This window comes from Nicotiana sylvestris, chromosome 12 (assembly GCF_000393655.2).
Source record: "Nicotiana sylvestris chromosome 12, ASM39365v2, whole genome shotgun sequence".
NCBI classification, from domain to species: Eukaryota; Viridiplantae; Streptophyta; class Magnoliopsida; order Solanales; family Solanaceae; genus Nicotiana; species Nicotiana sylvestris.
This window is the reverse complement of record NC_091068.1, coordinates 3,476,082-3,548,170: the sequence shown is the minus strand read 5'-3', so window position 1 is coordinate 3,548,170 and position 72,089 is coordinate 3,476,082. Positions and strand designations below refer to the sequence as shown.

Sequence of the window (72,089 nt, the reverse complement as noted above, 5' to 3'; positions counted from 1 at the left end):
TACATATGTCAATTTTTAGTAGGCGTCCTATTGCATTGCCAATTTTTTCTAGGATTTTACTAACATAAAACTCTATTGACAATTGAGGAAGCCTAATCCATACAACAGAGGTAGTTAATTTTTTATTTTTGGCCACAAAATTTGGTTTCCATCTGGAAATGGACAGGAAATGGCCATTTATAAACCATGGACCTAAGTGGATAGCTTTATCCATGTTTTCCTTCTTCTTGAATTTGATAATATAATAGTCTTCTTCAAGATCAATAAGAGAGAAGTCTTTTGTTGGATTCCATAGATCTTGAATTTTCCTTTTTAAATAATGTTGTAGCATATGTTTTCCTACTAATTTGATTATGATAGAATATGTCCACGGTTCATAGATACGTTGTCTATCCTCTGTTAAAAGAATTTTTTTTATGACACCTTCTTTTTTACCTTCTGGATCATGCACAATCTCCTTATCATCCGTTGAGTTTGTGGTGTAGAGCATTTCCTCTTGTTCAATTGTAGGAGCAAAATCCATTGGGTTTGATTCCATCAATTTGTCCTTGAAGGATGTTGAATTTTCCAAATTATCTTGTGGTGGGTTGTGATGGATTATGTCGGATGGTTTTTTTTTTTTTTGGGGGGGGGGGTTTAGTGTTTTGGCTTGCAAAAGGTTGGGAGCTCATCCTAGAGAGAACTTTTAATGATAGACTAGATGTATCTTCTTAATCGAGTAAATACACTATAAAATTACTTAAAAATTCAAGTGGATTCATGACTTGGAAAAGAGTAAAATCAACGTTTTAACATTAGTTGTTACTTGTTACTAGGGGTGTACATAGGCCGGGTTGGTTCGAATTTTACAATTACCAAACCAAACCAATTGTGTCGGATTATTAAATCTAAAGACCAAACCAAACCAAACCAAACCAATAAAACTCGGGTTTTTCATTCTCAATTTTTCTCGGATTTTCTCGGATTCTCGGGTTATTCGGGTTTTTTCTGGTAAAATCTTCATAAAACAAAATATATAAAATGTGCTCAAAATATTTCTTTAGTCCTAGTAAGATACAACTATATAAAGTATTTTCCAAGAAAATAATACAAAATATGAGATATGTCATGTCATTATCCTAAAATATTAAATAATAAAGACAATAAAATTATGTAATATAAATATTGCTAATTAAAACGCTATAATAAAAATAAACATAATCTAAAAGTGCTAAATCATGCTAAAATAAATAGACTACTAAGGGAGTATTAATTACATGACTAAACGCTAAAGAAAAAAGAAAAATAGGTTATGCATTTTTATCTAAATTATTTCAAAACAAAAAATAGATTTTCAATACATTCCCGTTCGTAGTATTGAATTGAATGTCTTTTATTAGTATTAATATTGATTTGATTTTGGTTTGGGCTTATGTTAGCACTATTTAATTTAGGGATTTTTACCTATCTATACCATATATCAAACCTTATTACTAAAAATGTTCATAATTTGTTATTTACCCGTGTAGTCCACACTTTTACTACAAATTATATACCAATCCAAAAATAGATAGATTTTGCCATAAAAAATGCGCTAAAATGAAGGCACCAGATCTGCGTGTAATTCTGTCAACATTAAATTCGAATTGTTGTGTAATTCTCTCCTTCCTCAACGGAAAGAGATCTCTCTTCTCTCACTCAACTACAATTCTCAAAAAACGCAAGCTACTGAAGCTCCAGTAATCAAACGGAAAGGAGATTTATGTTCTTCATCTTCATCTTCATCTGTTCTTCCATATATTTTCCACCATTGATAGCCATTAAAAAGCTTGAAAGCTTTGAATTCAAATTTGGGTTTTCAAAAATTATTATTTGTTTGGATTGGGTGTTGTTGTAAATAATTCGGAATATGTTTAGGAGTTTATATCTCAATTTTGAGGGGTTTTGGTGAAGATTAGACTTAGTTTTGACTGAATTTTAGATTGAAACTCGAAGAAGAAGAAGAAGAAGAAGAAGAAGAAGAAGAAGAAGAAGAAGAAGAAGAAGAAGAAGAAGAAAAAGAAGGAGACGTATTTCCAGAAACTGTAGATAAATTGTAGTTAAATTGTAGAATTGTAGATATATTGTAGATAAATTGTATATTGGGAAGACTAAAACTTCTACAAATCTTCTACAATTATGTCGAAAATGCCAATTATGCTACAATTGAAATGAGAATTTGGATATTAAAATTCAATGTATCTATTTTGTAGATATCTTATAGATAAATTGTAGATTATTTGTATTCTGATTGTAGATGCATTATTTTCTGTTTTCACAAATCCAAAACAACTAAAGCTTCTACAAAATCTTCTGCAAAAAACAGTCTACAATTTATCTACAAATTTTCTAATTTGACTACAATTTGACTACAAAATATCTACAAATTCTGGAAATATGTCTTCTTCTTCTTCTTCTTCTTCTTCTTCTTCTTCTTCTTCTTCGAGTTTCAATCGACAGTGTTAACCAGTAACCTTCAACCACTGCCCAAAAAAAAGAGGTCAAAGAATTTCGAACTCTCTGCCATTATTATTTCCAGTGGGAATTCAAGCGGTTTGATCAAAGAATTTAAAATTTTCTTGTGAATCTGAAAATATGATATTCTTCGACGGTGGTGGGCAGTTAGGGATGATCAACGAGAGGAAGCATAGGAGCATCGTGAGTTTTGTGTGTGTTGTGAACAGTTGAGATGAAAGGAAAGAGAAAGTGGGAAGATACAGTCCTATAATTATGCCTAATATAAATGAACCCTTAATTATATCCCTAATTTGAATTATGGTATAGAAATGGTAATTTGGTATGCTTAAATGTAATAAACACAAACCTTAAATATTGAGGGTAATAAGGTTTGATATATGGTCTAGATAGGTAAAAATCCCTTTAATTTACTAATGTTTATGGCTATAAAACTTAGTAAATTAAATAAGAACATTCAAAAGTTCTAAGTCCAACCTTGAAATAATACCTCAAAAGATAAAATTATCAAATTTTAAGAAATATTTATAAATTACATCACAATAAGTATATTTATATATTAAATATATCTAAAATTTCTTTATATGTAATGTCGGGTTGATTTGGTTTCGGTTTGACTTTCTTTAGTTAAATACAAACCAAACCAATTATGATCGGGTTTTTTTCAAATATCAAACCAAATCAAACCAAACCATAGTCAGGTTTTTTTTCTCGGTTTGACTTGGATTATCGGGTTGGTGAGATTTGTCGGTTTTCTTCGTACACCCCTACTTGTTACTGAAGAGTGTATATAACTAAGTTACATTAAAATTAAGAGAAACTTCCAGAAACCACTATGTTTTAGTAGTTATTAGCTAGTTGTAGCTACCATTTACTATATTACTTCCTATAGCTATGTTTTCAGATTTTTTAGAGTGTATTCGATGTATTTTAGCTACTGTATTCATGAATACAGTAGCATTTTTAGGCGTGAAACAAGGGATTACAGCTAGACAGATTTTTGTATTCGAGTGTATTCGACTGTATTCATGGCGTGAAACATGGGATTACAACTGGACAGATTATGGCATTCGACTATATTCACGGCGTGGCATAGGGGATTACATTGTTTTTAAATGAAAAGTAAATCAACTAACATAATAGACTCCTAATATAACTCAACAAACTCAATTATAACACACAAATTTTGTATTTTCAGTTATAAAAAAGATTCTCAACTGAAAAACACCCCAAAAACATAGCAATCTTCAGAGAAATTATATAATATATCTGAATACATAAATTATATTACTTTAAAAAAAAATATGAATACATTCATGGAATATAGCGAGACAGTGAATACAATGAAATACATAGAATACAGCGGGATACATTGAAATACAATGGAAAAAAAGACAATGAATATAGTGAAATATACATAATATAGCGAGATACATTGAAATACAATTAAAAAAAGACAACGAATACAATGAAATACATGAAAATACAGCGAGATACATTGAAATATATTAACAGAAAATTCAAGTTGCTTAGCCCCCAACTCTGTCGTCTTTGTCCACTCCGACGAATCTGTGGCGGCCTAAGAGGAGAATTGGTTCGAAAGCTTTGTAACTGCGGATTTCAGGCCGGACTAACTCGATCGGAACACCGTTGATTTTGATGAGGCCTTTCCACTCCTAGGGCTTGGTTTCCATGGCCGCTGCTTTGATTTCGATGGTCGTTGCTTTGATTTCGAACCTCCATCTAAAAGAATGAGAGATCTAAACAATACACTCCATAGGGATAAAGAACCCATGATTATACAAACAAGCCCTTGAATGATTTGGGAATGAAGGGATAAACATACACTCGAGAAGCAAGTGAACAAGACCTTCTCCATAGGATTCTGACTTAGGCCAGCCAATACGAGGCTATAAGGTTAGTGCAATTAATTAAGAGTATTTTATGGCTTAAGGGTAGAAAGTAACCTTAAATAGATATTTGGCTATAAAAATCAAAAGATAACTATGGAATATAATTTTTTAAAAAGATATTTATTTATTATAAATAAGATATCAACATTTGCTATAGGATGTAAAAATTCCTAAAATTAATCAGGAAACAAGATAACAATTCCCAACTAGATCATGACAACTTATATTCCTTCTTCACATGCTTCCAAGATCTACAAAATATGCTCGTGGCAGCTAAAATTCAGGTCTTACAATAAAATATATGTTTTATATAGAGCATGAAGAAATAATTATATCAAAATAATTAAAACAATTAAATCCTATAATAATTTGTTTTGGCATATAGTACCTTGCTTTCTTTTGTAAGTGGAGCCCTTAGTACATTCTAATTATGTCCGTGACTCCCACATTTGCTGATATTGATCAAGCAAAGATATTATTAAAGCTCATGATTTGACCACTAATATCTAGGGCTATTTTCACTTTTAACCCCCAGAAACTATTTATATTCAGTAGTCAAAAAAGTATATAAAATTTGTATAATTTTTGTATATAACATATACATATATATATATACATACATTTTTCAGGTATTATTTTAAGAACGGCTATACAATGTCATTTTCCCATATCATCCTATATTAGTCTTTTTAGTTTTTTTTTTCCCACTACCGGAAGGCAAGCGCCTAGGGCTAGTTTTTTATTAATAAAAGAAAAGAAAAATACAACAATTAGGAAAAGTACAAATAAGGGGGACAATAGCATCGGTTTTGTTACCCATATGCCTTGGCTATATAATCATTCCTCTGCGCCTCACATTGCCTTATGATGGCAGCCTCATGTAGAGGATTCATGGTGTAGCTGCCGGCAAAGTCTCACGAGGGCATATAATCTCATAACCGTGTTGGTATTTTCGCAAAAACATAGGACCAAGGCAACACAAACTGGGCTAAACTTTACCTTACTAATCATTTAGTTTTAGGTAAATGATGACAACCGTTATGATTTAAGACAAGTAACGCAATAATGCATCCAAAGAATAACAAAAGAAATTGACGAAACCTGTGATATTTTATGCAATAATGCACTCTCGTCTAGATTAAAGTTTAAAAAAAGGATGAAAATTGACATTTTGGCAAACTATTGGTTCTAATCAGGTTATTTATAAGATAATTTCAGGTAAATCTCTAATAAGAATGAATTTATCAGTTGATAAAAATGGTACTAATTAACTAACCTACTATAACATGCATGTTAAATTACATAGATAATATAAAATATCTTTACATCGTCTAACACATATATATTAAATCATAACATTGCTATAATTAGTGGCAGATTTAGGGGGACGGAAGGGGACAAACCCCCTTTGCTAGAAAATTACATTGTATATAGAAGGTAAAATTCGATTTGTACCTTTATATTTTATATTTTGAATCATCTTGACACAACCTAAAAGTATAGCTCAGTGGTCAAGAAGATTCAAAACCTTTGTATGGTCGTTGGTTCAATTTCAACCTCCGCCACTAACTATATATATAGATATAGATATTAACTTAGGCAAGGAACATGACAATTTACAAGACGCCATATATTATTCAAATGCATCCAAAAGATTTTAGAAATCTTTGCTTGTGTTGCCAGGTAAAATCTCTAGGGGCATGCAGAAATTAAATAATTCAACATGTTTTTTTTATTTTTATTTTAATTATATCTCTTCACATTCATCTTCTTTTTGCATGCTATAAAAACCCACCCCTCACAATTCCATTTCCATCAAACAAAACCTTCTCTTCTCAACTATAGTAATTAAGAGAAATATTAAACTTTTTGACAAAATGGCTTCAAAAAGAATTACTTCTCTTGCCTTTTTTCTTCTTGTCAACCTTCTATTTTTCTCTCTTGTTAGTGCATGTGGCACTTGCCCTAGTCCAAAACCAAAACCAAAACCAAAGCCAAAGCCAAAGCCAAACCCTAACAACAACAATAACAACAACTCAATATAATCTCACCAGTGAGGTCTGGGAAGGGTAGTGCGTACGCAGACCTTACCCCTACCATGAGGTAGAGAGACTGTTTCCAATAGACCCTCGGCATCTTTCCCTCCAAGAACTCTCCACCTTGCTCTTGGGTGACTCGAACTCACAACCTCTTGGTTGGAAGTGGAGGTTGATTACCATCAGAGCAACCCCTAACCCTAATTATAAAGCCAAGTGTCCTAAAAATACCCTAAAATTAGGTGTTTGTGCTAATGTTCTTGAAAATTTACTTGGCCTTAAAATTGGTAATATTCCAAAAAAACCTTGTTGTAATCTTATTAAAGGACTTGTTGATGTTGAAGCTGCCCTTTGCCTTTGCACTGCAATTAAAGCAAATGTTCTCGGGATTAATCTTAATGTCCCTCTTTCACTAAGTCTTTTACTTAATGTCTGTGGGAAAAAGGTTCCATCTGGCTTTATTTGCCCTTGAAAAATTCAGTATTTTGCTTTCAATTTTTCTTATCTTTTGAAGGGTATATTATGGTTGGTGGTAACTTTTTGTTTCTCTTTTTTATGCTATGGTTGTGTAATTTGATGAATGTAGTTTGAAATTATGAGTTTGTTATTGTATTTTGTACACGAAGTGGTGTACGTTACATTTGATTTGAGCTTCTTGTATTTAGTTTTCATGTAATGGAAAGTCTATTTATCATTTTTTTTTCTCCTATGTGAAGAGCTAAGAGCGAGAATTTTCATGTTATTGTATGGAGTATATTTTATTAGGATTCATCATAAATTAACTAGGTTTATACGATTGACTGTCAACCTATCGTAACTCTCCTACTTTATCTGAACTGGAGATCGACAATATGAACATGCTAACACAGACGGAGTTGAAAAGATGTTGGTGATTGTAATATTGAAAATTGTTATATACGATTAGATAAGGTATAATTCTTTTTTTCTCCTTATTTTCCTCTAACAGATTTCATAACTAGACTCAAGTTATTCACATATATAAAATAACGATGGTTTATACGGAAACTAGAGCTTCCTTTCATTTATATTCTTTTCTTGACATTGATAGGTGCTAATATATTCATCATTTAGGAAGAAAATAAAAGGATGGATTGCTGATGAGAGAGGCGGATTCAGAATTTGAAGTTTATGGGTTCCTGTCGCAATCTCAAATTAATATACCATAATAACTGGGTTCACCGTTAGATATTTATAGATATTTAGTAAAAATTTTAATAAAAATACATGGTACTAATATATCGGCTCCTGTTGCTTTTTTTTTTTTGAGCCGAGGGTCTCCTGGAAACAGCTTCTCTACCCTTCGGGGTAAGGGTAAGGTCTGCGTACATATTACCCTCCCCAGACCTCACCTGTGGGATTATACTGGGTCGTTGTTATTATTTAATAAAAATACAAGGTCCACGCAAAAATTATTGGGTTCCTGAAAACTCATACGCTACACGCTAGATACGCCCTTGGCTGATGATGCATACACATGGAGTACCAGTTCTTGAACCAATAGTTAAGAGGATTCCTACACTTCTCATATATACAAAAATATTTTGCTTTTACACTATTTGCCCAATATATATGATTTCTCAAACTTCTTCTCCCCCTTCAAAAACACTGTTTCAAGACAAGCTTAGAAGCAATAATATTAGATTTCAAAGTCAATAAAACAACTACGTCTTAATCTCAAACAAGTTGGGGTCGGCTATATAAATCCTCACTTCCTTCTTTAAGCTTCATTCATATCATCGTCATACTATGCTCGGATAAAGAAGGAGGGTTACAGTACTCTGGTAGCCAACGGAAAACTTGTCAATTCATGATAAATCCTCATAATACGGATTTCAATGTCAGTACCAAAGATAATAAGTAGGTAGCCAACATATTGTGTTGTAACCAGGGGTGGATTTAGAGGGACGGAAGTGGAGTTCACCCGAACCCCCTTCGCTAAAAATTATACTGTATATATAAGGCAAAACTCGGTTTGTACCTCTACATATTATATTTTGAATCCCCTTAACTCAACTCAAGAGCATAGCTCAGTGGTTAAGGGGATCAAAACCTCTACAAGCTTGCTAGTTCAATTCCCATTGGCCACAATCTCTTTTAATTTTTTAACTTTTTTTTTTCTTTTTGAAACTCCTTAGCGGAAATCATGCCTCTGCCACTGATCGTAACACACAAGTAGTATGAAACTCTATTTATACAAGAGTAGGCATCAAACAACAACAACAACATACCTACTATTATCCCACACCGTGGGGTCTGGGGAGGGTAGTGTGTACGCAGACATTACTTCTACCTTGTGAGGATAGAGAGGTTGTTTCCAATAGACCCTCAGCTTAGGAAAGTATAAGCACTACATTAATGAAAGTATAGACAAGAAAGGACAGTACCACAAAGCCATATAAAAGCAGAATAAAAACAACAAGACAGTAAGGTGATCAACAATGAAAAGAACAACGGTTAGTAAGAGTAGCATCAAAGTTCACTGTTAAAATCTATTTCAAAGTCAGTACCACACATAAGGGGGCAGCCAACATGTACTGCTGTAACACAAGTATTTCCCACAATTTTCCTTCTCAGGAAAGATTTTGCAAGAAAACAAAATTCAAGTACTGTATGGTAAAAAACAATAGTAATTAAGTTTAAGTAGTGGTAACAAAGGGAAACTATTACTAACATTAACTCAAGTCAAATTCCCAACTGGTTTTGCACATCTAAGATAGTCTTAGCAGAGTTCCTAAGTTGTTGAATTTCCTCATCAGTAAGATGCACATTAGTCACACCCAAAACTCCACTTCTACCAAGCTGTGCAGGCAAGCTCAAGAACACATCACCGCCGTCAATACCATAGAATCCCTTCGCGAGGACTGAGACAGGGTGAATCCTTCTCTGGTCTCGAATAATTGATCGAGCCAAGTTTGCTACAGAGTACCCAATCGCCCACGACGTGTAACCTTTCAGACTAATCACTTCATATGCACTCTCCACAACTTGTTTATGGATCTTTTCTAGTGTCTCCTTTTCAAAAGCAATTTGTTGCCTCTCCAGAAAACTAAGCACAGGAACACCTCCAACACTAATGCTCGACCAAAGTGCCACGGAGCTGTCACCATGTTCCCCAACAATGTATGCCTAATATAGACATCAAAGATTCCATTCAAATCAAACAGAGGATAGCATTTTTTAGATACAGCATAGAGTGCAAAATGGAGTTCAGTATCAGTGTATAGCCTTAATTTTGTTCCAAGTCCAAACCTAGTGGTAAGTTGTACTACAACAACAACAGCACTTCAACCACAAACAAGTTGGTGCCGACTATATATATGAATTCTTGATATCTATGAGACTCCATTTAAACGCATCTCAGTCCAATATTATATGAGAAAAACAAAGTTTTAGAAAAGTAAAAAGGACAAAACTCAGACAAGGAGAAAAATGTCTCTAACAACGGAAGTTCTATATATTTTCTACTGGAACAGATATAAATCTCTGACAAAACTAAAAGACTCCTAACAAACATAGCACCTAAAGTAAATGTAGTAACATGACACAAGCTTAATCTCAACTAAGTGGTATCGCCTATATAGATCTTTTTCGTTCATCGCCATGAAGCATATATAATATGTTCGACCATAATATACCAGCTGTATGGAGCTATAAAGATACAAGAACCATAAAAATTAACCCTTTTCACTACAGTTTAAGAAAATGAGAAGCAATTCATGTATATATTGCATACTTCTCAACAAAAAAAATATTTATATAATACAGTTGCTAGTAGAAAAACAAATAACTATTTAGATGCACTATATAAAGTTGTTGTCGCCTATGTTCAAAACTGTAAAACCAGATACTTAATACCATATAAACATTAAGCATTCTATACGGTGTAAGTCACGCTATCAACCATGTCAGCGAAATGCAGAGCGGAGTCAGGATTTGAAGCTTATAGGTTCGAAAGTCTAGCCCTTTTAAATTATTGGGTTCTAAATTAAAGATTGGTACATATTTAATGGATTTTTTTATGACAAATATGTTGTTTGGACCAAAGCTACTGGGTTCGGCCGAATCACTAGTCGAAGGACTAGTTCTACCCCTAGCAAAATGTCAGAATAAGGCCCAGTTGAGGTGTCTAAATAAAAATCTTAGTATGTATTCAGCCTTTACTTTAACAATGTTTCTACAACATGAGAAGGAAAGAACAAAATTAATGACAGAATTCGCATGATATAATATTTTGCATAGTGGGGCGGCGCAACCAAATAATTATGACAAATTACATCCTAATTTGTCCACTGAACATAAATAATACTTCTGGGAGTGACTAAATTCAGAGTACAATGATCAAAGTATCTCCTTTTGTAATTTGAATTAAAACATCAAATCTTCAATTTTGCTACATAAATATTGTATAAAATACAAACACTATAATTAAATGATTAGAACAAAAATTGGAAAATTCATAATCAAAGAAATTTGAAGAAAAGGAATAGGAAACAATGAACTGACCTGGACATCCTGGGCATTAACATCAAGATGATCAGCAATCAAAAACCGAAACCTAGATGAATCCAGATTAGTACCCGACCCGATAACCCGATTCGCCGGAAACCCGGATAACTTCCACGCAACATAAGTTAAAACATCCACCGGATTTGATACAATCAACAGTATACACTCCGGCGAATACTTCACCAACTCCGGAACAATACCTTTATACATAGTCAAATTCCTCTGCAGCAAATTCAATCTACTTTCACCCGGGTTCTGTCGGGCACCCGCAGTGACGATACAAAGATCCGACCCGGACGTAACAGAATAGTCGACAGAAGCGACAATCTTAGTCCGGGGAAGGAACGCGGCGGCATGCTGGAGATCAAGCATCTCGCCGCGTAACTTATCAGGTTTCGCATCGACGAGAGCTAGCTCGTCGACGAGATCCTGAGTCAAGATGGTTTGAGCAATGGCCATCCCCACATTGCCAACGCCAATCACGGAGATTTTCGTGTGGCGTTTTGTGGGCGATGGTGGATGAGTATTGGAAATTGATTTGAAGAAAACTTGGCTTAGGTCTAAACCACCTGGGCCAAGTGATGATGATGATGTACTGTTATGCATATTTGATGAAGAAAAATGTTTGATTTTGAATCTTTAGAAATGGAGATTTTTGGTAAAGAAGTAAATGTTTGCTCATATATATATATATATATATATAAGCATGGGGATTGATGAATAAAGTAAAGGAAAGTTGGCACTTTGCAATATGGCATTGTGGATTTTTCAACGGTCCATGATTGGTGAAGACTTTCTTTGTTGGTTCTCTTTCTTGGTTTAATTATTTGGTGTTCGAAATTTACTAGCTCTATTAATCTAGATCTAAGTTAACAATAATACAGTATACACTACGGTATATGTGAATCAAGATTGATGTTTTCGTATATTCATAAGAGGAGATCACACGAAAACGTAACGGATTCTTGTGTTTCTGCAGGCGACTAGGCGTATATATGTAGAGATTTTGGGTTTAATATCAATATTTTTATCAGCATATCCAACAACAACAACAAACCCAATAGTTTTCCATAAGTAGGGTCTGAAGAGGGTAATATGTACGTAGCTTTACCCCTCCCCTGAAAGGACAGAAGGTTTTATCAGTATATCCAATAAATTTAAATGTAGTGCTTCGTGTTTTTTTTTGGGGGGGGGGGGGGTTTGGGGGGAGGGAAGGAAGTGTGTGAGTTGTTGTAACCAGGAAAAAGAGATTTTGCTTGTAGTTAATCTTTCCGATTAGAATTCATATAGGAAATTCTTATAAAATGAGCAGATTTATTGGATTGGTTTATTAATAGTATTCCTTTTCTTTTTATTCTGCACCATTGATTCCCCTATTATTACTGAGGAACAATGGAACAATTCCTTTATATTTATAGAGAGTGTAAGATTTCGTAATTTATTTTTAAAAAAATTCAGATTATCTGTTTTCGATTTCACGTGTCATGCTATCATTCGATTATTCATTAAAAACTAATTCTAGCATATATAATTATATAGTTAACATTACGAATTCATATCTAATATTTATTAAAATTTTAATAAAATATATTTCGTGTTGAAAATTATAGATTCAGAGTAACTCGTAGCCATTGAATTCGTAGCCAAAAGAGTACATCCGCCTCTCAGGTGTATCTCTTTCCCATGCACTTTTGACTTTATGCACGACAGTCAGAAGCTGCCGCTGGTTTTTCACATTGGAGTGATTAGTTTCCGGGGCTGTGCAAAGTCTTTATTGGGTCGGTAGGATACGGTATTTAGATATTTCGGTTCGATATTTTCGGTATTAGGTTTCTTAAAATTCTATATCAATATCGTACCAAATTAAATTTGATATGATTCGGTTTTTCTCTTTTCGATTTCGGTTTATTCAGTTCGGTAACTTCGATTTATTCGATTTGAATACTAATTAGTGCACAGAGCTATAAACTCTAATATTCTTAATTAAAGTACTCAAAAATACAAAACTGAAAATGTTTGTTGACAAAAAATTTGTCCAAAACTAGCAAATATCAACCCAAATAGAGAAAATTATACATAAAAAATATTTGATCATTAGAAATGTCATGTTACTTGTTTAGAGTTAATTGATGAACTTAAAGAATACAGAAAATTAAAATTTTAGATTTTTTATATTTATGTTATAATTGATAATATATGTTTTGTGTAATATACTATATATATTTCGGTACAGTATCGGTATTTCGGTATTTTATTTTAAAATACCAAATACCATACCTAATACTATTTTTTTAAAAACTTAAACCAAATACCATACTAAATTTCAAAATATCGTATACCAAATACCAAAATTTTTGGTTTCGGTACGGTAATCCGGTATTTACCTAATTATGCACGGCCCTAGCCTTCATGCTTTGTGAAATGTGAAAATCGAAGTTCAAGTTAAAACAAAATGTTCCTTTGATAGTGTTTGACTGGACGAATTTTAAGAGAAAAATAATAATTTTTATACAAAAATTTATACACAATATTAAGAATATTTTTAAGATATTTCTTTTTGTAATAGAATTGAAAAGAAAAAAAGGATGCAAAAATTAAATAATTTCTAAATATATAAAGAGCTTGATCAAAGAAATAAGGAGGAAAAATCGCTAAACAAATTTAAAGAACTTCTTTCTTTTTTTAAGCTAACCATGGTTTATATTTTAAAAAACAAATGAACATTCTTAAACACACACAAAAAAAAATCAAAATCATTTCTCTTGAAATAAAGGCTGGATAGCCTAGTAGACCATTGTACTTATTCTTGTTAGACATTTCAATCCTCCTACTTCATTTATTTTCATCCAAATACTTTAAGTTGATCAAAATCTATATTTTAAACCCCTCTGACCGTGTGTGTATCTCACTCGCTTGACGTGGATGACACATCATATTCCACGTCTTTTTTTATATTATATCTACTAAAAATATTTATTATATATTATTTTCATAAAGAAAAAGAAAAAGAAAATTAATACATCCATCTCATCTCCCTTCTCTCAAATTAGGGCTGGCTTGTGCTTAGCAATGCACAGATTTTTCTTTCTTATCTGTCTCATATCCCTTCTTCCTTCTCTGTCTCATATTCCGTCGATAAATAATTATTTAGGTATTTTTAATTAGGTTCTTGGCCACTTTTAAAGGATCTTCAGGGACTGTTTTTTTTTTGAGGGGGGAGGGGGTGTTTTGTTGGGGGGGGGGGGAGAGAAGAAGAAGAGGAAAAACGAAAAAGGCGCTGTCAATGATGAACCGCTTAGCATACTAGCAAAAATGGTACTGTTCTTAGGCTGTTGATTTCTGGTGGCAACACTTGGTAACCTTCAATACCTTGTTCTTGATAATACACTGTCACTTGACTTGCATAACAGTAAACCCAAATACCTTGGTTAGAACTTTTGCTGTGACTTTGAAGTTTATTTGTGCATTTTCAGGTCCACCAATTCCTTGGCCTAAAGCTGGAACAGAGAAGTCATTGAGGATAATTCGTGGCTGGTGAAGGCGAAGAAGAAAAGTGTACAGGAAAAAGGGAGATGAGGGTGGGGGGTAGGGGTGGAAGAAGAAGATGCGTAAAAAATGTCTCTTTGTGTTTTTCTTTTTCTTTTTTTAAACTTATTTTATCTTATCTTTTTATTTTATTTTTCATTTTATTGATTTTTTTCTCTTTATTTTAATTATTTCTTCTTCAAAATCTTCATATGCATGCTCCTTGGTCGCGTGAATTACACACATTTTGTCCAGCTCAATTATTTTGTTGTCACATGTGTTTGGTCAACGTTCAAAGAGGTTTAAAATATAAATTTTAAATAAGTTTCTGGATGAAAAAAAGTGAAGTAGGAGGACCGACATGACAAAGTGGCGCAACTACATGTGCCATTTAGGGCATTCTACCTGAAATAAACTCTATATTATCAACATTTAAAAGTTGTATTTTAAAAAGAAAAAAAAAACTCTAAGTGATTTGTTCCTAATTTGGTAAATAGAGTTTGTTGCGCTAGTGGGCGATAGTAAATATCTTGTTAATTAAAGTGTGCACCATGTAATAGGCATGCACTTATCGATTTTCACTATGAATTGCTGTAGTGCCACTTGCGATTTTCATTGCAATAAATAAATAAATAAATAAATAGAATAAATGACATTTATTCGATGTGGATGCGGAGCCTGAATTTCAAATTCATGAGTTCGAGATTTTAATGTTTTTAAATTACTGGGTTATGCATTAAAAAAATTGTACATCAGTAAATTTTTGTCTTTTTTAAAGACAAATACAAGACTTGAACTAAAGTTATGGAGTTCTGCCGAACGCGTAAATAACACTCTGGCTCAGCCCATGTGGATGCTGATGTGTTATACATAACATCTTTTTACTGTTGCCATGTCAGTTATTCTGCTGCCACATAAGCATGAACAATAGTCAAAAGTGTTAATTAATGTTGTAGTGTTAAAATAAGAATTTAAAGACAAATACAAGACTTGAACTAAAGTTATTGAGTTCTGCCAAACGCGTAAATAACACTCTGGCTCCGTCCATGTGGATGCTGATGTGTTATACATAACGTCTTTTTACTGTTACCACGTCAGTTATTCTGCGGTCACATAAGCATGATCAATAGTCAAAAGTGTTAATTAATGTGTAGTGTTAAAATAAGAAATTTCCAAGTAGCCCACTTTAAAACTATGAGCAAGTTTAGGGGAGGGGACGTTAGGCCATTTGCGCAAAAACAATTGAAGTTAGAAAAATAAGAGAAATGTGTGTGACAAAAATAAAAAAGTAAAATAAAACATTTTCTAATCCAAACGCGCCATAGTACAGAACTGAACGAGTTGAGGGCAATGGCGGAAGCACTAACCGAGCTGGAAAAAATCCAGACCCGAATCCTCCAACGGATAACAAATCTAGAGCTATCTCTAGAAACTTCCTATAATAATTCCTCCTCCGCCACCGCAAATTCTTCTCTCTCCGCCGCCACCGCCGCCGCTACAACCACCGAAGGCCGCCTTTCGAGCATTCTCGTCGCCAATGGCGTTAGAGATTTCAGCTTCAAGCGCGTCCCCTCTGATTACTACGATTGGCCTCTCGAAGCTCGTCGTGACGTTCTCGGTGCTGCATCCATTCATCATCTCTGCAAAAGCATTGTTCTGGTACCTCCTATCTACCTCCTCATGTCTTATATACGCTGTTACTACTTTTTATTACTCCCTCCGTCCCAAAAAGAATGGTATAATTTGAATATCGAGAGTAAAATGAATTGCCTTCGATCGCGACTCTTTTATATGTTTTTAAATATTTTGAGTGGTTAATTATTTTGACTTGTAGTACTGTTTTCAAATATGTAAAATTTATTTCAAAAAAAGTTAAAAATAAAAAGCATCATAAAATCTTTCAGTGCAAAGCAGGATATATGATGTACTCAATTCAAACTAGTACTCCCTTGGTTTCACTTTATATATAAGGCGTTTGACGTAGTTTAAGATACTCATTTTAACTTAGGCTCTCTGTTCCAATTTATGTGACATAGTGACTTTTGAAATTTGTGATAACATATCACAACATTTGTTTCGATATAGAACTTTTGAAACTTGTAGCAGTAATATTTGTGGTGCTATAAAAGAATTATTAAAGGTCAAATGGGAAGTGTAAAGTTAATCATTTCTAACTATAGAAGTGTTTGTAATTCTATTTGGATTCACTGGTATGGAAATAGTGGCACATAAACTGGAAAGGAGAGGAGGGAGTATGCATTTTGGTAGCTCTTTTTGATAGTATATAATAGTTGACAAGTTAGCTTGTCCAGAAAAAAACCACATCAAAGTTTATTATTTGAGTAGCTTAATGGATTTGAATTTTTGAAGCTGTGAAAGTTGGAGGGAATGAAATTTTGTCAAATATTTATGAAGATCCAAAATGAAAACAGTGTCATATAAAATGAAGCAGAGAGAGTACTTTTAATATACTTAGTCTAAACAACTTTTCTATAACTTGAATAGCAAAAGCTTGAGACATCAATTCTCTGGTATTGATGACATGGTATTGTAAGATTGAGATGAGGGTAACCTTATTTAAGAAGATACGAAATTTATTTAGGGAATTTTAAAAAAGGTGTTAATACACAATGGAGTGAAATCCTTTGTTGATAAACATAAGTATGAGACCTTTTGCGATGTATAATAAAGGTACTTGGGAACCTAAGTTTAAGTGAATGAATTTGGAGAGTATGATATTTGATTTATGTTTTTTGATAAGTAAAATGTACTTTTGGTTCAGCAACATATGAGAAAGTTTCCCCTCACTTCTATGAGAAACATAAACGACAGTAGAGAATACTGAATTGAGGAACAAAAAGGCCTTATAATCTTACCACCCCTAAGAGCAAGAAAAAAAAACATGAACATGAGATGGAAGGTATGAACAAACAGATAAAGAAGAACCTTATACGGCTTCATGTGACTGAAAAATCCAACTTTGCTTGTCATAACAATGAGCCTATGATTAGGAAGCTTATACTTGGCCACAATTATTATCAATATCTTAAAATTTTGAATTAAATTTGAACTGAAATGGCCAAAAACCAGAGAACTCATTATCCCCTTGTTAAAATGTGATAATTTGGGTTATTGTTCATGGTCCTCTTGTCTTTCTTGTTTCCTTGTGAACATGTGAGAAACAGCAAAAATATCTCAAACAAAATCTCATCATACCTTTGCAGATCTATGCATGAAATTTTGGTGTTGAAAATGCTTATGATATTGGGTGCTCATTTTCTTCTGTTTTTTGTGAATTGGTGTGTGTATCTGTGAGGGTGAGATTGGGGGATATGTAGATAATGGATGCTCCTTAACTTTGAATCATCTCAGTGTCTCTATGGATGGGGTTCTTTTCTATCTTAGTCAAATCCTGTCTGCTCAAATGCAGGTTAATACTCAAGCCCCATCTAATATTACTGATTGTAGTGATCGTAACAATTCAAAGTACTACGTCGTTGTTGTACAGGTAACTATTATACAATTTTATTTGGGTTTTGGGGTCTAGGAACAGTAGCTACCACTAACATAATGTGCTTCTTATATGTTCTTAATTGCAGTATACTGCTCGATTCAATGCTGAGACTGTGAAGAATTTTCTGTACACTCTCAATGATGGCAAAATAGCCAAAAAGAAATTCAACAGTAAGTTCCATCTCTAAGTCACTCAATACATTCATTATGCCTAACCGTTAAAGTGATCAGGATGAGAATTCAATAGAGAAATATGCAGCTTTGAGAATCTTCGCCGTGCCTGAAAATATTTAACTAGAAGTTTTATTTTGATTATACTACGGAAAGACTTTGCTGAAATTGAATGGTGTGGATTAGCTATGGCAACTTTTGATATATCAATCAATGAATCAACTATGCCTTGATCTTAGTTGGGCTTGGCTAAAGTAATCATCTCTATCCATTCCCCTCTATTTAGGCGGTTTTTGATGTAAATATGAACAAAATCAATAGCTATAATTGAACAAGCATGTTTATATTGCACAAGTTTATTGACTAAAGTGCATGTTTACGACTCTTATTGAGTATAAAGAAGCAATGTTTTGTGTTCTTCGGGCCAGTCACATATTTTAGAAGGTTCTAATTCCACTTTAACCTTGCAGCTTGAGAGAAAGATTGGGAGATAGAAATGAGGTCCTCTTTTTGGCATGTTATTCTCTGCGTATTTAATGGTCAAATATGAAAAGAGTGGGATACTGCTAAGTGTATGTGTGGCACACTTCATGTGGTTGTTTTGTGGGAAATAATTTATTCATGGCGGATGAATTTAGCAATCTTTTTGTCATATATGTTATTATGATATGAGTTTTTCATTTGGACCTTAGTGTATTATGGAGCGCAAGTGATGGGAGTAAGAATTGTCAGGCATTGCCTCTCAGTATTTGCAGCTCATTGACTGATTGTTTCCTAAAAGCATGAAATTCAGGAACAAATTGTTATTCTAATGTTTGTATGTATGTCTAAAGGATCTCAAGATGGAAATTTGTGTTGTGCTTCTTTATGTGATTAGTTTACTTTAACCTGCCAGATAAACTGTCATGAAGTTCCGTGTTCTCATCCGAGTTATGCTCTCTCAACAACTCTAAGGTAGATAATTTACTAGAATCACAGTAAACACGTTAACAGTTATTCAGCCATTGGATTCTAAGGGAAAGTGGAAAAACTCATTTGCTTAGAGAACATCCAGCAACGGACTGAAGTTATGAGGCCCAGAGACTTTATTTGTGCGCTCTGCTGTTTACTTTTTATTGTGTATTTTGGTCACTAATATACTGTAACCATAATTTTGTTGGAAGCCTGTACAGCCGTATGCTTCAAGGTTTTGAGTTGTGCCCATATTTGGTGTCACATTATGTTGGCCGCTTCATGTAGAATAATTTCAGCTATCAACTTTTTGCAGTGAGGCTTGCTCCTGAGGAGACATCAGGAAAACTGACTGGTTATGAACACAATGGAGTTACATGTGTTGGCATGAAAACGGATATACCGGTATTCATTCTCTCTGTACTGTTTAAGGATAGTGTAGGTAATGGTACCTAGGTTATTTTTTGCTATTTTGTAGTTTAATTTTTGAAATGTACTTAGGGATGGCAATTTAGTGGGTGAAGTTCATGGGTTCGGCATTCTAGTCCGTTTAAATTATTGGGTTCTGAATTAATAATTTGTACATATTCAATAGATTTTTCAAGACAAATACAGACTTTTGAACCAAAGCTACTGGGTTTGGCCAAATCCGTAAGCAAAGAGCTAGTTCCGCCCTTATGTGCATTACACATCACTGCATACTAGAGAGTAGAGAGTGACCTTCCTGTCCATTGTGGTACTACTTTGTAACTCATACTAATTTTACCAGGTGATTTTGGATGAAGCAATCACAAAGCTCAACCCTGACTACTTCTGGTTAGGAGGTGGTGAGATTGATCTTAAACTGGGGATGAGGACATCAGAATTCATCAAGTCTGTCAAACCATTTATTGTCAACTGTAGCGGTGCTTAAACTGATCCCATTTTCACTAAGTTAGTACTAACTGATCTCTTTCTCTATTGGTTAAGCTCTTTAAATTTGTCATGCAATGGACAATTTACCATTTGTTTGCTGGATATAGTAGATTATGTAGTTTTATTCAAGCAAACAAAGGGTTATTCTGAAGTATATATCAAGGGAGAGAATCTGCACTAGTTAGAAAACGGGTGGCAATTTGACCCCAAACCTATTTAACTCGCCCAAGATTGTGTAGTCCATCTTGACCCAGCCCGTCGCAGTCATGTAATTTTCCATTAATAACTCAAAAACTTCAATAAATTGATCAGTTGCCACGTATTTTAGATATCCAAGTGACATGCAAAGCTGCGTGTACACTTCCTTGGCTTGAATTACTCAAGTTCTTTAGCAAACAAGAAAGTAAAAGTCTGAGATGAACATTTAAATGAAAAATTACCAGACAACTTGGGTTCTGGAATTGCCAAAAGGGGTCCTAGTCTTTTGGCATTTTCACTAGGCACTTTGTTAATTGAAGGGAATGGGAACCTTGGAGCAACGGTAAAGTTGTCTTCGTGTGATTTCTAGGTCACGGGTTCGAGCTGTGGAACCAGCCACTAATATTGCATTAGGGCAGGCTGTCTACATCACTCCATAGGGATCCGACCCTTCCTCGGACCTTGCATGAATACGGGATGTTCTGTGCACCGGGCTGTCCCATAGACGAGAAGAAGAAATTAATTAAGCAAGCAACCTTGATAATGAACCTCTAAAATTGTTCTTCAGCAGATCTGGTCCTCTCCAAGCTTGTACTCAAACCAATGTGTATAAACTAGAATAAGTTGATTATTCTATCTCTCAGTCTTCATTACTCTATCTCTCAGTCTTGTTTTCTACTCTGTCTCTTGCAATTTTAAAACCCAATGAAGCAGACAAAAGGAGTAGTAAAGATAGAAGAGATTTGGGGTTTTATCCTTTTCTTTTCTTCTTCTTGGGAATTACTCTATCTATACATGTCAAAGCAATGGTCAAGATCAGTCTCATTCTTTTCTTATCCTATTTTTTTCTTCTTTATATTGTATAAGAATTTTACTCATACATCAATATGGTAAAGATTCTTTGCACTATTAGTATACTTTAACTTGTTACAACAGATAAATTATCTTATTTTCCTGGAAACTGATCTCGTTTTTTATGAAAGATTACCTAAGTAGTTATCTTTTATGTATCTATAGAAGTTAAACTCAGACACATATACATGCCATTCTATCCAGGTGGATATTCAAGATTTAAGGTTTATGGTTTCAAGTTAATATATAATAGCAATTGGGTTCACAATTAAATATTTATGAATTTTTAGTAGAGTTTTTAATAAATATATAAGGTCTGAGCAAAAACTACGCAATAACTACTGAATTCATATGAACCTACATGTGATACTGTAGACCCAACCCTGATTCTGGTGGAAATGATACCAGGTAGCTACTCTAAAGGGATGCTATTTAGAAATTCGTCAGTGCATCCTGAGTTTCAGTTTTTTCAGTTCAAATTTTCAGGACAAAAATATTATAAATTATTCGGAAGTTAAGATAACTAAAGACAAAATAAATACTGGGTAATCTCTAAATAGCATCCGTAAGAATGACTATTTGTGCACTTGCCCCTGATTCTGCCACCTTATCTCCTGAGATGGAAGCTAAGATTATCCAAAATAAATCCGACCCGGTCATAGTTATTAGTTTTGGTTTGTAGTGTTATAATTTTATAATATAATCATCATGATATATATAATTGAAGAATGGAAAGTTAGAGATAACACTTGGCCTCTAGAGTGTAGATTATTTACCTGTAAACAGGGGCGGATCTACCATGTAAAACATGGTTCACGTGAACCCGTGGTCCTCGGGTTAAAGTATAGATATGATGTACATAATTTGGCAAAAATAGATATATATATTTGATGCAACCCATGGTCAAAAGAGACCAAATGATACACTGGTTTTGATCTCTTATATCCAATAACCTAAGGTCAGGGGATCAAATCCCCTTTAATTTTTTTTTAAAAAAGTAATAGTGCACCCATCCTCCGAAAATCCTAGATCCGCCTCTGCCTGTAAAGGGAAAGGACATTTTAATATGGAGTAAAGTTTAAGGCAATACGGAGATACAAGTAGGTCATACGTTTTCAAAATGTTATTCTACGGAATAGTATTTTTCTTTTATTGGTTTTTGGTCTATATAATCTCTATCTCTATGTATATTATATATATAAAGGAGGGCATAGAAAAGATGACATGGCACCTCTCTTAAGCCAAGAAAAATATTTATCTTTTTTCTCCTTTTTCTAACTTTTTCTCCCTCATTCTTTTCATTAAATTAATGAATGAATTCATGTGAAATTCGTTCAACTTAAAAAGCCAAAAAGCCAAAAAACACAAGATTTAAGAAATAAACCGTTTATCTGTTTCTTATTAAGCGCTTGTTTGGATGGTTGTTACACATCGTTTCATAATGTATCGTATCGTATTGTATTGTATTGTACTGTATCGTTTGATGAATACAATGTTTGGATAGATTGTATCGTTTGCCGTTGTTTCATGATATCATGCACTAGCAATATGAAGAATAAATTTGTAATATTATAAAGATAAATTATGATACGGGGTAAACTTATTATATAAAAAGGTAGGGTAAATGATAAAATAAAATAATTTAATAATAGTGAAGGGTGAGATGAGAGAAAAAGACAAGATAACGATGCAACCACACCAAATCGGTCGTTACATAAAGTGACACATTTCGTCCTTACATAACGACTGATTTAATGATACGATACAATAAAATTTAAGTAACAACCAAAACAAACATTGTATTTAAAGTAACAATACGATATGATACAATGAGTAACAACCATCCAAACAAGCTGTAAACGGCTTTTCAATTTCCTCAGTTTTAAAGGTAAAAACTTTCGTGGATTAAAGAGAATGCATGCAGAGCCAAATATCTTACACACCATTAGGATTTCATAACCTACAGTACATTATAAATTATATATGAAGGTAACAATCACTCCTAATTTGGGGTTATTTCAATATATGGCTTAAATGTGAGTTCTTTGTTAGTATGCTTTAAATTAAAGTTTGTACAAATTGTTTGGATTAAATAATTCCCCATTATCTCATATTCCCATTTACTTTGAGTGCTCGCATTGTATAGGAATTACTAAGAGGATATAATATGGAGGTAAATAGTTATGTTCTCAAAGTTTTCTATTTTGGCATTTACCAATTGTAACAATTGTTAGTTTGGTAAAACCATGAAAAAACGTTTCATTAGTAGAAATTGATCATTTTCTTTTATAGCCATTAATTATTTAGTTATATTTCTTCGCACGGTAAAATTTACTAGTACATCAAGAAAGGCGACTTTCTACGAGCTACTGTGTACACCTTTAGGTACTTACTGACTCGATTAATTCAATTCGCCTCGTGTATGATTCATAAAAGGGAAAGAGTGCTCTACCAAGAATTTCTGCATTCCCAAAGCACAAAACCGAGATAACCCTTTAGTTAAAGGTAGAAGAATCAAATAATGAACCCACCATACATGCAATATCAAGTTCGACATTGTTAATACAGATGTACACGGTATATATAAATTTAATAATGCATAACCTAGCGGTATTTTAATTTGGTTTTACATAATCTTATCTAGATATTGTTGATCATATATTCTTGTCGACATTCAATCTCTTATGGAGTAATATATTGATACATAGATTCTCACATAATTTATGTCGATATTAGTAATGCAAAATGAAAATAGCACTACAAATCAAAAGCTACATTAATTATCCATTTATGTTTTATCTGTCACATGCCTAATTTCTTTTATTAGTTTTCTCACATCTCACGCCAAGAGAAAAGTGTTTTAAGTTTTCGTTGATGACTTGGTATTTGAACCTCCTTTTGGTTCTTTTAACTTCGTCTCTTTTTGTGCTATCATTCTTTAATTTCCCTTTTTTTTCTAAACGAAGGAAAACAAAATTAAAGAAACTTTGTTTTAATAGTATCCTTCTTTCTCCATTTAAAGATTTGATTTATAACAAGGAGATGCAACTAATGCTACAAACGCTTTTCTTGCGTTATCCAACATAATAATTGGATTGGAAAAAGAAAGAAAAAAAAAAGATCAACCCACAAACCACAACAACAATAACAACAACCCAGTATAATCTCACTTAGTGGGGTCCGGGGAGGGTAGTGTGTACGCAGACCTTACCCCTACCCTGAGATAGAGAGGCTGTTTCCAAATAGACCCCCGACATTCTTCCCTCCAAGAACTTCCCACCTTGCTCTTGGGGAGACTCGAACTCACGACCTCACAAACCAAATGGAACAAATGAGTAGGAATAAGGCAAATAGAGGCAGCTTTAGAATTTAATTTTGATGGATTTAATATTTAAGGTCTTTATTACTGAATAATTAGTACTTTTTAAAGTTATGAATACTGAATTAATATTTATTGTTTTACATATATATATTCTACGCTCTATATCGAAAATATCGGATTCATTTGAACTTATTGCACAAAAACTAGATATGCCTCTGTATAGTATATGTATTCGCATTCATTGGCTTAATTTGCATTCAATTATGCATATAAAATATATACTTATGTTAAGTTTCAGTCATTGGTGCTGGAAAAAAATGTGAATACAATGGTATCTGATCACTGCCAAGAGGCCTCGCAAGATAGTTGGAATTCCTCCACCACTTAACCAAAATTTTCGAGTTTAAACTTTGGTAATGAAAAACTACATGGTAGGAAAAGTTTTATGTCTTAGTAGCCTAATGCGAATCTGAAGTAGTCGAACCAATGAGCTTCATATAATGGAGGGTTGTTAATATGAAGTGCCATATCGGTATCTTTTTTGTTGGACTTTTTTGTATAGCTAGGAATGGGAAAATAAGTGTGCTAAAAAACAATGAATTTAGCAAGAATTGTATGATTACATTTTTTTTTTTGTTTATATGTCCCCTTCGGTATAATGATGCCAATTATATATGGCAATAAATAATTAGACGATGAAGTGCGAGCAAAAAAAAGTATAGGAAGAAGTCGAATTTTCAACCATTAACATTATTTGATCAAAAAATATAGATCTTAGTTCAAGTAATTAAATTTATACAAATAATGACTAATATCATCTAACAAAAATATCCTTAGATGAGGGTTTTAAAGAAGCAATAATTATCGTGTGGATCTGGTCCGACAGTGGCAATAATATATAATAAATGTTCTAGAAATTACGAGCAATAATGTAGCATTCAATAATAATGAACAGCAATAAATTCATTTAAGTAAATAGAAGGAGTGATTTACCCAATAAAGAATGGAATAAGTGGATCTTTTTTTCTGACAAAGGAGAGTGATAGACAATCCCTTGAATATTCGAATTATTCTTGGATCTGGTGGAAAAGTATAAACGAGAATCTTAGTGAAAATATGATGTTTGTATCTTAGCTAGTGAAATCTTCTTCAAGTCAAAGTGTGTGCTTTTACGAAGGAGTTTCACGTGTCCCATATCATTGTCTCTTTTCCTATTTATATGGGACATCTTCTTAGGAAAACCTAGTAGTACAAGTCTAGAGAATATCCATTAGAATATTCTCTTTAATGTCCTATCTTAAAAACTAGCTGTTACAGCTCTGTTAACAGTCCTCGACCTCGTCTTCGACCATTGTTGATACCTCGACTACGGCTCTCGTGAATATTCGGCCATGGACTTTACTGCTTCTTGGGACATTTAGACAAACGACGACTTGGGAGCTCTTCCCTTAATACTCTCTTGGCTCAAATATTCTAAAGATATATTTTGACCCATACAGTTAGTCCCTCCGCTTATTGAAGCCGACTTCAATGAGCGGATTTTGTTTGTTATGGTCGAAACAATCGAGTGAGTTGTGCAGGTTGTGGGATCATGGCGAACATGCAACGTGGCCCTATGCGGGCCGCTCATTTCAAATGCTTTGATTTTTCTGGTCGATTCGTTGGGTTTATGTTGTCCACAAATTAGGATGACATCATGACGCATATTCCTGATGCATTGCTTCATTTCGCGTGTAACCCTGATTGATCCTGCCACTTCGGTTCCGGTGCCAGTAATGATGAACTGTTTTCGGTCCTGGTGCCAAGATCCTTATAAATAGAGATATTTGGGTGTGGTTTTGAAGTTTTAAGTTTTCTATTGTTTCGAACCCTATATTACTCTCTTGCTATTTCCTTGCTTTAAATCTCTCCTCTTTGTTCCAATTATTTGTATTGCTCTTAGTTATTCATCGCTCGATACTTCTCTTTCTTTTTCTTTCAAAACATGTCTAACATGCCTTCTGAGTCTAGTGAGGGAAGTGATGTAATCCATTTGGCGATGGTGTCCCCCCCCCCCCACGGGGAGAATGCTCCTGCCATTGCCGAGGACGGAAGCTTCCCGTTGGTAGAGGAGATAATTCTTCGCAATCCTGATACTAGATCTGATTTCTCCAAATCACCGGATTCTGACTCTGGAGTCTTTCGATAAGTGATGACGGAGAAGGAATTGGGAGAGCTTAAGGCCAAGTTCTGCCTTCCCGGTCACATCGAATTAACCCCGGCTGGGTGGGATGCGGTGCAAGTCCACCGTTCAGGGTACTAAACCTTCTACGCCTATCCCTTACAAGTCGGTTACACTCTCACTCTCCTTCCGTTGGCAAAGGAATTATGTCGCTATTACAACATTTGCCCAGCTCAGCGTACACCGTACGTTTATAAGCTTAAACAGATGCTCACCAAATTATCTGAGCTAGCCGAGGTCGAACTGACTCTTTGAAATTTAATATATCTATTCGCCCCTAGCTTTTATAGGTGGACGATATTAAAGCTTCGCTACCGGGGAGGCAAGTGATTGGAAGTGAAGATGGATGATAAATCTAACCACCAATTCTGGCCCAACTTCTTCTTCGTCAGAACTGAGGAAGTGGTGGACAACGTCGACGATTTTCTTGAGGTTTGGAATTGTACTCGTAAGTACCTAATTCCTTTGTATGTAGTTATCTAATTTTTCTACCATTATTGATCGTGGGCTTTGACCTCTTGTCTTTTTCTCATGTAGCCAAGACTTCGCCTTCTTCTTTGGTCCAAGACATTTTTGACTGGGTTGGTCGGCTCCTCCCTCACATCGTAGGGATCCGTGAGTGGTCTGTGTCACACCTCCTTTTTCCGCACCCGGGAGGGCGCAAAGGAGTTTTTCCAATTAAAAGACAATCGAAACAGGATTGGTTTGTTTATTTCAGAGTCGTCACTTGGGAGATTTAGGGTGTCCCGAGTCACCAATTTTAATCCTGAATCGAGGAAAAGAATGACTCCATATTACAGTCTGCGTACCAGAAATCTAGATAAGGAATTCTGTTAACCCGGGAGAAGGTGTTAGGCATTCCCGAGTTCCGTGGTTCTAGCACGGTCGCTCAACTGTTATATTCGGCTTGATTATCTGATTTTATACAAATGTGAACTTATGTGCCAATTTTATCTTTTAACCGCTTTTATCATTCACTGTTATTTTTATAGGACTTGCAACGTCGTGAAAACATATCTCGAACCACGTTACATCAATGCACCCGTGGTTATTGACATATCTCGACTCGGTTGAGATTTGGATTTGGGTCACATAAATGTACACCCGAATTTAGGGAGATAACATTATTAAAGGCGCGCCTAAAGCAACTAGCGCATTATTATTTTGGGGTAGGGCCGTGAAATTTGCTACACGGCCCGTCCCGGAATCTAAGTATTTAATACATATATTTTGTGAGGGCCCCGCAATTTGTCCCTTTTATTTGGCGAGGCTCGCCTCATTTTATTTTATTTTTTTTATTATTATTTATTTTTATTTTTATATTTTAAAAGGATGCCATTTTCACGCCTTTAACAATACTAAACCTTACGGCTTCTTTACAACTAAAATCTCATAACTTGTCAAGATTTAATAAAATGAGTCTAGTGAATGGGTGTTTCGGAAGTGGTAACAACAAGTACTAATGCTAATTTTAGTCCGAACGAACTAAGCAACGAACCACGAACAAATTAACGTCAAACTTGTGTCATAGAACAACTAGCCCAACTTAATTAAATGACATCAAATAAACAAGAATAACACAACGCAAGATGAACAAAAATGCATACGGTGAAAACATGAGCAGAGAATTATCATACGATTTTCTATATTGCATCTTCGAACATTTAACGTAACATTTCCTTATCTAATACTTGAGGTTTACTAACCTTTGAACCTCGACAACCTCAGAACGACAAACACGATCCCGACGGAACTCAAGTCGGACCTCTCTGAACGAAGAACAACGACAGAACCTCGGACAACACCTCGACGTACCGGACCTCGACGAACCAAAGATGACCTCGATGGAAATAGAAAGCTCGGACCCAACTGTCAACAACCAGGGATTGTTGGTAGCTGCTGTATTTTTCGGCGCAGCACCTGGTGCGTGAAGCTGCAGCAGGAGGGGTCGTTTGGGCAGTTGAAGAAGAAGACGATAGGATCTTTCTCTTCAGGTGGTTTTAGGCGATGGGGAAGGTGACGAGGTGGAGGGAGCTGGGCGACAGTGGTCGTGGGACGGAGAGAGAGCTGGTCGAGGGTGGTTGCTGGTGGGTTTGGACGTGGGGGAGCAGCTGTGGGGGGTCGTTTGAGCAGTTGACGGAGTGGTGCGACTGGGTTTTTCGTCGAAGGTTGGTGGTTATGGCGTTTGGGTTTTCTGGTTTTGTTTGGTGGTCGTGAGGCAGCTGGTGGGTAGTTTAGTTGACGAGGAGGGTGAGGCTGGTTATGGCGATGCAGCAGCACGTCGGTTTGGGTGGAGCTGGAGCTTGCAGCGGGCGGCAATGGTGGTTGACGACGGGCCTGTTTAGTGGTCTGTTTGGTGCTGGTGTTTGGGTGGTGGTGTTCGCTGGTTGTTTGGTCGTTGGTTGGACAGTGACGACGAGGGGGGAGCTGGCGGTTGACGGTGGTTTTGGGGTTGTTGATGGAGGTGGAACGATGGTGGCGATGGAGGAATCCGGACTGGTTTCAATGGAGGGAGCGTTAGGGTTTTGTTCTTCTCCTCCTTGGAGAAGATGAAGGAACAGTGCTTTTGTTCAAAATCTTCCAAGTCCAAAATTTCAAATCCTTTTTTGTTTTTGTTTTTCACAGTAGGGTTTTTCGTTGGTTCCTTTAGGAAAAGGAAGAAGATGATCGAACAGTGCTCTCTCCAAAAATCTTTTCCAAAATTCCCCCCATTTCAAAATCCTTGTCCGTGTATTAATTAGCCTTTTGCCAAGAAAAATGAGCCCCACGCGTGGTGGGGTTCAAGGCTTATGTCCCCCACGCGTGGTGGGGTTCCCCATGTGTCGTGTTCCGTCCGTGTTCCCCACGCGTGGTGGACTCGGATTATTATGGGCTAGGTCCGAAAATTAGGCCTAAAAGCGGGTAAGTTAAAACCCAAATATTATTCTTTTGCCCGGACCCGATTAAGAACACGACGTTGTTCAACCAATCCTATGTAAGTAAAATAGCTACTAAAATAAGACTAATTATTTAAAACTATATTATTATTTTCTTAATATTTTTTCGAGATTAAAATAGCTACAAAAATATTAACAAAACTATTTTTTGTAGTTTTTGTTTTTTATATAAAGATATAATATAAAGTAATATTCTTGTATTTTTTCAAAATTATAATGACTACAAAACATTGATAGAATTATATTTTTTTGTAATTTTCGAATTTATATAAAGTACCAAAATAAAGTACAATGTTTTTGTATTTTTTCAAATTTATGAGAAATACATAAACTAAAATTTATATATATATTTTTGTAATTTTCTCTTTCGCGGCGAAATAAAGTAAAATAGTTAAAATAGCTATATTAGACCCAATTTCACATATTCACGCTAAAAATGTGAAAATTCTTGGGGAGGGTCAAAAATCCGGTGTCTACAGCTGCCCATCTTTGACTGGAAACACGAAGAGTTTTCCGACAAAGAACGACTAGACATGTTTTTGACCCGACCATTATTTGGACGGACTATACTAAGGAAAGGGAGGGAATGCGACCGAGCCCTGGTATCTGAGCTGCCTACATATCCTTGGTTATACAGGAATCAGGCCACGTGTAGTTCGGAAATGAGAGAGATGGTAAAGTGTACCGAGGTGAAGAGCCGATCGAGGTGCCGTTCCGTTGAGGTTCCGATCCGCGGTCCTGTCATTACATCAAAAATGAAAACTGAAAAAGACTAACTAAGCCTATCAGCTACTAGTTACAAGGATTCCTATCTTTAAGTCTTCTGAAACTTGGTCTTGAGTCTTGAATGGTGCTTCATACAGACTTTGGATTTGAACCTTGATACTTGCTAGTTGTAGGCGCTAGTTCTTGAGCAGACCACATTTGTTCTCCACTTCCGTATTTTTCTCTCTTTTTTTCTTTTCTTGTTTTTTTTTTCTTTTTGTTGTGTCCAGCTTTTGTTGACCATCTCAGAATGTTGACTCGCATTCTTGAGGCGAGCTTCTGCTATTTATAACTTGGTTGAATGCTGGGGATTTTAGCTGTAGCCTTCTGCTTCCCGGTGCTGGAGATTTTTATTGTTTCCTGCTAGGGATTCCTGTTGTAACCTTCTACCTTCCGGTGGGGTTACTGATTTCCAAAATCTGCAGTATAAGACTAAAAGTATTCCTCTTGTTATACAGGTGGGCGCCTGAAATATGAATTGTAAAGACTGAAAAGTATTCCTCTCGTTATACAGGTGGGCGCCTGGTAAGAAATGTAAGGACTGAAAAGTATTCCTCTCGTTATACAGGTGGGCGCCTGGTAAGAAATGTAGAGACTGAAAAGTATTTCTCTCGTTATACAGGTGGGCGCCTAACTTTAGGAAAATTAAACATTGATAATCTAAAAAAAATGACTCTGTTTTTTTCATTTTCAAATTCAAACGTTTTTTTTTCTTTTCAAATTATCCTAGGAGAAAATTCGTCGGACTAGGGTTTTTTTTTTAGCATCTTAGGAGAAAGATTCGTCAGACTAAGATTTTGATCCTAGGAGAAGGTTCGTTAGACTAGGTCTCTATCTTAGGAGAAAAATTCATCAGACTAGGTCTTTTTTTTGGTATCTTAGGAGAAAGATTCATCAGACTAAGATTTTGATCCTAGGAGAAGGTTCATCAGACTAGGTCTCTATCTTAGGAGAAAAATTCGTCAGACTAAGATTTTGATCCTAGGAGAAGGTTCATCGGACTAGGTCTTGTTTTTTTGTATCTTAGGAGAAAGATTCATCATACTAAGATTTTGATCCTAGGAGAAGGTTCGTCAGACTAGGTCTCTATCTTAGGAGAAAAATTCGTCAGACTAAGATTTTGATCCTAGGAGAAGGTTCATCGGACTAGGTCTTGTTTTTTGTACCTTAGGAGAAAGATTCATCAGACTAAGATTTTGATCCTAGGAGAAAGTTCATCAGACTAGGTCTCTATCTTAGGAGAAAAATTTGTCAGACTAAGATTTTGATCCTAGGAGAAGGTTCATCGGACTAGGTCTTGTTTTTTTGTTACCTTAGGAGAAGGTTCATCGGACTAGGTCTTGTTTTTTTGTACCTTAGGAGAAAAATTCATCAGACTAAGATTTTGATCCTAGGAGAAGGTTCATCAGACTAGGTCTCTATCTTAGGAGAAAAATTCGTTAGACTAAGATTTTGATCCTAGGAGAAGGTTCGTCAGACTAGGTCTCTATCTTAGGAGAAAAATTCATCAGACTAAGATTTTGATCCTAGGAGAAGGTTCGTCAGACTAGGTTTTTTTTTTTTTTTTTGTAACAACAACTTAGGAGGAAATGCATCTCCTATGGGTAAAATAAACTTAGGAGGAAATGCATCTCCTATGGGTAAAATAAACTTAGGAGGAAATGCATCTCCTGTCACACCTCCTTTTTCCGCACCCGCGAGGGTGCAAGGGAGTTTTTCCAATTAAAGGACAATCGAAACGGGATTGGTTTATTTATTTCAGAGTCGCCACTTGGGAGATTTAGGGTGTCCCAAGTCACCAATTTTAATCCCGAATCGAGGAAAAGAATGACTCCATATTACAGTCTGCGTACCAGAAATCCGGATAAGGAATTTTGTTAACCCGGGAGAAGGTGTTAGGCATTCCCGAGTTCCGTGGTTCTAGCACGGTCGCTCAACTGTTATATTCGGCTTGATTATCTGATTTTATACAAATGTGAACTTATGTGCCAATTTTATCTTTTAACCACTTTTATCATTCACTGTTATTTTTATAGGACTTGCAACGTCGTGAAAACATATCTCGAACCACGTTACATTAATGCACCCATGGTTATTGACATATCTCGACTCGGTAGAGATTTGGATTTGGGTCACATAAATGTGCACCCGAATTAAGGAGAATAAATTATTAAGACGCGCCTAAAGAAACTAACGTATTGTTATTTTGGGGAAGGCCGTAAAATTTGCTACACGGCCTGTCCCGGATTCTAAGTATTTTAATATATATGCATTTAGAGGGCCCCGAAGCTTCTAGATTTTTTGTTTGTCGAGGCTCGTCTCATTTTATTATTAAAAGGAATTTACAACGTCATGGAAATGCATCTCGGGCCACGCCACAATCAATGTGCCCGTGACTAGAGACATATTTCGACTCCGTTGAGATTTGGATTTGGGTCACATAAATGTGCACCCGAGTTTAGGGAGATAACATTATTAAAGGCGCGCCTAAAGCAACTAGAGCATTATTATTTTGGGGTAGGGCCGTGAAATTTGTTTAACGGCCCGTCACGAATTCTAATTATTTTAATATATACATTTAGAGGGCCCCGTAGCTCGTGCATTTTTTCGAGGCTCGTCTCATTTTATTTATTAAAGGCAAGCCTAAAAGCAATTATGATTTCCTACCCATGACGTCATCTGAAGTTAAACGAAAACAACGATTCTAATAAGTAATAATATCCATGGTAAAAATGAAAAAAAACGATTCAACCAAGACGACTCACAAACCATTTATATGTTCTCACATTTACTTTAAGCATGCAATAACTATCCATAAAATAAACATTTTTAACACAACAACAAAAAATTGCATTGTTGACATTCATCAATACTCTCATTCCCCTTGAACTATAATATACGAAATGAACGAAATGAAACAAAGGATGAAGAACAATAACCTTTGAACTTCGACAACCTCAAAACGACAAACACGACCCCGATGGGACTCAAGCCGGACCTCTCTAAACGAAGAACAATGACGGAACCTCGGACAAACACCTCGACGTACCGGACCTCGACGAACCAAAGACGACCTCGATGGAAATAGAAAGCTCGGACCCACAGCTGTCAACAACCAGGGACTGTTTGGTTGCTGCTGTATTTTTCCGGCGCAGCACTTGGTATGTGAAGCTGCAGCATGAGGGGTCGTTTGGGCAGTTGACGATGGTTAACGGGGGTGGTGTTTAGTGGTGTTGTTTGGACGAGAGGAGTAGGGACTCGTAGGGTTTTGGGTGGTTTGTTGACGGTGGTGATGGAGGAGGCAGAAGCGAGTAACAATGGTGGTTTCACGGTGGGAAGGTGACGGAGGGAGATGGAGACTGGTCTGACCACGGAGCTGAAGCAGTAGCGGCTTGGAGGAGTTGCTGCCCTCTAAAGTGCAACGGAAAAGGGTGGTCGACGGGTTTTGGTTACGACGGAAAACAGTGACGGGCCTGCTTGGTGGTGGTTCCGGCGTCGTTGGGGCGAAGGGTCTGGTTTTTCCGGTGGTTGACGATGGAGGAGTTGGGTTGGGTGCTGGTAACGGGCAGTAGGGTTTTGGGTGTTTGTTGATGGGTAGGTGTTTGGGCGGCGGCGATGGCTGGTTGTGATGGAGTTTGGGGAGGAGACGGGGTGGTCGTTTGGTGGTGGCGACGAGCAGTGGTCGACGAATGGGCTGGTGGTTATGGTCGTTTGAACAGTTGTTTGCTGGCGGTTCAGGTTGGTCGTGGGTAGGGGAGCTGAGGTTGCGACGATGATCGTGGGACGGAGAGGGAGCTGGGCGATGACCGGGGATGCGAAGGGGGCTGTTCGGACAGTGGTTTGGGTGAGGGTTTTTGGACTGGTTTTTGCCTTTTGAGTAGTAGGGTTTTTCGTTCCCTTTCTTGAGGAAGAAGACGGAGGAACAGTGCCAACCCCTCCAAAATTTTCAAAAGTCCTCCCTTTTTCAAATCCTTGTCCGTGTATTAATGCCCATTTGTCCAGAAAAATGAGCCCCACGCGTGGTGGGGTTCGAGACTTGTGTCCCCCACGCGTGGTGGGGTTCCCCATGTGTCACGGACTCGGTTTATTATGGGCTAGGTCCGAAAATTAGGCCTAAAACCGGGTAATTTGAACCCGAATATTATTCTTTTGCCCGGATCCGAGAATAAGAACACGACGTTGCTTAACTAATAACTACCAAAATAAGACTAATATTTAAACAAAATTATATCTTTTTAAGTATATTTTTCAAGATTTAAAATAGCTACAAAATATTAATAAAACTATTTTTTTGTAATTTTCGTTTTTTAATAAAGACAAAATATAAAGTAATATTTTTTGTATTTTTCCAAAATTAAAATAACTACAAACATTAATAGAATTATATTTTTTTGTAATTTTTGAATTTATATAAAGTACCAAAATAAAGTACAATTTTTGTATTTTTCAAGTTTATGAGAAATACATTAACTAAAATTTATATATGTATTTTTGTGAATTTTTTTCTTTTTGCAACGAAATAAAGTAAAATAGTTAAAATAGCTATACTTGACCCAATTTCACCTATTCACGCTAAAAATGTGAAAATTCTCGGGGAGGGTCAAAAATCAGGTGTCTATAGCTGCCCCTCTTTGACTGGAAACACGAAGAGTTTTCCGACAAAGAACGACTAGACATGTTTTTGACCCGACCATTACTTGAACGGACTACACTAAGGAAAGGAAGAGGATGTGACCGAGCCCTGGTATCGGAGCTGCCTACATATCCTTGGTTATACAGGAATCAGGCCACGTGTAGTTCAGATATGAGAGATGGTGGAGTGTACCGAGGTGAAGAGTCGATCGAGGTGTCGTTCCGTTGAGGTTCCGGTCCGCGGTCCTGTCATTACAACAAAAAATGAAAACTGAAAAAGACTAACTAAGCATATCAGCTACTAGTTACAAAGATTCCTATCTTTAAGTCTTCTGAAACTTGGTCTTGAGTCTTGAATGGTGCTTCATACAGACTTTGGATTTGAACCTTGATACTTGTTAGTTGTAGGCGCTAGTTATTGAGCAGACCACATATGTTTTCCCCTTCTGTACTTTGGATTCTTTTTTCTTTTTCTTTTTCTTCTTTTCGATTTTTTTTTTGTTTTGTTTTTTGTGACTAGCTTTTGTTGACTATCTCAGCCTGTTGACTCGCATTCTTGAGGCGAGCTTCTTGTTGTTTCTAACTTGGATTGAATGCTGGGGATTTTTGTTGTAGCCTTCTGCCTTCCAATGGGTTACGGCTTGACCTTGAACGATGTTCCTCTATTCTACAGGCGGACCCCTAACTTCTTCAATCTTTGACATATAACAACCTCCGCTCTATAGGCAGGCTCCTGACAACCAAAACAAACAACACAAATGAAATTTCCTAACCCAGTTTGCACTAGTGAGGTTTGTGAGTCGTTAGCAAAATTGTAACCCACTGATACTGCTGATGCAGTGCTGAGAGTGAACTAAAGACTAGACTAGGATGTGCATCTCCTACGGGTAAAATCTCAATTTAGGAAGTGAGTCTCCTAAAATAAAATAGAACCTGAAATGTATTCCCTTGTTATACAGGTGGGCGCTTAACTTCAATGCTTGAAATGTAAAGACTGAAATGTATTCCTCTCGTTATACAGGTGGGCGCCTGGAACATGAAATGCAAATACTGAAATGTATTCCTCTCGTTATACAGGTGGGCGCCTGGCTTCAACACTTGAAATGAAAAAGACTGAAATGTATTCCTCTCGTTATACAGGTGGGCGCCTGGAACATGAAATGCAAATACTAAAATGTATTCCTCTCGTTACACAGGTGGGCGCCTGGCTTCAACACTTGAACTGAAAAAGACTGAAATGTATTCCTCTCAATATACAGGTGGGCGCCTGGAACATGAAATGCAAATACTGAAATGTATTCCTCTCGTTATACAGGTGGGCGCCTGGCTTCAACACTTGAAATGAAAAAGACTGAAATGTATTCCTCTCGTTATACAGGTGGGCGCCTGGGTTTAGGAAATGCAAATACTGAAATGTATTCCTCTCGTTATACAGGTGGGCGCCTGGCTTCAATGCTTGAAATGAAAAAGACTGAAATGTATTCCTCTCGTTATACAGGTGGGCGCCGGGTTTAGGAAAATGACTCTTTTTTTCTCAAAACGTTTTTTTTAGCATCTTAGGAGAAAGATTCATCAGACTAAGATTTTGATCCTAGGAGAAGGTTCATCAGACTAGGTCTCTATCTTAGGAGAAAAATTCGTCAGACTAAGATTTTGATCCTAGGAGAAGGTTCATCAGACTAGGTCATTTTTTTGTTTTTTGGTATCTTAGGAGAAAGATTCATCAGACTAAGATTTGGATCCTAGGAGAAGGTTCGTCAGACTAGGTCTCTATCTTAGGAGAAAAATTCGTCAGACTAAGATTTTGATCCTAGGAGAAGGTTCGTCAGACTAGGTCTCTATCTTAGGAGAAAAATTCATCAGACTAAGATTTTGATCCTAGGAGAAGGTTCATCAGACTAGGTCTTTTTTTGTTTTTTGGTTATCTTAGGAGAAAGATTCATCAGACTAAGATTTTGATCCTAGGAGAAGGTTCGTCAGACTAGGTCTCTATCTTAGGAGAAAAATTCATCAGACTAAGATTTTGATCCTAGGAGAAGGTTCGTCAGACTAGGTCTCTATCTTAGGAGAAAAATTCATCAGACTAAGATTTTGATCCTAGGAGAAGGTTCGTCAGACTAGGTCTTGTTTTTTGGTATCTTAGGAGAAAGATTCATCAGACTAAGATTTTGATCCTAGGAGAAGGTTCGTCAGACTAGGTCTCTATCTTAGGAGAAAAATTCGTCAGACTAAGATTTTGATCCTAGGAGAAGGTTCGTCAGACTAGGTCTCTATCTTAGGAGAAAAATTCATCAGACTAAGATTTTGATCCTAGGAGAAGGTTCATCAGACTAGGTCTTTTTGTTTTTTTGGTTATCTTAGGAGAAAGATTCATCAGACTAAGATTTTGATCCTAGGAGAAGGTTCGTCAGACTAGGTCTCTATCTTAGGAGAAAAATTCGTCAGACTAAGATTTTGATCCTAGGAAAAGGTTCATCAGACTAGGTCTTGTTTTTTTTGGTATCTTAGGAGAAAGATTCATTAGACTAAGATTTTGATCCTAGGAGAAGGTTCGTCAGACTAGGTCTCTATCTTAGGAGAAAAATTCATCAGACTAAGATTTTGATCCTAGGAGAAGGTTCATCAGACTAGGTCATTTTCGTTTTTTGGTTATCTTAGGAGAAAGATTCATCAGACTAAGATTTTGATCCTAGGAGAAGGTTCATCAGACTAGGTCTCTATCATAGGAGAAAAATTCGTCAGACTAAGATTTTGATCCTAGGAGAAGGTTCGTCAGACTAGGTTTTTTTTTGTTTTTTTTTTTTTTTTTATCTTTAACAACCACTTAGGAGGAAATGCATCTCCTATGGGTGGAACTAAAACGAATTTAGGAGGAAATGCGTCTCCTAGGGGGTAAAACTTAAACTTAGGAGGAAATGCGTCTCCGATGGGTAAAACTTAAACTTAGGAGGGAATGCGTCTCCTATGGGTAAAACTTAAACTTAGGAGGAAATGCATCTCCTATGGGTGAAACTAAACAAACCTAGGAGGAAATGCGTCTCTTATGGGTAAAACTTAAACTTAGGAGGAAATGCGTCTCCTATGGGTGAAACTAAGACAAACCTAGGAGGAAATGCGTCTCCTATGGGTAAAACTAAAACAAACTTAGGAGGAAATGCGTCTCCTATGGGTAAAACTTAAACTTAGGAGAAAATGCATCTCCTATGGGTGAAACTAAAACGAACTTAGGAGGAAATGCATCTCCTATGGGTAGAACTCTAATGATTTCAAACTAGGAAGTGCGTCTCCTATTAATGAAACCTTCGCTTTTTTTTTGAATTATTTACTTACCTGTGTTGTCTTCCCTCGAAACTGTTGGGGATTATTTAGACGGGGATGACCTTTTACCCCCCTTTTTTTCATTATTATCTTTTTATTCTTTTTTTTTTTCTCTCTTTTTTTGCATAGCTTCTTCCTTCGAAGACTATTATTATTAGCTTCCTCCTTTGAAGTCTAACCGCTGAGGATACCGACTTTCCAACCTTGTGTTGGACCCCTCGCAACTGCTAGGGATAACACTGTTGAGGAATTATTTACTTACCTGTTGGGGGTAAAATGTTATCAGCTGGGGGTACCTGACTTCCAGAAAATTTTCTAAATGGAAGGAAAATTTTCTGCCCCAGTTTGATAATATCCCTTGTGGCATGCGTTTCTGCATCAATGCCATTTCCTTTACCTGTTTCAAATCAAACAAAATTTGTTAGTTTAAAACATGGTGGTTGGCTGTGATACTCCTATTGGGATGGCTTTCCCTTTCTCCTTCCTTTCTCTGTGCTCCACAACTTGTTGGGGATGATATTATTTGCTGGGGATAATCCCTTTCTGCTGGGGATATCCCTCTTCTTTTGTGGCATAGCTTGGAAACTGGCATTTTCCCGACCTTTTAGTCTAGTATGGATTTCGCCAAATCATGCTCGCTGCTCTCCTTGCTCTGTTCATGGGCCTTGGCCTTGAGGTTTATAACCTTGGTTTTGGCAAGGATATCTCTCTTGACGCTCGTCAATCCTTTTGTCAATTCCCTTTGCTGGGGATATCTTTTTTGACACTGGCCACGCGCTTGTTCTTTGCTGACTATACCATTTGGAGGTACTAGTCAGATCTCATCTGGCATAATTGGAAAGCTGATGGCATATTTTGAAGTCAATTCACTTGTTCTGACCAGACAGACTCTATTGGGGATTTTTCTATGAAAGGAAAAAGATAAAAGGGAACAGAATAAAAAGACAAAGGAAAAAAATGACTCTTTAACAAAAGAAACTATAAATAAAAACCTATCAAATGCAGATACCGACTCTAATGGCCATGACATGCGTATGTGGCCTATCCTCTACCGTCAATCATCTTTCAAGATCTTCAATTGGCGATTCCCCATCTGATTCTCAATCTTATTCGACTTGTAGTGCCCGAAGGGTTTTCACTATCAAGTCTCTCTCATTTTTGGTTCTTCTCTCAGCTTTCATCCCCTTATGGTGCCTGTGAAGGTTTTCACCGATAAGACTCTCATTTTTATCACTTTCCAGGTGGGGATTTGGAGTGTTGCCGGTACGACTCTTTCTGTTGGGGATTAGAGTCCTTTATGCTGTGGAACAGAATGTTATGTTCGCTGGTAAGACTCTTCATTTGTCTGACTTGGCATCTTTTGAAGACTGATCAGAAGGTCTTTCTTTGGACCGTAATGTGGGTTTTGGATAGGGCTAGAAAAAAGGGTATTAAAGGCTCAAAAAATGCATTAATTTTGGGTTATTAATTACAACCTTCGGAATTAGATTTATTTATATCAAACGCAACATCTGCCCCAGTTTCTTGCTTGGGGATATTTAATTGATTGATTTTTTTTCAAAACTATGACCGAGCCGTGAAGCGCCTACGTATCCTCTTTGAGGAATCAGGTCAAACGTAGTTCCCAATTCCTCTTTTTCATTTGACTTTCTTTTTTTTTTCGTTATCATTTTCCTTTTCTCTTTTTCTTTTCTCATTTCTCCTTTCTTTTTGTCGTTTTTTTACTTTCTCTCTTTTTTTCTTTTATTCTTCTTTTTCCGTTTTGTTGTTTTCTTTTCTTTCTTTTCTCTTACCTGCCATGCTTGCGTATTCTATTCGTTGCTACTAATTCCGAACGAGGGGTATGAAAGAAAATAAATAAGGCTCAAAAGGGGTAACGAAGGATAAAGTGTTTGGGTAGCAGAACAAAATGCCTTCGTCATTCCAGTCTTCAAAACATGCCAAGTGCAAACAACACAATTTAAACTTGTAGTCTCTTCTGATGGTGCTGAACTTGACAATTATGTTAAACGTTTTATTTTTCCTTTGTCATTTCTAAAGCACCGTAGGGCGACACTCTCATTATCATGACCGACCCTCATGCCAATTTGGCGAATCTTGCTTTTAACGGTTTTCTTTGTGCTTAACTTGCCCCAGTTCCACATGACTCGAGCTCTGAATAATCTCAAACCGTCCTTATTTCCTTTAAATGCTTTGATCACCTTCTCGGGGTTTTATGATTAACTTTTAAGATTAGGCCCAAACTGTGTGTGCAAGTCATGTCACTAGAATCGGCGTTGAACAGAAATGATAAAAGGACTAAACAAAAAAAAGATAACTGGAAATAACAAAAGACCGGCTTTGTATTAGATTACCGGTGAAATGGTTTGAAAAAACAAAAACAAACCGGAATAAAATCCTAAACAACCTGGACAAAATTTAAACAAACTACTATGACAAAATGGAAAGATAAGAAGGTTTGACACAGGACAAAATCCAAATTACAACCTTAATAATCCGGACAACAGAAATGACAACAAAATAAGCCACCACAAACTTCTCTCTTGCTGACCAAGGAACGAAGCGTCCTCCCACTTTATCAAAAACTGGCATCTTAGCCACTGAGCTTTGCATCAATACTGCCGAGACCATTACCCGCTTCAACATCATCACCCTCTGTCAACAAGTTCTCGATAGGGTTCGAGTGCTCCATGTCACTGTTATTGATCACAATCCGCCCTTCTTGGATCATTCTTTCTATTTCTCTTTTCAAATCCCGACAGCTTCCCACATTGTGCCCCTGGGCATTGGAATGGTATTCGCACCTTTTAGAAGGGTCAAAGCTTCTTGCACGTGGGTCCACACGATTTGGAGGAATAGGTGCAATCATGTCATGATTCTTTAACTTCTCAAATAAGCTTTCATAGGACTCTCCTATTGGTGTAAAATTATCTTTCAACCTTTGTTCCCCTTTATACCTCTGGCTTGGCTGTGGGTTATAGGGCACCTGAAAATTTTGTGGAGACTTCTGGAGATTTTGTGATGCTCGTGCTCGCCTCCTGGGGTGTTTTGGTGGCTGGACAACATACTGAGGTGGAGCGACAGAGTATTGAGCGTCCTGAGGTGGATAATACTGCTCAGGGGAGCCATAGAAAATCTGAGGAGGCTGCTCATACCTTCGAGATGTTCTCCTGGGACCTCTTCTAGACCCTGATGTCATCATGATTTCTTCAATCTCCTCATTTGTGTCGCTAATATTATCTGACTCAACCCGGACAGCCTGAGTTGCGGCTTTAAGAACAGCTTGACTTATAATTTTGCCTGTCTTAAGACCATTCTCTACCATTTCTCCAATTTTGATTGCTTCCGAGAAGGTTTTGCCAACTGCGGACACCATGTTTTGAAAGTAATCTGGCTCTTGCGCTTGAAGGAAGACAGTAATTAGCTCGTGGTCATCCATGGGTGGCTTAACTCGAGCTGCTTGCTCTCTCCATTTTATGGCATATTCCCTGAAACTTTCACTTGGTTTCTTCTTCAGGTTTGAAAGGGAAATGCGGTCTGGGGGAATGTCGATGTTGTATTGGAACTGTCTGACAAAGGCCTGTGCCATGTCATCCCAGACATACCAGCGAGACGTGTCTTGATCCATAAACCATTCGGAGGCTACTCCCGTAAGGCTTTCCACAAAATAAGCCATCAACAATTCTTCATTTCTTCCCGCACCTCTCAGTTGATTGCAATACCTTTTCAGGTGGGCTATGGGATCTCCATGTCCATCGTACTTTTCAAATTTGGGAGTCTTGAAACCAGGCGGCAAGTGGACATCGGGGAACATACATAGATCTTTGAAGGCAACACTCTTTTGGCCTGCCAACCCTTGCATGTTTTCCAACCATTGTTCTAAGCTTTTCACTCTTTGGGTCATTTCTTCCTGTACCATCTTTCGGGCAGGCTTCTCAGTTTTTGCAGCAAGATCAAACGAGTACGAGTGGTACTCAGGAGAGTGGTACTGCTCTTGTTGTGTCGCAAATTGTGACTCATGACGAGGAACCCTCCGACTCTGAGTCTCTGGAGCACTTGTAACAGCTTCGACGTTAGTTGTCATTTTTCTTTGAGGCACAAACCGACCATCTCAACTTTCTTCACAATTCAAAACCAAATATGTTAGAATGGACTCAGTCGGTCCTTATTATTATCAATATATATATATATATATATATATATATATATATATATTTATTTATTTATTTACCTTTGTTTTTCTTTTTCTTTTTTTGTTTTCTTTTTTTCTCTTTTTCATTTTTTTTCGTGGTCGAATCTTATGGAGATTGCCTACGTATCATGACCCTGCATGAATCAGACCTTGCGTAGTTCGGACCAATAAGAGATAAACAATAACAAACAATTTTTCAATTTTCATATTAAAACAAACTGGGTTTCAAAGGTTTGAAGATGACCTACAAACTACAAAATCAAACAACCCGCATATTCTAATCAAAATATTTACAAAAACAATGGCCAGATTCCTTTCCCCGTTTGTCAAATGCAACCAAATGGTTATTTTCGCAAATGTGGCCCCTGTCAAACTTCACATAAATTTTGAGGCCGGGGAGGATTATTTTGACACTTTACCAACTTGTCCATTCTTTTACGAAAACAACCTTTCGACAACTGAAAGATACTCTAAGGCTATTTCGGCAAGAACGGTTTAAGACGCGGCCGAAGCTGGATCGGCTTATTATGACAAAATTCAAACGGTATTCACCTGACCGCTGACTCTTTGTTTTTTTCCGATTATGATAAAAACCTTGTATTGCAAACACGGCCTTTCGACGTCTCGGGGACGAAGCTTTTTAAGGCTGTGTGGGTCCATATCTCAAAATGACCCAAAGGTGGCTGTTTATGCCAAGTCAGCCTTCCGGCGTCCCTTTCGGGAACATTCGGCTATTTATGACAAAACAGCATCACCTGACTTATTTATAACTCTTTTTTATCGTTTTTCAAATTAGAAAAGTCAATATTGCAAACACGGCCTTTCAACGTCTCGGGGACGAAGATTTTAGGCTGTGGGGGTCAACTGGACCAAATCTTAAAAAATGACCCAAAGGTGGTTGTTTATGCAAAGTCAGCCTTCCGGCGTCCCTTTCGGGAACATTCGGCTATGTCTTGATAAAACAGCGTCACCCGACTTCTTTATGACAAAATTAAAATTTGACATATATATATATATATATATATATATATATATATATATATATATATTTTCATTATTATTTATTTGTTTTTTTGGCTTTTTAGCAAAATGGGGGTTGGACCCGATGAGGGTTGCCTACGTATCTCACATCCGGTGAGAATCAAACCCGCGTAGTTCGGGCAAATAAACTATTTTTGAGAAGACCCTTTTCCATTTTCTATTCTTTTTTTTTATATAACAAACAAACAAACTATTATTTTTCATTCATAACAAACAAACTAACTAACGTAAAAAACATTCCTTCTTTTTTCATTTGTTTTTCCTATTCTAAAGAAAAAGAAAATGTTTTTTTTTTGGAATTTTTACCTTTAATAAAAGAAATGCTTGAATTTTTAAAGAAGAATCAAAATACTTTTGAATTTTTTTTTGGATTATATATATATTTATTTTGGAACAAATAATTAAATCACGTTCAACGCCTGACTCTTTTTATTTTATTTTTGGCATTTTCATAAACAAATAAATAAACCTATTTTAAAAACAAGACAAAACAATGATGATTTTTTCTACTTTTCCTTTGATTTTAATAAAACAAACTAAGAAGACATTTTTTTTTATTTTCACAAAATTTCGGCAGAGTTTCGACACTACTTGGACATTTGCTTTTTTTTTTCTTCCTAACAGTAAGTAGTCACATCTCTACACTGTTATTTTCTCCTCTTTTCCACTATTTTCTAATTTGTGGATGATGATGAAAACATACACCATCTTTTTTTGAATTTTCAATGTTTTTTTTTATATATATACATATATATTATATTTTTTATATTTATTATATTTTCAAAAATGTGGCATGGGGGACATAGGGAATTTCAAGACTTCTTGGATTCCGCAAATGTTCCCCATGTGCTTTTCCCAAAAATGAAGCGTGGGGGACATAGGGAATTCCAAGGCTTCTTGGATTCCACAAATGTTCCCCATGTGTTTTTCCCCAAAAACGAAGCGTGGGGGACATAGGGAATTCCAAGAATTCTTGGATTCCACAAATGTTCCTCATGCTTTGATTAAAATAACACCATGCTCGAAAAACGTGCGGCCTTCTTATTAAACGTGATCAACCAAACAAGGTGTGTCATTTGTCCGCAACTATTATTGGTCCGCCAAATGACTCATTCGCCTTTGAATAAGTACAACATGTAGCACATAGGATGCCAAAAGATGGTCTATTATTTTCAGGTTGCTTGTCCTAGATGGACCCAACCCCTGTGTTGAGTCCCCTAAGTCAAATGCACATGATGCAAATAAACGCTCCTACTAGGGATCCGGCATGAAGTTGAGTTATTCTAGGTTCAAAACCTGGGTATTTGTTCTAGACTGTGTACCCGAGCGGACAACTCGAGTCGAGGAGGGGCTACGTACCGGGGACCCGCGGGATCGTCCGGCTTTGTAACTTATCAGGTATTGACACTAATAGAATAGGGAGTCTCGACCAGCGAGCTTCTCCCCAGAGGTAAGAAGTGAATGGTTTCGGCACAGTTTATATATACAGTTCAAATAATATCAAAGCGGTAAAAGCAGCATTTAGCACATTAGGCTCAAAACATGTAATAAAATCAGGTAATAAATAAAGCCAAATAATAACATTATTCTAAGCTCGAATTCTTAACCCTGAACCAGTGGTTCTGGGTCTAATCCCCAGCAGAGTCGCCAGAGCTGTCACACCTCCTTTTTCCGCACCCGCGAGGGTGCAAGGGAGTTTTTCCAATTAAAGGACAATCGAAACGGGATTGGTTTATTTATTTCAGAGTCGCCACTTGGGAGATTTAGGGTGTCCCAAGTCACCAATTTTAATCCCGAATCGAGGAAAAGAATGACTCCATATTACAGTCTGCGTACCAGAAATCCGGATAAGGAATTTTGTTAACCCGGGAGAAGGTGTTAGGCATTCCCGAGTTCCGTGGTTCTAGCACGGTCGCTCAACTGTTATATTCGGCTTGATTATCTGATTTTATACAAATATGAACTTATGTGCCAATTTTATCTTTTAACCGCTTTTATCATTCACTGTTATTTTTATAGGACTTGCAACGTCGTGAAAACATATCTCGAACCACGTTACATCAATGCACCCGTGGTTATTGACATATCTCGACTCGGTTGAGATTTGGATTTGGGTCACATAAATGTGCACCCGAATTAAGGAGAATAAATTATTAAGACGCGCCTAAAGCAACTAACGTATTGTTATTTTGGGGAAGGACGTAAAATTTGCTACACGGCCTGTCCCAGATTCTAAGTATTTTAATATATATGCATTTAGAGGGCCCCGCAGCTTCTAGATTTTTTGTTTGTCGGGGCTCGTCTCATTTTATTATTAAAAGGAATTTACAACGTCATGGAAATGCATCTCGGGCCACGCCACAATCAATGTGCCCGTGACTAGAGACATATTTCGACTCCGTTGAGATTTGGATTTGGGTCACATAAATGTGCACCCGAGTTTAGGGAGATAACATTATTAAAGGCGCGCCTAAAGAAACTAGCGCATTATTATTTTGGGGTAGGGCCGTGAAATTTGCTTAACGGCCCGTCCCGAATTCTAATTATTTTAATATATACATTTAGAGGGCCCCGTAGCTCGTGCATTTTTTCGAGGCTTGTCTCATTTTATTTATTAAAGGCAAGCCTAAAAGCAATTATGATTTCCTACCCATGACGTCATCTGAAGTTAAACGAAAACAACGATTCTAATAAGTAATAATATCCATGGTAAAAATGAAAAAAAACGATTCAACCAAGACGACTCACAAACCGTTTATATGTTCTCACATTTACTTTAAGCATGCAATAACTATCCATAAAATAAACATTTTCAACACAACAACAAAAAATTGCATTGTTGACATTCATCAATACTCTCATTCCCCTTGAACCATAATATACGAAATGAACAAAATGAAACAAAGGATGAAGAACAATAACCTTTGAACTTCGACAACCTCAAAACGACAAACACGACCCCGACGGGACTCAAGCCGGACCTCTCTGAACGAAGAACAACGACGGAACCTCGGACAAACACCTCGACGTACAGGACCTCGACGAACCAAAGACGACCTCGATGGAAATAGAAAGCTCGGACCCACAGCTGTCAACAACCAGGGACTGTTTGGTTGCTGCTGTATTTTTCCGGCGCAGCACTTGGTACGTGAAGCTGCAGCATGAGGGGTCGTTTAGGCAGTTGACGATGGTTAACGGGGGTGGTGTTTAGTGGTGTTGTTTGGACGAGAGGGAGTAGGGACTCGTAGGGTTTTTGGGTGGTTTGTTGACGGTGGTGATGGAGGAGGCAGAAGCGAGTAACAATGGTGGTTTCACGGTGGGAAGGTGACGGAGGGAGATGGAGACTGGTCTGACCACGGAGCTGAAGTAGTAGCGGCTTGGAGGAGTTGCTGCCCTCTAAAGTGGAACGGAAAAGGGTGGTCGACGGGTTTTGGTTACGACGGAAAACAGTGACGGGCCTGCTTGGTGGTGGTTCCGGCGTCGTTGGGGCGAAGGGTCTGGTTTTTCCGGTGGTTGACGATGGAGGAGTTGGGTTGGGTACTGGTAACGGGCAGTAGGGTTTTGGGTGTTTGTTGACGGGTAGGTGTTTGGGCGGCGGCGATGGCTGGTTGCGATGGAGTTTGGGGAGGAGACGGGGTGGTTGTTTGGTGGTGGCGACGAGCAGTGGTCGACGAATGGGCTGGTGGTTATGGTCGTTTAAACAGTTGTTTGCTGGCGGTTCAGGTTGGTCGTGGGTAGGGGAGCTGAGGTTGCGACGATGATCATGGGACGGAGAGGGAGCTGGGCGATGACCGGGGATGCGAGGGGGGCTGTTCGGACAGTGGTTTGGGTGAGGGTTTTTGGACTGGTTTTTGCCTTTTGAGTAGTAGGGTTTTTTGTTCCCTTTCTTGAGGAAGAAGACGGAGGAACAGTGCCAACCCCTCCAAAATTTTCAAAAGTCCTCCCTTTTTCAAATCCTTGTCCGTGTATTAATGCCCATTTGTCCAGAAAAATGAGCCCCACACGTGGTGGGGTTCGAGACTTGTATCCCCCACGCGTGGTGGAGTTCCCCATGTGTCACGGACTCGGTTTATTATGGGCTAGGTCCGAAAATTAGGCATAAAACCGGGTAATTTGAACCCGAATATTATTCTTTTGCCCGGATCCGAGAATAAGAACACGACGTTGCTTAACTAATAACTACCAAAATAAGACTAATATTTAAACAAAATTATATCTTTTTAAGTATATTTTTCAAGATTTAAAATAGCTACAAAATATTAATAAAACTATTTTTTTTGTAATTTTCGTTTTTTAATAAAGAAAAAATATAAAGTAATATTTTTTGTATTTTTCCAAAATTAAAATAACTACAAACATTAATAGAATTATATTTTTTTGTAATTTTCGAATTTATATAAAGTACCAAAATAAAGTACAATTTTTGTATTTTTCAAGTTTATGAGAAATACATAAACTAAAATTTATATATATATTTTTGTGATTTTTTCTTTTTGCAACGAAATAAAGTAAAATAGTTAAAATGGCTATACTAGACCCAATTTCACCTATTCACGCTAAAAATGTGAAAATTCTCGGGGAGGGTCAAAAATCAGGTGTCTACATCTCCTATGGGTGAAACTAAAACAAACTTAGGAGGAAATGCATCTCCTATGGGTAAAACTAAACTTAGGAGGAAATGCATCTCCTATGGGTAAAACTAAACTTAGGAGGAAATGCATCTCCTATGGGTAAAACTCAAACAAACTTAGGAGGAAATGTGTCTCCTATGGGTAAAACTTAAACTTAGGAGGAAATGCATCTCCTATGGGTGAAACTAAAACGAACTTAGGAGGAAATGCATCTCCTATGGGTAGAATTCCAATGATTTCAAACTAGGAAGTGCGTCTCCTATTAATGAAACCTTCGCTTTTTTTTTTGAATTATTTACTTACCTGTGCTGTCTTCCCTCAAAACTGTTGGGGATTAATTAGATGGGGATGACTTTTCCCCTTTTTTTCTTTTTTTTTTCATTATTATCTTTTTATTCTTCTTTTTTTTATTCTTTTTTTTTTTCTTTTTTTTATTCTTTTTTTTTATTATTCTTTTTTTTTGTTTTGTTTTTGCATAGCTTCTTCCTTCGAAGACAACCTCCCTTGAGAGTCGTTTTGTCTTTCCCCGAAAGGAACCGCTGTGGATACTGACTTTCCAACCTTGTGTTGGACTCCTCGCAACTGCTAGGGATAACGCTGTTGGGGAATTATTTACTTACCTGTTGGGGGTAAAATGTTATCAGCTGGGGGTACCTGACTTCCAGAAAATTTTCTAAATGGGAGGAAAATTTTCGGCCCCAGTTCGATAATATCCCTTGTGGCATGCAGTTCTGGCATCAATTCCATTTCCGTTACCTGCTTCAAATCAAACAAAATGTGTTAGTTTAAAACATGGTGGTTGGTTGCGATACTCCTACTGGGATGACTTTCCCTTTCTCCTTTATTGCGCTGTGTTCCACGGCTTGCTGGGGATGATATTATGTGCTGGGGATAATCCCTTCCTGCTGGGGATATCCCTCTTCTTTTGTGGCATAGCTTGGAAACTGGCATTTCCCTGACCTTTTAGTCTAGTATGGATTTCGCCAAATCATGCTCACTGCTCTCCTTGCTTTGTTCACGGGCCTTGTTTTTGAGATTTATAACCTTGGTTTTGGCAAGGATATCCCTCTTGACGCTCGTCAATCCTTTTGTCAATTCCCTTTTGCTGGGGATATCTTTATTGACACTGGCCTCGCGCTTGTTCCTTGCTAACTATACCATTTGGATGTACTAGTCAGATCTCATCTTGAAAAGCTGATGACATATTTTGAAGTCATTTCATACTTGTTCTGACCAGACAGACTCTATTGGGGAATTTTTCTATGAAAGGGAAAAGATAAAAGGGAACAGAATATAAAGACAACGAAAAATGACTCTTTAACAAAAGAAACTATAAATAAAAACCTATCAAATGCAGACACTGACTCTAATGGTCATGACATGCGCCTGTGGCCTATCCTCTACCGTCAATCATCTTTCAAGATTTTCAATTGGCGATTCCCCATCTGATTCTCAATCTTATTCGACTTGTAGTGCCCGAAGGGTTTTCACTATCAAGTCTCTCTCATTTTAGCTTTTCTCTCAGCTTTCATCGCCTTATAGTGCCTGTGAAGGTTTTCACCGATAAGACTCTCTCATTTGTATCACTTTCCAGCTGGGGATTTGGAGTGTTGCCGGTACGACTCTTTCTGTTGGGGATTAGAGTCCTTTCTGCTGTGGAACAGAATGTTATGTTCGCAGGTAAGACTCTTCATTTGTCTGACTTGGCATTTTTTGAAAACTGATCAGAAGGTCTTTCTTTGGACCGTAATGTGGGTTTTTGGATAGGGCTAGAAAAAAAGGGTATTAAAGGCTCAAAAAATGCATTAGTTTTGGGTTATTAGTTACAACCTTCGGAATTAGATTTATTTACAATGAACGCAACCTCTGCCCCAGTTTCTTGCTTGGGGATATCTTAATTGTTTTTTTTTTCATTTTTCAAAACTATGACCGAGCCGTGAAGCGCCTACGTATCCTCTTTGAGGAATCAGGTCAAATGTAGTTCCCAATTCCTCTTTATTCATTTGACTTTCTTTCTTTGTTATCATTTTTCTTTTCTTTTCTTTTTTTCTTTTTTTTCTTTTTTTTCGTTTTGTTGTTTTCTTTCTTTTTTCTTTTTCTTCGTTGCTACTTATTCCGAACGAGGGGTATGAAAGAAAATAAATAAGGCTCAAAAGGGGTAACGAAGGATAAAGTGTTTAGGTAGCAGAACAAAATGCCTTCGTCATTCCAGTCTTCAAAACATGCCAAGTGCAAACAACACAATTGAACATAGATTTATAGTCTCTTCTGATGGTGCTGGACTTGACAATTATGTTAAACATTTTATTTTTCCTTTGTCATTTCTAAGCACCGTTGGGCGACACTCTCATTATCATGACCGACCCTCATGCCAATTTGGCGAATCTTGCTTTTAACGGTTTTCTTTGTGCTTAACTTGCCCCAGTTCCACATGACTCGAGCTCTGAATAATCTCAAACCGTCCTTATTTTCTTTAAATGGTCTGATCGCCTTTCCGAGGTTTTATGATTAACTTTAAAGATTAGGCCTAAACTTGGTGCGCATGTCATGTCCCTAGAATCGGCAGTGAACGAAATGATAAAAGTATTAAACAAAGAGATGACTGGAAATAATAAAAGACCGGATTTGCTTTAGACTACCGGTGGAATGGATTGAGAAAACAAAACAAACCAGAATAAAATCCTAACACAAACTGGACAAAATTTAAACAAACTGCTAGGACAAAATGGAAAGATAAGAAGGTTTGACACAAGACAGTATTCGGATTATAACCCTAAGAATAATCCGGACAGCAGAAATGACAACAAAATAAGCCACCAACAGCGTCTCTCTTGCTAACCAAGGAATGGAGCGGCCTCCCACTTCATAAAAAACTGGCATCTTAGCCACTGAGCTTTGCATCAATACTGCCAAGACCATTACCAGCTTCAACATCATCAACCTCTGTCAACAAGTTCTCGATAGGGTTCGAGTGCTCCATGTCACTGTTATTGATCACAATCCGCCCTTCTTGGATCATTCTTTCTATTTCTCTTTTCAAATCCCGACAGCTTTCCACATTGTGCCCATGGGCATTGGAATGGTATTCGCACCTTTTAGAAGGGTCAAAGCTTCTTGCACGTGGGTCCACACGATTTGGAGGAATAGGTGCAATCATGTCATGATTCTTTAACTTCTCAAATAAGCTTTCATAGGACTCTCCTATTGGTGTAAAATTATCTTTCAACCTTTGCTCCCCTTTATACCACTGGCTTGGTTGTGGGTTATAGGGAACCTGAAAATTTTGTGGAGACTTCTGGAGATTTTGTGATGCTCGTGCTCGCCTCCTGGGGTGTTTTGGTGGCTGGACAACATACTGAGGTGGAGCGGCAGAGTATTGAGGGTCCTGGGGTGGATAATACTGCTCAGGGGAGCCATAGAAAACCTGAGGAGGCTGCTCATACCTTCAAGATGTTCTCTTGGGACCTCTTCTCGACCCTGATGTCATCATGATTTCTTCAATTTTCTCACTTGTGTCGCTAAAATTATCAGACTCAACCTGGACAACCTGAGTTGCGGCTTTAAAAACTGCTTGACTTATAATTTTGCCTGTCCTAAGACCATCCTCTACCATTTCTCCAATTTTGATTGCTTCCGAGAAGGTTTTGCTAACTGCGGACACCATGTTTTGAAAGTAATCTGGCTCTTGCGCTTGAAGGAAGACATTAATTAGCTCGTGGTCATCCATGGGTGGCTTAACTCGAGCTGCTTTCTCTCTCCATTTGATGGCGTATTCCCTGAAACTTTCACTTGGTTTCTTCTTCAGGTTTGAAAGGGAAATGCGGTCCTGGGCAATGTCGATGCTGTATTGGAACTGTCTGACAAAGGCCTGTGCCATGTCATCCCAGACATACCAGCGAGACATGTCTTGATCCATAAACCATTCGGAGGCTACTCCCGTAAGGCTTTCCACAAAATAAGCCATCAACAATTCTTCATTTCTTCCCGCACCTCTCAATTGATTGCAATACCTTTTCAGGTGGGCTATGGGATCTCCATGTCCATCGTACTTTTCAAATTTGGGAGTCTTGAAACCAGGAGGCAAGTGGACATCGGGGAACATACATAGATCTTTGAAGGCAACACTCTTTTGACCTGCCAACCCTTGCATGTTTTTCAACCATTGTTCTAAGCTTTTCACTCTTTGGGTCATTTCTTCCTGTACCATCTTTCGGGCAGGCTTCTCAATCTTTGCAGGAAGATCAAACGAGTACGAGTGGTACTCAGGAGAGTGGTACTGCTCTTGTTGTGTTGCGAATTGTGACTCATGACGAGGTTGTCCTTGACCACCGGCCCATGCTTGACACATTTCGGTCATTTGCTGTTTCAATATTTTATTTTCCTCAACCATAGTAGACTCTTGTTGAACCCTCCGACCCTGAGTCTCTGGAGCACTTGTACCAGCTTCGACGTCAGTTGTCATTTTTCCTGGGACCTTGTGTTGGCCGCTTACCACAAACCGACCACCTTAACTTTCTTTCACAATTCAAAACAGAACATGTTAGAATGGACTCAGTCAGTCCTTATTATTATCAATATATATATTTTTTCATCATTTTTTTCGTTTTTTTTTTCATTTTTCATTTTTTCGTTTTTTCATTTTTTCATTTCGTTTTTTTTCATTCTCTTTTTTTGCTTTTTCATTTTGCTTTTTTTCGTGGTCGAATCTTATGGAGATTGCCTACGTATCATGACCCCGCATGAATCAGACCTTGCGTAGTTCGGACCAATAAAAGATAAACAATACTAAACACTCTTTTTTTTTCAATTTTCATAGTAAAACAAACTGGGTTTCAAAGGTTTAAAGATGACCTACAAACTTGAAAATCAAACAACCCATATATTCTAATCAAGAGATTTATAAACTCAAAACAAAAAAGGCCAGCTTCCTTTCCCCGTTTGACAAATGCAACCAAATGGTTATTTTTGCAAATGTGACCCCTTCCAAATTTCACATAAATTTTGAGGCCGGGGAGGATTACTTTATGACACTTTACAAACCTGTCCGTTCTTTTACGAAAATAATTTTTCGACAACTGAAAGATACTCTAAGGCTATTTCGGCAAGAACGGTTTAAGACGCGGCCGAATCTGGCACGGCTTATCATGACAAAATTCAAACGGTATTCACCTGACCGCTGACTCTTTGTTTTTTTTTCAAATTATAATAAAAACCTGGTATTGCAAACACGGCCCTTCAGCGTCTCGGGGACGAAGATTTTTAAGGCTGTGTGGGTCAACTGGATCAAATCTTAAAAATGACCTGAAGGTGGCTGTTTATGCAAAGTCAGCCTTCCGGCGTCCCTTTCGGGAACATTCGGCTATGTTTTGACAAAACAGCATTACCTGACTTATTTATGACAGAATTAAAAATTTGAATGTTTTTTTTTATTATCATTTATTTATTTACTTTTGGCTATTTTAGCAAAAGGTGGGGTTGGACCCGATGAGGGTTGCCTACGTATCTCACATCCGGTGAGAATCAAACCTGCGTAGTTCGGGCAGTTTTGAATAAAGTAAATGAACTAACTTCTTTTTTTTTATTTATTTATTTAGTATTATTATTATTATTATTATTATTGAATTTGTGAAAGAACTACTTTAAAAGAAGAAAGGAAGTATTTTTTTTTGAATTAAAAGAAAGACTTCTAAAATATTTTTTCTGAATTTTCATTTGTTTTTTTTTGTTTTATTCTAAAGAAAAAGAAAATATTTTTCGGAATTTTACCTTTAATAAAAGAAATGCTTCTAAAAATGTTTTTTTGAATTTTGAATTTTCTTTTCAATTTTTAAAGAAGAGGGAAAATATTTCGGATTTTTTATTATTATATATATATACGTTTTTTTTTAATAATTAAAAAGACTTTCTAAAGAAGTCAATAATGGAAAATATTTTTGGATTTTTGTTTTGAAAACTGGGAGTCTAAAAAAAACCTTTCTAGACTTTGGCAAGACAAATATTTTTGCAACAAATAAAGATATATATACATTTTTGGAAATAAAGAAAAACTTTTGGATTATATATATATATATATATATATATATATATATATATATATTTGCAACAAATAATAAAACCGCTTTCAAAACAAACTATTTTTAAAAAAAACAAACTATTTTATTTATTTTTTCTATTTTTTTTTTAACAACCAAGACAGAACAACGATTTTTTTTTCCTTCTATTTTTCCTTTGCTTTTAATAAAACAAACTAATAAGACATTTTTTTTCTCAAAATTTCGGCAGAGTTTTGACAGTATTTGGGTATTGGATTTTTTTTCAAAAATAAACAATCAATTCCCTAACCGCTATTTTTTTTTTCAATTTCACAATATTCATAATATTCAAACACCGGTCAGTGAGACAAAATAAATGCACGGAAAACAAATAGGATGCATCAGGATGGTCTTTTCATATCAGGTTGCTAGTCCTAGACGGACCCAACCCCTGTGTTGAGTCCCCTAAGTCAAATGCACATGATGCAAATAAGCGTTCCTACTAGGGATCCGGCATGTGGCTTTGTTATACTAAGTTCATAACCTGGGTATTTGTTCTAGACCTGGCTTACCCGAGCGGACAACTCGAGCCGAGGATGGGAGCTGTGTACCGGTAACCAAAAGGCCATCCGATTTTGCAACTCCTCCGAATCCTCGTTCTATTTTGGTATATGACACTAACAGAAAGAAGCCACGACCAGCGTGCACTCCTCAAGAGAGAGAAGAGAGGGGTTTCGGCACAGTTTATATATACAGTCCAAATAATATCAAAGCAGTAAAAGCAGCATTTAGCACATTAGGCTCAAACACGTAAAAAACCAGATAATAAATAAAGCCAAATAATAACAATTATTTTAAGCTCGAATTCTTAACCCTGAACCAGTGGTTCTGGGTTACAGATCCCCAGCAGAGTCGCCAGAGCTGTCACACCTCCTTTTTACGCGCCCGCGGGGGCGCAGGGGAGTTTTTTCCAATTAAAGGACAATCGAAACGGGATTGGTTTAATTATTCAGAGTCGCCACTTGGGAGATTTAGGGTGTCCCAAGTCACCAATTTTAATCCCGAATCGAGGAAAAGAATGACTCCATATTACAGTCTGCGTACCAGAAATCTAGATAAGGAATTCTGTTAACCCGGGAGAAGGTGTTAGGCATTCCCGAGTTCCGTGGTTCTAGCACGGTCGCTCAACTGTTATATTCGGCTTGATTATCTGATTTTATACAAATGTGAACTTATGTGCCAATTTTATCTTTTAACCGCTTTTATCATTCACTGTTATTTTTATAGGACTTGCAACGTCGTGAAAACATATCTCGAACCACGTTACATCAATGCACCCGTGGTTATTGACATATCTCGACTCGGTTGAGATTTGGATTTGGGTCACATAAATGTGCACCCGAATTTAGGGAGATAACATTATTAAAGGCGCGCCTAAAGCAACTAGCGCATTATTATTTTGGGGTAGGGCCGTGAAATTTGCTAAACGGCCCGTCCCGGAATCTAAGTATTTAATACATATATTTTGTGAGGGCCCCGCAATTTGTCCCTTTTATTTGGCGAGGCTCGCCTCATTTTATTATTATTATTTTTTAAAAGAATTTACAACGTTATTTTTATATTTTAAAAGGATGCCATTTTCATGCCTTTAACAATACTAAACCTTACGGCTTCTTTACAACTAAAATCTCATAACTTGTCAAGATTTAATAAAATGAGTCTAGTGAATGGGTGTTTCGGAAGTGGTAACAACAAGTACTAATGCTAATTTTTGTCCGAACGAACTAAGCAAAGAACCACGAACAAATTAACGTCAAACTTGTGTCATAGAACAACTAGCCCAACTTAATTAAATGACATCAAATAAACAAGAATAACACAACGCAAGATGAACAAAAATGCATACGGTGAAAACATGAGCAGAGAATTATCATACGATTTTCTATATTGCATCTTCGAACATTTAACGTAACATTTCCTTATCTAATACTTGAGGTTTACTAACCTTTGAACCTCGACAACCTCAGAACGACAAACACGATCCCGACGGAACTCAAGCCGGACCTCTCTGAACGAAGAACAACGACAGAACCTCGGACAGCACCTCGACGTACCGGACCTCGACGAACCAAAGACGACCTCGATGGAAATAGAAAGCTCGGACCCAACTGTCAACAACCAGGGATTGTTTGGTAGCTGCTGTATTTTTCGGCGCAGCACCTGGTGCGTGAAGCTGCAGCAGGAGGGGTCGTTTGGGCAGTTGAAGAAGAAGACGATAGGATCTTTCTCTTCAGGTGGTTTTAGACGATGGGGAAGGTGACGAGGTGGAGGGATCTGGGCGACGGTGGTCGTGGGACGGAGAGAGAGCTGGTCGAGGGTGGTTGCTGGTGGGTTTGGACGTGGGGGAGCAGCTGTGGGGGGTCGTTTGAGTAGTTGACGGAGTGGTGCGACTGGGTTTTTCGTCGAAGGTTGGTGGTTATGGCGTTTGGGTTTTCTGGTTTTGTTTGGTGGTCGTAAGGCAGCTGGTGGGTGGTTTAGTTGACGAGGAGGGTGAGGCTGGTTATGGCGATGTAGCAGCACGTCGGTTTGGGTGGAGCTGGAGCTTGCAGCGGGCGGCAATGGTGGTTGACGACGGGCCTGTTTGGTGGTCTGTTTGGTGCTGGTGTTTGGGTGGTGGTGTTCGCTGGTTGTTTGGTCGTTGGTTGGACAGTGACGACGAGGGGGGGGAGCTGGAGGTTGACGGTGGTTTTGGGGTTGTTGATGGAGGTGGAACGATGGTGGCGATGGAGGAATCCGGACTGGTTTCAATGGAGGGAGCGTTAGCGTTTTGTTCTTCTCCTCCTTGGAGAAGATGAACGAACAGTGCTTTTGTTCAAAATCTTCCAAGTCCAAAATTTCAAATCCTTTTTTGTTTTTGTTTTTCACAGTAGGGTTTTTCGTTGGTTCCTTTAGGAAAAGGAAGAAGATGATCGAACAGTGCTCTCTCCAAAAATCTTTCCAAAATTCCCCCCATTTCAAAATCCTTGTCCGTGTATTAATTAGCCTTTTGCCAAGAAAAATGAGCCCCACGCGTGGTGGGGTTCAAGGCTTATGTCCCCCACGCGTGGTGGGGTTCCCCATGTGTCGTGTTCCGTCCGTGTTCCTCACGCGTGGTGGACTCGGATTATTATGGGCTAGGTCCGAAAATTAGGCCTAAAAGCGGGTAAGTTAAAACCCAAATATTATTCTTTTGCCCGGACTCGATTAAGAACACGACGTTGTTCAACCAATCCTATGTAAGTAAAATAGCTACTAAAATAAGACTAATTATTTAAAACTATATTATTATTTTCTTAATATTTTTTCGAGATTAAAATAGCTACAAAAATATTAACAAAACTATTTTTTGTAATTTTCGTTTTTTATATAAAGATATAATATAAAGTAATATTCTTGTATTTTTTCAAAATTATAATGACTACAAAACATTGATAGAATTATGTTTTTTTGTAATTTTCGAATTTATATAAAGTACCAAAATAAAGTACAATTTTTTGTATTTTTTCAAATTTATGAGAAATACATAAACTAAAATTTATATATATATTTTTGTAATTTTCTCTTTCGCGGCGAAATAAAGTAAAATAGTTAAAATAGCTATATTAGATCTAATTTCACATATTCACGCTAAAAATGTGAAAATTCTCGGGGAGGGTCAAAAATCTGGTGTCTACAGTCTGGTTTCTTCAAGAAGCTCAGGCCTGCTCTCTCCTCGACTAGTAAGTTCCATTTATTACCGATGTCTTAGTTCTTTTTTTCTTTTGGTTTACTTTTGTTGACATTCCCCTTTCCCTGTATTTTTCCTAACTTTGGCCAGGGGATCTCCGAGGAGGTCAAAAGCTTCCTCACTCGCATTCCGAAAGAGGAAATCCACTATGTCATCGGCTTCCGCCCTTTCTTCGACTGGGGCTGCTTATATTCATGCCCCGGTCCCTTCTTCGATGGCAGCTGCTTCTGAATCAGTTCCTTCTTCGGCCGCGAAAACCTTGGCTCCTTAGTTGTTCCACTTTATCAATGAGGACGAGAAGGTCTGTAGATGCTGGCATCGGGTCGCCCGGGCCGTTTACTTAACAGAGGGTGATTCTTTGCTGAGATGGCGACCATTCTTATCGGAGATGATATCGAGCCGGGGTCTGAGATTTCGAGGTTGGCGGAAGATGACATGGGTAGGCCTTTTCCTTCTACAGTGACGAAGGCAGAAGGCCCAGTCGCTGATGTTCTCGATACTTCGAGGCAAGAGGAGGGATCGACTTCCCGACTAGCTTATAGTACTTCTTTGCAGGCCAATGAGAGAGGAAAAGGCATCGCTGAAGAGGGCGATGAGTCGGGTACGGATATTGATGCAGCGACCTGAAGATGATGGAGAAAGGGTTCACCCAACTTGAGATAAGGTTGGAGGGGTATATAAGGACTATTGCGATCCCTATGGATCGTGACTTGCTGAAGAACACCAAGGACATAGTCCCTGCCCCCGTCCCTCTTTGTTCCGAGATAGAGGGTAATACCCTCAAAGAGTTAGATGATGGCACTTTATCGAGGAGCATTGTCGGTCTTCTCTCAAAGTGAGTGTTTGGTGTTTTATTCTTCTCTTTTTTTTGTCTTTGTTTTTCGGGCATATTTCATTTCTGACTTACTTCTTTTCTTTTCGTGATTGAAGACGCTGATTTTGGAGATTGAGAGCGCCCGGGGGGAGGAGAAGCGTAGAGAAATTTTTGTGAGATTGAAAAATAAGTACTTCGAGTATTGCGGCAAGTATCGAGAATTTCACAGGCGATTTCGTGAAGGCAGCGATATGCAACCCCTTCATGATGAGTTGAAGGAGAAGGATGATGAGCTAGTAAAACCCATCGAGAAGTGTAGTGTCCTTGACGTTGAGAAGTAGGGAAGAGGATCTTGAGGTCAGCAGGGGCATGGAGGCCCAATGCGCGCGGTGACCTTCAAGCATAAGTGGTCGAGCTACGTAGGCAGTTGGAAGAATGTTGGCTTTAGCTGGATGCCCTTAATAGTGAGAATGTCGGCTTTAGCTGGATGCCCTTAATAGTGAAGTTGTCGAGAAGCAGAGCGAGCTTGAGAAGGTAGAATCCTCCCATTTGGATGCTCGGAGGAAGTCAGAGATGCTTGATGTCTTCCGAGATTTGTATGCGGCAGGGTCCGTTTGAGAGGCTACTCTCGAAGTTGTTCGCATTTTCTTGTGAAGCTCTAGTCACTTGCGGGTATGATCCCGCTACACCTAAGGCCGGTGAAGGGGACGATGAGGGCGTAGACTGGCTTAAAGAGGACGCCTGGTATTATACCGCTTATCTTGAGGGCAAAGGTGGCGATGGTGAGGGGGATCGAGATGGCGAGGGCATCGGTGGCCAAGGTGGTGAAGGCATTGAAGATCATGATAGTGGTAATCAATAGTTTTTATTTTTGCCTTGTGAAATTTTGTGTATTTTTGTCGCGTCTTCATAGGTCTTTGTAAAATGTTTAAATATGAAATTTCAAAGTTGTTCTCTACATTTTCTTCCCTTCCTGTGGTTTACTTCCTGTACTTGTATGTTTTTTGCTTTTGCATGTTTCTCTCTTTCCTTTGTGGATGTTGTCTTTCAGCTGGTCGTGGCCTTGGAGCCGATTATGTGTTGTTTTTTATATTTTTGTGTTGAGATGTGGTCGAGGGACAATAGGCGTTTATTTGATCATAATCGATCGTGACCTTTCGTTAAATAGTGGTCGTGGGTCGGTAGGTATTTGTTCGAGCTGGGTAGAACATTACCTTTTATTAAAGCATGATCGAGGGTCGATAGATGTTTGTTCGATCGGGGTCGAATGTAACCTTTCATTAGATTGTGGCCGAGGGCCGATTGGTGTTTGTTCGAGCGGGGTCGAACGTAACCTTTCATTATATTGCGGTCGAGGGCTGGTAGGTATTTGTTCGATCAGGGTCAAACATAGACTTTCATTAGTTTGCGGCCGAGGGCCGATAGGTATTTTTTAGAGTGAGGTCGAACATAACCTTAACACGGAAGATGTGTGTTGATAAGCGTAAACTTTTTTATTGCTTTGAAATTGTTGCTTTGGTTACATACTTGGAGAAATTTACAGATTTTTGGGTGTTGGTTGGCGTTCCAGTCCCAATCCCAATCCCAGTCTATCTAGTCCCTTCATTGATTGACATGGAGAGTATTGAGTGGTCAAGAAATAAAATGGTAATCATGACCCAACCTTCGCATACTTTGACTCGAAGTGTTCCCTCCGTATCCTCGTTAATAACCTCATTGAGAAAACCCAAATAGGACAAAACTCAAGTGAGGGAAAAAAAGTACGGCTTGAGGGATGTTTTTTCTCTCAGAAGTTGAAGTATTTGAGATAGCTGATATTCCAGTTGTTTGGTAGTAGCTTTCCTTCTATTCTCTCTAGTTGGAATGAACCCTTATTTGCTTTTACTGTAGTTTTGTATGGACCGTCCCAATTCATTCCCAGCTTTCCTTCTCGGGAATCTTTGCTCGCTAGAGTTTTTGCTTTCAGTACGTAGTCCCCGACTTTAAGTGGTTGGGCCTTTGCTTTCTTGTTGTAATAGAATTCTGCTTGATGTTTTTGGGCGACCATTCTTATGTAGGCCATATCTCTCCTTTCGTCTATCTCGTCGAGATCTTGCCTTCTACTTTCGTTGTTCCTTGTATCTCTTTCATATGAGTATCTTAGGCTGGGTTCCCCAACCTCGACCGGTATTACTGCCTCAATCTCGTAGACCAAAGTAGCGGGCGTCTCTCATATGCTTATTTTTTGAGTTGTTCGGTAGGCCTATAATACTTATGGTAGTATTTCTGGCCATAGTCTCATGTCGTCTTCGAGCTTTTTCTTCATGATGTTTAGTATTGACTTGCTGGAGGACTCTGCTTACCCGTTACCTGCAGGGTGATATGGGGTCGAGAGTATTCTCTTGATATGCCGTTTCTCTAAGAATCTAGCGGTTTTCTTTCCTATGAACTGGGGTCCGTTGTTACAGCTGATTTCTTTGGGAAAATCGAGTCGGCGGATGATGTTTCTCCATATAAAGGTGATTAACTCCTGTTCCTGTATTTGGGTGAATTCTCCTTCTTCCACCCACTTAGAGAAATAACCAGTTAAAACCAAAAGGAATCGTACATTATCTCATCCTCCTGGAAGGGGGCCCCCGATGTCCATTCCCCATTTGATGAACGGCCAAGGGGATGTAATCGAGTGGAGGTGCTCGCCTGGTTGGTAAATTATTGAGGCATACTTTTGGCATTGTTCGCATTTTCTCACAAAATTTGTGGCATCCTTTTTCACAGTGGGCCAGTAGTATCCCGCCCATATGAGGCATTTGACCAGTGCTCGATTGCCGGGGTGAGTAACACAATGGCTTTCATAGACTTCTTCAAGGACGCGCACGGTTTGGTTCGGGCCAAGCACTTCACTAGAGCCCCTCCATAAGTCCTCTTGTATAGGTCGTTATGGAGAAGGTTGTATTTGGCCGCCTGCATTTTTAGTTTTTTGACCTCTTTTCTATCGCCCGAGAGTGTGTTGTCCTGCAAATATGCGATAATACGATTGCGCCAGTCCGAAGTTAAGTTTATGGTTCTTACCTCGATTTGGTATAGGGATGAGTTGAGGAGGTGGAGTACGCTTTTATCTCCGGTTGTGATGATTTTGGTCGTCGCGGCTAGTTTGGCGAGGCCGTCTACTTCGGCATTCTATGCTCATGGGATTTGATCGACCTAGCATTCGTCGAACTAAGGTAATAGCTTGCAGAATTTGGTTTGGTATTTTTGCAATCTTTGTTCCTTGATTTGGAAAGTCCTTGTGACTTAGTCGACTACAAGCTGAGAGTCACAGTGGAGTTTCAACCATTTTTCCCCGTATTTGAGTGCTAGCCTTAACCCTGCAATTACGGCCACATACTCGGCCTCATTGTTAGTCATATCCGGTCACCTTATGGATTGGCGAATTACTTCACCCATCGAGACCTCGAGTATGAGTCCTAATTCAAACCTTGATGCGTTAGATGTGCCATCGGTGTATAGGACCCAGAGGTCTTATGTTTGGAGGGAATTTTGGACGGCTTCCTTTTCGACTTCAGGCATTATTTTTGCGCTAAAGTCGGCGAGCACTTGTAACTTTATCGCCATTCGTGGCTGGTACATGATATCGTACTCACTTATCTCGATGACCCTTTTGGCCAGCCTCCCGATAGCTCGGGTTTATGCAATATGCTCCTCAGGAGGAAGGTTGTGATGACCGAGATGGGGTGACATTGGAAATATGGTCTAAGCTTTCGTGAAGTCATGACCAAGGCCAGAGCCAATTTTTTGAGGTGTAGGTACCTCGTCTCGGTGCCAACGAGTGTTTTGCTAATACAATAGGTGGTAGATTGTGTACCTTTGTTTTTGCGGATCAGGACTGCGCTTGTTGCTACTTCGGATATGGCTAGATAGATGAGGAACTGCTCCCGGGGTTCAAGTTTCGAAAGCAAGGGTCGCGGTGACAGGTATGCATTTAGTTCTCGCAAAGCCTGGACGTACTCGGAAGTCCATTTGAGGCCGTCATTTTTCTTGAGTACACCAAAGAATTTATGGCATTTATTCGACGACCGCGAGATAAACCTTGATAGGAGGCGATGCGACCAGTCAATCTCTGGACTTGATTTTTGGAGGTCAAGAGTTCTAGTATCCCCTTGATAGCTTTGATTTGGTCGAGGTTGAACTCGATCCCTCACTGTGACAACAGGAAACCCAAGAATTTTCCCGAGGCTACACTAAACGTGTATTTCTCTGAGTTCAACTTCATTTTGTATCTTTTTCAGTTTGTCAAAAGTTTCTTTCAAATGATCAATGTGATCTTTTGTGCTTTTAGATTTGACTAACATATTGTATGTATACCTCCATGGTTTGGCGAGCTGGTCTTTGAACATCCTCATTACCAATCTTTGATACGTAGCTCGCGCGTTCTTTAGCCCAAACGACATAACCTTATAACAATACGTTCCTTGGTGGATGATGAACGTGGTCTTTTCCTGATCGTCTTCTTCCATCAGGATCTGGTTATAACTCGAGTAAGTGTCCAAGAAACTTAATAATTCGTGCCCGACCATTGCGTCGATGAGTTGGTTGATATGAGGTAATGGGAATGAATCCTTCAAACATGTTTTGTTCAGATCCGTGAATTCCACGCACATTCGCCATTTTCCATTTTCTTTTTGACCATTATTACGTTGACGATCCACTTGGTGTACTTTGACTCCGTGATGGAGTCGCTCTCTAATAGTTTTTCCATATCCACGCGCACTGCATCATTGATTGTGGAGTTGAACTTACATCTGACATGTCTCACTAGGGGGTGGAATGGATCGACATTTAATTTGTGCGTGGCAATTTCCTTTGGGATGCCCGATATATTTGCATGGCCGAAAGCAAATAAATTTGTGTTAGCTGTTAAGAATTTACTGAATTTACTTGGTTCCTGAAGTTTGCAGCCGATATAGGCCTTTTTGTTATGGTCGTTGGGGACCAATTGAACGAGGTCAAGGTCTTCCATGGTAGATCCTATGTGGGGGTCTTTGATGTCGTCCCCGGTCTCATCGTGCTCCAACCTCGACCCTGCTAATGGCTATGCCTATTTTTCTTTGTTGGGTGGATGTGTTTTCTAGGCAATGTGGTAGCATTCTTGGTATGTCCGCTACTCTCCGCATATACTAAATATTCCCCATGGAGTTGGGAATTTAATTACTTGGTATAGGCTGGAGGGGACGGCCCTCAAGGGATGTATCCATGGTCGACCCACTATAGCATTAAATGTTGTGGCCTGGTCCATCATGTGGAATGTTGTATATAGAGTTACGCTACTGGCCAAGACGAGGAGTGTAATTTTCCCGGTTGTTCGCTCAACTATATTGTTAAAATCGATTAGTGTGATGCAATGCGCACTATTTTATCCTCGAGCCTCATTTGGGTAAGGGCTCGGGGATGGATAATACATGCACAACTTCCATCGTCCACCATGATATGTTTGGCATCAATATCTAAAATACATATAACAAGGGCATCATTATGAGGGAAAGTCAAACCATCAGTATCTGACTCGTCGAAGATGATACTCTTTTCGAGTCCGTCACACTATTCACGGGTAATTGACCGCTTGAGTTTGTGAGTGGTGATGAACTTAACACCATTGATAGATGCATCATCACCAACACTAATGATCATGTTGATTGTACAAGCTGGTGATGGCGGCTTTGGTGGGCCATGATGTTCACGTCCTCTAGCGAAATTGGTCCTCCCCTTATCGCTTAACAGTTCTTTGAGGTGCCATTACCGTAACATGTTTACGACTTCCTGTCTGAGGGCGATGCAATCTTCGGTTTTGTGCCCGCGTTCCTGGTGGAACTCATAGGGGGCGTCGAACTTCCTGGTGTTCGGGTCTGATCTCATCTTTGGAAGCCACTTTACTTTTGGTCCGAGTTTCTCCAGAGTATAGACGATCTCTGTAGGTGACACACAGAAATTGTGAGTAGATAATAAGGGAGGCATACCTCTTTCGTTCCATTGAGTTCCCGTCATTGGCCTGGGCGGGCCTTCTTCGTAGCAAGGGTGCAACAGCCGTCCTAATATATAGTTGATGTCGTTCCCTGTTAGGTCGTGGAATTGGGTGATCTATTTTTTTGTTGTCCCTTACATCTTTTCTTGCTTCAGTTTGTACCTACGTTAGTCGGTGAGTCAGCCCATTGAGGACGTACTCATCCGCTCGAACCTTGGCACAATAAGCATTGTGGATTTCTTCCTAGGTTCTTGGAGGATACTTCATCAATCGACTCAATAGTTTGCTAGTTGCTCTTGAACCATCTCTGCTCAGCCCATTTTGAAAGGTTGTGACCGTTATCCCTTTGAATACGTTAGGCAGAGTCATCCTTACTCGATTGAACCGGGCGAGGAAGTCCCTTAGTCCCTCTCCCAAGGATTGCCTAATAGCGAATATATCGTTCACTCTTGAGTCGGCCTTCTTGGATCTGGCATGGGAAGTAACGAATTTGTCTGCCATTTGTTCAAAAGTTTCTATGGAGGGGCCTGGTAGCTGTGAATACCACGTCAATGATCCTCCCGTGAGCGTTTCGCCAAACTTTTTCAGCAAAATGGAGGACACTTGTTCATTGGCGAGATTGTTTCCTTTCACGGCGGTGACATAGTGAGTCGCGCGGTCTTCATGATCGGTCGTACCATCGTATATCCTGAGGTAGGGCAGTATTTTGAAAGTCTTTGGTATGGTATGTAGGGCTGCATCATCACTGTACATCTGCTCGACAAACCGGCCGGCGTCCCTTTTCGGTAGAAGCTTAGGAGTACCTAGTATCTTATCGACCCGTTCTTAGTATTATTTCATCCAGTCTCGAAGTGCCTTGTTTTCATTCTCCATTACATCCATCCTTTTTAGAATGGCGGCGAGGAAGTTGTCATCCGCACTATCAATGACATTGTGAGTTATATCTGTCGTTGGAGGGAGGGGTTGGTTGCACTGCTCGTCTGTTTGTTATATTGTGTAGGTCCTTGTGGTTTCTGGAGTCGTTCTTGGAGCGGGTTTATTGAGGATGCTTATTAGCGTGTCAGTTAGCAACACCACGAGGAGTTTTTTCACTGTTGGGGGTGTCTTTTCCTCTACAGACGTGGAGGCCCATTTACCATGGAGTTTTGTTATGCTGCAGTGAAGGGGCGGTGATCGCTCTCGCCTAGAGGACGCACTGGGTGTCGTATCCTCACCTACCGTCTCTGTCACAACCCAAACCCGAACCCGGTCGTGATGGTGCCTCTCGTGAAGACAAGACTAGCCTATTAAACCCAATTCACTTTTTAAATATTTAAATAACATAAAAGTAGTCTGAAATATGATATAGCAATACTAAGTAGCGAATAATGCCAATAAAGTGCGGAAGTACAACCCAACACAGCCCTAATCGGGGTGTCACAAGTCACGAGCATCTACTAGAGGTACAAATACAGACTAATGAATGAAGAGAGAGAGAGAAGCAGTGTTGCGAACACCGGCAGGTACCTTGCTAAACTCTGATGACTCTGCCTCCGATCAGCCAAAACCCGCTACCGGGTGTATAAATACCTGAATCTGCACATAAGGTGTAGGGAATAAAGTCAGAACTCCAAACCAGTGAGTAATAATCATAACTAAAGTCTGAATGGTAAGAAATCACGTAAAGCATATCAAGATGTTGTATCGAAGTAGTTCAAAGCCAGTAAGAAAGCAGTGAAGCCGTAAAAGTTTCTTAAAACATCTTAGCTCAGTTTAAACTTCTTTGAAAACGACTTTTTTTCAATAATTATGCAAATGAATGCAACACAGGTAGTGTTGATAAGCATAAAAATCTTCCCCTCGGGCACAATATCAACAACTCCGCCCCTCGGGCAATATCTCAGAATAATACCAGCCCCTCGGGCAATCACATAGAATAGTACCAGCCCATTGGGCAATCACATAGAACAATACCATCCCCTCGGGCTATCACATAGAACAATATTAGCCCCTCGAACTATATCTCACATCACAATGGATACCGCGCTCACTGGGGGTGTACAGACTCCGGGAGGGGCCCTTTACGGCCCAAGCGCAATATCAAGTCATATCGTGGAATAAAATCTAGGCCCTCGACCTCATATCAATCAAGCCACCTTGTGGCGTATATATGTATCCCAGGCCCTCAGCCTCATAGTAGTATCAGTGTATCCTCACAACTAGGCCCTCGGGCAATAGTAAAATAGTATTTCTCAGCCCGAAACATCATTTAAAATTATCGTTTAAGTCTCAAAACTAAGTAAAATGGTTGAGTAGTAAAACAGTGGAAAATAACATGACTGAGTTCAAGTAATAAATCAAAACAGTGAGGAAATAGTAATAAAAATCCTCGAAGGGTTCAAATAGTTGTCACAAAGCCGAAATATGGCAATCAGCCTAAATCATGATAATAACAAATAAGTTTCAGTCAAATACGCGGTAAAATCATCAATCGGGATGGACCAAGTCACAATCCTCAATAGTGCACGACCCCACGCTCGTCGTCAAGCGTGTGTCTCACCTCAATATAGCACTACAATGTGCAAATCCGGGGTATCAAATGCTCAGGGCATCATTTACAATCATTACTCACCTCGAACAGGCTAAATCTCTAACTCGCGACGCCTTTGCCCCTCGAATCGGCCTCCACGTACATCTAATCTATTCAAAATTAGAACGAATACGTCACAATATGCTAAAGGAACAAAGCCCAAGCGAAAACAATCAACAAAGAGCACGATTCCCGAAATTACCAAAATCCGAGCCTCGAGCCCACATCTCGGAATCGGGTAAAATTTACATTTTCAGAATCTTCATACCCTCACGAGTCTAACCATACCAAAATTATCCAATTCTGGTACTATTTGGCCCTTAATATCATCATTTTATAGTTTTGGAAGATTCCATAATTTTTCTTCCCGAATTTCATCCCAAATCACGAATTAAATGATGACTTCAATGATATATTCATGTACTCTAGCCAAATCTAAGTTAGAATCACTTGCCCAGATGAATTTCTTGAAAAACCTTCGAAAAATCGCCAAAATCTAAGCTCTCTAGGTCAAAATATTAAATAAAATCCAAAACCTCGTATTTATATAGTACCACACGGATTTCCACCTCTTCTAACCGCACAAAAATGACCAGGTTCCGCACAAAACTAGTGTGATCCGCACAAAAACGACTGTGGTTGCACAGGTTTTCATCTGCAGTGATAGACTTTTGTATTTTGGCAATAACTTTCTCTACAGATATCCAAATTGCAATATCTTTACTTTTGTGAAAGCTAGACATGAAGGGCTACAACTTTTGTTTTTGAATCATCTCAAAATGCCTTGTAGATCAAAAGATATGAGATTCCGAAGTAGGACCAGTGAAATGTTCCCCACCGCGGCCGCACTGCATTTTGTGCGGTCCGCACAGCACCTACCGCAGCCGTACTGCATTTTGTGTGGTCCGCAAAGCACCTACCTCGGCCGCACTGCATTTTGTGCGGTCTGCAAAGCACCTACCGTGGCCGCACTGCATTTTGTGCAGACCGCGCTGGTGGGTTCCGAGGCTTGCAACCCTTCTAGACCTACTACAGCTATGATTTTCGGCCTAAAACATCCCGGAACCTACCCGGAACCCCCAGAACTTCAAACCAATTGTACCAACACATCCCATGATATCGTTCAAACTTGATCAAAACTTCGGAATGCTCACAACAATATCAAATCACCAATTTAACATAGGATTCAAGCCTAAGAACTCCTAGAATTCTTGAATTATGCTTTCGATCAAAAAGTCTACCAAATCTCGTCCGAATGACCTGAAATTTTGCACACACATCCCAAATGACACAACGAAGCTACTGCAACTCTCGTAATTCTATTCCGACCCCTATATCAAAATCTTGCCTATCAACCAGAAAACGCCGAAATCTCAATTTCGCCAATTCAAGTCTATACCTTCCATGGACCTCCAAAATGTATTCTGATCACGCTCCTAAGTCCCAAATCACCTAATGGAGCTAACCCAACCATAAAATTTTCGATCCAAGATCATATACAAATAAGTCAAATCTTGGTCAAACTTTTCGAATTTCAAGCTTCAATTGAGAACTGTTTTCTTCCAAATTCATTATGATTACCCTGAAAACCAAAACCAACGATTTACATAAGTCATAATGCATCACACGGGGCATGTCATGCGCGAAAACTGGCGATCAGAGTGCAAAATCTCAAAACGACCGGTCGGGTCGTTATAATCTCACAACTTTCGTTGATGACATTCATGAGGTTGGTTGGGAAGTCACTTGTTATTCTCGTCCTTTCTCCTTGGTTACCTGTGTCAATTGTAGATCTAGAGGAAACCAAAAATTTAACTAAAAATCCACACAGACAATGCCAAATTGTTTGACCAAAAAATATAGATCTTAGTTCAAATAATTAAATTTATGCAAATAAGGGCTAATCTCAGCTAACAATAATATCCTCATATGTTGTTTTTAAAGAAGCAATAACTATCGTGTGGATTTGGTCGGACAATGGCAACAACATATAATAAATGTTCTAGAAATCAGGAGCAATAATGTAGCATTCAATAATAATGAATAACAATAAATGATATTTAAGTAAATAGGAGGAATGATTCACCCAATAAAGAATGGAATAAGTGGATCTTGTTTCTCACAAAAGAGAGTGACAAACAATCCCTTGAATATTCGAATTATTCTTGGATCTGGTGGAAAAGTATAAACGAGAATCTTAGTGAAAAAGTGATGTTTGTATCTTAGCAAGTGAAATCTGATATTCTTCTTCAAGTCAAAGTGTGTGCTTTTACAAATGAGTTTCACATGTCCCCTATCATTGTCTCTTTTTCTATTTATATGGGACATATTCCTAAGAAATTCTAATAGTACAAGTCTAGAGAATATTCTCTTTAATGTCCTATCTTGAAAACTAGCCGTTACAGCTCTATCAACGGTCCTCGACCTTGACCCTTATTGATACCTCGACTAGAGATCTAGTGACTCTTCGGCCATGGACTTTGCTGCTTCTTGGGCCATTTAGACAAACGACGATTTGGGAGCTCTTCCCTTACTGCTCTCTTGTCTCAAATATTCTAAAGATAGATTTCGACCCATACAAACATCACAGTCCATTCTATCACAAAACCTGGCTATATTTTGTTGCACAAAAAACTTAATACAGTAAAAGAGTCTAGAAACACTTTCTTTATTCAATTTCTATGTATTGATAGGGTATATGTTAACATAACCATGTCACTTTAGTATATATATTGAAGGTAGTAGGTTAGCATTGTACCTATTTTTGACTTTACAAAAATATTCCCTAATTTTTAATTGTTGCTTCATTACTGATAAGGGTATTTTCATCTTTTTGACAAAAATCTAAATTTTGCTCCTATTCCCAATTTCTTTCTCTACGGGTGTGTTTGGTATAATGGAAAATATTTTAGAAAAAAATATTTTCATGGAAAACAAGTAGTAATCTTACTCATTTTCCGGTGTTTGGTATGCAAATTAAAGAAAATAACTTCTTAAAGTATTCATACATGAATAAACTTTCGAACCAACAACCTTCCGAACCCACAAATTTCATAATTTCTGAACAACTAAACTTTTGAACCCGCAAACTTTCGAACCCGTAAACTATATAATTTCTAAACCTGCAAACTTGCAAACACATAAACCTCTGAACTCATAACTTTGGGACTCGTAAAATTTCGAACCTATAAACTGAAAAATGAAAAAAATCAAAACTGAAAATCTAAAAAAATATTTTCTTTGGGGGGGGGGGAGGGGGGAATGATTGGGTTGGGTTGGGTGGGTGGTGCAGACAAATAAAAAAACAGAAAATTGAAAATACAAAAAAAAAAAATTGTGATGGGGGAGGGGGTTGTGGTTCAGAAAAAATAAAAAATAAAAAATACAAAAAAAAAAAAAATTTTGCAGGGGGTGATGAGATTGGATGGGTGGGTAGTGCAGAAAAACGAAGAAAAAAAACAGAAAATTGAAGTTGGAGGGGGTTGGGGTTAGATGTGAGGGTAGGTGGAGTTTTTGGAAAATGTTTTCCTAACTTTTTCTAAAAAAGTTATTTTACTCCAATTTCAGGAAAATGTAATATCTAAGTAAATATTTTTCAAACTATTTTGTGCAACGAAACAGTGAAAAACGGAAAAATATTTTCCGGAAAATTTTTTCCACCCTACCAAACACCCCCTATATCTCCTATTTTCTCTCCGCAGACAGAAATCCTCACTGTAATCCCCAACTTTCCATTTTCATCTGATTCCTTTCACTTCCTTGACGGCCAGACCACTTCATAATAAAGAAAATATATGAATTTTGGGAATGATGCAATAGCAGATAATGACGGAATTGTATTCACCATTTTTTGTCAAAAGCAAGAAAAGAAAATAAGAACAAAAAAGAAGAAGAAAGAGAACATATCTCCAAGATACCTTCCAATGCTTCTTTTGACAAGACTGTTATCTTCATTTTGAGCTCTAGCCAATATTTTCTTACAACCAATTTCATTCATGTTAATGGGATAGTAAAAACCCAAAACGAAAGAGAATATATATTTCAAGTTTTTTGTTGTATTAGGATTCTAGCATTTCAAAAAGTAAATCCTATTCCTGTCACACTAAATCCCATGGTCACCCGGGGCGTACGCAGAACTTGTTGCAAGCGGTGTCACATTTAAAGAAGGGAACAAATAGCCTAATTACTTATATTATTTACTTTCTCCATAATTAAAAAATAGGTTAGGTATTATCCCGCTAGTTAAACGATTTTTTTGTTTGTAGGAGGTCAGGAGTTCAAATCCTTCTCAACCTATCTTTTTATTTTTTTCAAATAAAATAAGCTTCAAAATTTGCCAAAAAATAACTACTAAGGAGGATGAAACACTAGACCCAGAGAAAATGAGGCAAGCACTGAACCACTAGACCAAGAAGAAAGTTGTGTTAAGTGGTGTCACTCATGTGCTATATATACGTATTTGATAAAAATTTTGTATTATTTGTATGATATTTGATAAAAATATTTAACAAATTGATGTCACGTGATAATTCTTTGTTATACATGGATCCGCCCCTGATATATATATATATATATATATATATATATCAGTTCACCTGAAATCTACTCATTTGTCAGATAATTTGTAATTATGTTAGTTACTCTTATTCGTCCTTCACCAATCTCTTTGTGATTGAGTGTCATATACAGGGGCGAATCTATGCAGAGGAATGGGGGTGGTACGCCACCCGGTCGCTTGGGTAAAATTTCATGTAGGTTCTC

General features: G+C 37.9%; 2 protein-coding genes and 1 long non-coding RNA gene across 3 annotated transcripts; 1 reads left to right on the top strand and 2 right to left on the bottom strand.

The window, feature by feature from the left end:
- Nucleotides 1-8,921: 8,921 nt before the first annotated feature.
- LOC104226473 (L-lactate dehydrogenase B-like) lies at nt 8,922-11,644 on the bottom strand. Its single transcript, XM_009778487.2, has 2 exons — nt 10,967-11,644; nt 8,922-9,589 (listed from the first exon to the last, which is right to left on the bottom strand). The coding sequence occupies exons 1-2, from the start codon at nt 11,573-11,575 to the stop codon at nt 9,146-9,148; spliced, it is 1,053 nt and encodes a 350-aa protein (XP_009776789.1). The 5' UTR covers nt 11,576-11,644; the 3' UTR covers nt 8,922-9,145.
- A 4,080-nt stretch (nt 11,645-15,724) lies between these two features.
- Nucleotides 15,725-20,200, top strand: LOC104236094 (uncharacterized). The gene is made up of 5 exons (XM_009789958.2): nt 15,725-16,153; nt 17,925-18,002; nt 18,094-18,178; nt 19,446-19,534; nt 19,899-20,200. Exons 1-5 carry the CDS (start codon nt 15,845-15,847, stop codon nt 20,040-20,042), a joined length of 705 nt encoding a protein of 234 aa, XP_009788260.1. The 5' UTR covers nt 15,725-15,844; the 3' UTR covers nt 20,043-20,200.
- A 14,696-nt stretch (nt 20,201-34,896) lies between these two features.
- Nucleotides 34,897-71,332, bottom strand: LOC138884408 (uncharacterized). Its single transcript, XR_011404599.1, has 3 exons — nt 71,246-71,332; nt 66,266-66,334; nt 34,897-35,703 (listed from the first exon to the last, which is right to left on the bottom strand). It is a non-coding gene; the product is annotated as an uncharacterized lncRNA (long non-coding RNA).
- Nucleotides 71,333-72,089: the final 757 nt, after the last annotated feature.

What these genes read in the sequence shown, in the direction of transcription:
- LOC104226473 (XM_009778487.2), bottom strand. Translation starts at nt 11,575, where the DNA reads ATGCATAACAGTACATCATCATCATCACTTGGCCCAGGTGGTTTAGAC. An exon ending in TTAATGCCCAGGATGTCCAG is followed by an intron (nt 9,590 to 10,966) that starts GTCAGTTCATTG and finishes TGTCTATATTAG; the next exon opens with GCATACATTGTTGGGGAACA.
- LOC104236094 (XM_009789958.2), top strand. Translation starts at nt 15,845, where the DNA reads ATGGCGGAAGCACTAACCGAGCTGGAAAAAATCCAGACCCGAATCCTC. An exon ending in TCTGCAAAAGCATTGTTCTG is followed by an intron (nt 16,154 to 17,924) that starts GTACCTCCTATC and finishes GCTCAAATGCAG; the next exon opens with GTTAATACTCAAGCCCCATC. An exon ending in ACTACGTCGTTGTTGTACAG is followed by an intron (nt 18,003 to 18,093) that starts GTAACTATTATA and finishes TCTTAATTGCAG; the next exon opens with TATACTGCTCGATTCAATGC.